Consider the following 72,089-nt stretch of genomic DNA (forward strand, 5'->3'; position numbering starts at 1 on the left):
ACCCAATTACTGCCAGCTCATTGCCCCCATGCCCCAAGAGGTGTGTGCTGCAAATGGACAAGTACACAATCCCTCAGTGTTACTGTACTGAGGGGAGGAATCCTATGATAGTTAATGTTTTGGACATGTTAATGTACTGTACAAATATTGCTAGATGTGAAGGTAAACTTCTTTGCAGCAATGTTGAGCGCATCATCAAATGAGGGAAACTGGATTCGCCTGTCAATACACTGATATTTATTGAGAGCCTGAACGGCCGGAGAGATCACAGCATATCACAGTTCTCATGTAAGATCCCAGCAAACTCTGAAGCCTAAAAGCGCCAAGAACACATCTATACATGAAGAAGAGGAGGGCCCTAAAACACGCGGGTTTTCCTTTAATGCATGCCAGATGTCGAGACAAAGACTCGTTGCATTGTAAACCCACATGAGCCAAGCTTCTCCCCCACAAGACATCAGATGACCTCTTGACCTGTGTCTTCCTGAGAAGCTATGGATCACATTACAGGCAGGAATACACTTCAACCCTATTAAACAGATTCCCGAGGACAAGTCACTAAACTCTATATACTTTAACAAGACCAAAATATTCCTTTACACTAGACAGATGCTGATATCTAAATGCCACATCTTGAATAGGATCCTGGAAAAATAAACATCAATTCAGTCGTCTTCAACCAGTACTGTAACGGCTCCTTCGTTACTGTTTCTCAGTGCTATTTCCATTGTTGACTTTGCTGTGGTGTGCTAAGGAATTGCTCCAGTGTGGCCCAGAGTGCTGATGTTGCTTTTATGTGCTGCTGCTGCTGCCATCGTGCTTTCTGCCACTTTAGGGGGTCAAGCAACACACTCCGATATCCGCTCCAGCACTTAGATTGCGCTGATGGAGGAGGCTTTTTGGGACAGCACTGCTGGGATTTGGTTTGAGTGGTAACCTCTGAAATGGAACGATGCATTTCTGTGTTTAAAAAATGAAAGTGGGGCTGCAATGAATGACAGGTGAACGGAAGAGAAAAGGACACAAAGGGAATAGGCAATATTGAAAGACTCAAAACTAAAAGAGGGAATGAAAAGAGGCTGCTACAGGCCATCAGACAGACAAATGACTGTTCCACACACGCTTCAGCTCAGCAGTGCCACCAGTTGTCTCCACTGAGACACACTTGAGGTGTCTGTCAGGTCAATTAGTAGTACTGTGCTTACATTTTCCACCTGGCTTCTTTCATTAGTGTTTTTGTGTGCAGCTTTTAGCCTACTCAATGTGTCAGTCATACTTCAAGCCTTGTACACACACTCTTGGTGTGAACCATGGCTTACGAAAGTTCTGTAGGTTTGCCAAGCACCCGACCTAGAGGAGGTCACAGCTTTAATATGGGCTTTAAGCCATGCTCTGCTTATAGAGATGGCAATGTCGGCCTGTTTCCCACTTACACATACTGGAAAACCATATCATCGATTTAATATACACTTTTGGTACAGACGTTCATGTTCCTAATATATGTTTATGCTCTGACTTGAACTACCTGAAGGTTAACGTTTGACTTACTTAATCAGCCTTATTTGTGCTTTTCGTTCTAATAAGCCAGCAAGCTAACAAACTAAACTGCAAGGTTGAACGTTACCTCAGCATGATAACATTGTCATTGTGAGTTATTTAGCAAGCTGATGTTAGCTTTTAGTTTAAAGCACTCAAGTAGGACAGCGTTACATGGTGGCATGCTGCACACGCCAGAATGAGTAGTTACTACCTTTGTAGCGTCTAATAGGGATCCACACAAATAAATACATGGCGTAAATGGTAATATTATTTGACCCCTAAATAAACCTTGGAGAAGAGTGGAGGAGGGTTTGCAGTAACAAATATACAGCGCTGGGTGTAAATGAAAGATACTTTAAGTGATGATACTTTAAGTGATGATACTTTAAGTGATGATGTAGTGATTACCAAGGGCCCACATGTGGTCATTTACTGTTTGCAAATGGCTGCTTTTTAATGTATACCAGCTATATTTAATGTTTAAATATAGCTGGTATAAAAGCGTCATAATGTGATATGTGGCCGCAGCAAGGGTGTAAATAAGCAACAGAGAGAGTGACAGGATCAGTGCGTTCTGAGCAGATCAGCTGTTCAGAGACGATTAGCAGTTGTCTTGTGTTGATAAATGTGTCACACACACACACACACACACACACACACACACACACTTCTGCAATGATTCCTGCATGTCTTATCAGATCAGATGTGCCCTATGATGCGTTCAATGCACACATTAATGGTGAGTTTTCATACCTATCAATACCACCGTTTTCTTTTCTTTAAATGCACATACTGTAGCCTGTGTTGGTGCACTCATACAAAAGGCCACTAGGATTGGAATTACTTGTTTTGTGTGGAAGGATTATAATTTTGTAATCAATTCTACCTCTTTGTTTGGGCCTTGTATGGACTACTTAGCTTTTTAGTCAATTCCTTCTCTTTGTTCTAATCTTTTTTAGGCCACTGTGTGCATTATTGTGGCCACTCTGAATCTGGACAGCTCATTATACATTCTGGCATAACACAACACTGGGAAAATAAGAACATGAGGACTAAAGTGGCATATTTAGAAACCTAAAGGGCACCCTATGAGGTAATGGCTATATTACATGATGTATCACAGAATAAAGTCAATCTACATCTATCTTAAACATCATGACTTGGGGCTGTTTTTCTGCAAAGGGACCAGGACGACTGATCCGTGTAAAGGAAAGAAAGAATGGGGCCATGTATCGTGAGATTTTGAGTGACAACCTCCTTCCATCAGCAAGGGCATTGAAGATGAAACGTGGCTGGGTCTTTCAGCATGACAATGATCCCAAACACACCGCCCGGGCAACGAAGGAGTGGCTTCGTAAGAAGCATTTCAAGGTCCTGGAGTGGCCTAGCCAGTCTCCAGATCTCAACCCCATAGAAAATCTTTGGAGGGAGTTGAAAGTCCGTGTTGCCCAGCGACAGCCCCAACACATCACTGCTCTAGAGGAGATCTGCATGGAGGAATGGGCCAAAATACCAGCAACAGTGTGTGAAAACCTTGTGAAGACTTACAGAAAACGTTTGACCTCTGTCATTGCCAACAAAGGGTATATAACAAAGTATTGAGATTAACTTTTGTTATTGACCAAATACTTATTTTCCACCATAATTTGCAAATAAATTCTTTAAAAATCAGACAATGTGATTTTCTGGATTTTTTTCTTCTCATTCTGTCTCTCATAGTTGAGGTATACCTAGGATGAAAATTACAGGCCTCTCTGATCATTTTAAGTGGGAGAACTTGCACAATTAGTGGCTGACTAAATACTTTTTTGCCCCACTGTATGCATGATTCAAATTCAACCATTGTCTATCAAAGAGATGTCCTGTCATGTGAGAGGGGGAAGGACCTGAACATTGAGATGTGTGGAATAAAAACACTTTCCAGTCAGCCTCTGAATAAGCCATTCCACCACAAGAAAACTTTTTATATATCACCAAACAGATGAATAAATCTGTCGTCGTGCCTCAACAACGGATGTGTTGACATGTAACAACTCTTCTTCTCTCCAACTGGCAGCCTCTAACAGTTTGTACTTACAAAAATACGTAAAAAGCACAATCGCAGCGTGAGACTCTTAGTCATTTCAGTTCTTTAGAGATTCCTGCAAACGGCCCTATCGAGGTCCGCTTTTAAACACGTCGTTTTGATGTGTCGTCTTTTGAGCGCACACAGAGCAGCTGCTTTTTGGGGCCCGAGAGATAAGAGACAGAGGTTTGTTTGTGTGATAGCGAGGAAGGGCAACGATTCTCTTTCAGGTTTTTTTTTCGGGCCACCTGCTGGGTTCTCCTCACAAAGCAGATCAAAGTTACGCTTTGTTTCTCTGAGGTTTCTTATAATTAGCAGTTTGCGCAGGGAACGTATATCCCGGTATTAGCCGGTAATTGGCCTTAGCCAGTGACAGGAGTCGTATAGAAAAAGACAGCTTCGTATATATTCAGCACCAACTGTCAAACAAGGCTCACCCTTTTCTCTGGCACAGTCTTGGTCACACATTGCACTCACTTGTGTGTGTGAGTTGAAACAGTCCAGGGACGATTGTGGAACTGATGTAACATTTAGCCCCAACACAATGGTTTACCAAGAGCTGTGCTGATGTGTCCTCTGGTTCCAGTGGACTGCTTTAAGGCCTTACCAGCCTTAACTGAGCAGATAAATCGCTGTCACAGTCCTCAAATGGTGTGATCGCCTGTCACAGCCCCTTCACATCAGTTTGCATTATTGGATGTGGCTCACGCCTCCAGATATTTATATATTTTTACTCCACGTACTGCAGTGGCTAACAAAACAAGGACACGAATCAGTGAGGCAGGAAAGCTAGGCAGGCGGCTAGACAAGTAATGGTGTGGAATACAGAGGAGGGATGTGTGGAGCTTTGGCTGGGGGCTGCCTCTAGATCCATCTTCGCCTGCTTAAAGCCCCGGTGCCTGGGTAATGGTCGCACGGCGGGTGCTTTCAGAGGTTACGACGCAGGAGATGAGGGATCTAGGAGTAGAGAGGCCAAACTGAGAGGTGATTTCCCCAGCAGAGGCCTCTTCATTTCGGGACGAGAGGAGGTGTCGGCTTTGCCACCGCTGCTGGAGCCTGGAGGGAAAGAAGCAAATTGCTCCCCGCAGGAGCAAGGCCCTGGCAACAAACTGGATCCGACATGACACACAGTGTTATCTGCTCCACTGCCTTGCACTGCTTTGTATTTATCTCTGCACACATGGAACGTTTTGTCTGTTGAGCCATTTACATATATCAAATATTTCTCACGTGACCATTCATACATGTAAACGTCTCTATATAGTGGAGCGAAAGATTTCCGACTAGAATACACCACAAAAAGATTAATATTCTACAACAAAATCTCCACCTATTCTATTGAGGTCACCAAACTAACCTAGATGTATGGATTCCCAGGCACATGCTAAATTGTGTGTGTGTGTGTGTGTGTGTGTGTGTGTGTGTGTGTGTGTGTGTGTGTGTGTGTGTGTGTGTGTGTGTGTGTGTGTGTGTGTGTGTGTGTGTGTGTGTGTGTGGTGTGTGTGTGTGTGTGTGTGTGTGTGTGTGTGTGTGTGTGTGTGTGTGTGTGTGTGTGTGTGTGTGTGTGTGTGTGTGTGTGTGTGTGTTGTGTGTGTGTGTGTGTGTGTGTGTGTGTGTGTGTGTGTGTGTGTGTGTGTGTGGTGTGTGTGTGTGTGTTGTGTGTGTGTGTGTGTGTGTGTGTGTCCACATTAAAGCCAGAGATATTAAACTGGAAGAAGACGAGGCTCTACATCAAAGCTGTCATGTTGCATTGGAACAAAGGCTGTAAAGTGCGGTCGGTCAGTGGAACAAATGCAAAGCTCCTGCCTCCTCGATAGCAGGAAGGTTGTTGCTGCACACAGTTTGAGCCTCGCAAGCTTCATCCTATTCATTGAGATATGATATATTCAGCTTTTCAGGAGGAAGATACTGTCCTTCTCCTTCCAACCATCCCTTCTAAACACTTCCATCAGTCCATTTACCTGAATCAAACTCAGCCATCTTCAATTTGTTAAAGTCTCCTTGGTACCTCCGAGTTCAGAGGAAGATAATTGAATCGGCCTCATTCTTCTTGCTGATTTCTCATAGTACCTAAAGGGACTTGGGGAGGAAATGCATCTTCCCAAAAAAGGATTTCTCAATTTATCGCAAAGGCTTTTCATGACATTGAAAGTGATATGCACGGCTGAGAGGGAAGAGGGAGAAAAAGAGAGTGGCACTCTAAGCTTTGATATTTCTGAGAGATCTGTAGTGTTGATGAATGTCACGCTGCTTCTCTGAAGAAGTGTGTCTCCTCACAATACAAGCATCTAGGCATATTGCATTATTCCATGAGAAAAATGTTACCTTGAGAGATTGTGATATATAAAAAGTAATGTTTATGCATACGTCCACATAGGTCAGGGGTGGCCAACCCGCGGCTCTTCAGTTCATATCGAATTGTATATGTGTGAGTTTGGGGGAGAGACACTGACTCCTACTCCTGACAGTTAAACCTGATATTTAGTAGGTCTGTTAAGTATTGAATGCTGATAATTCTGACGTAATTTGGCCGATCAAAGTTGTTTGGGCTCGGATAAAATCGCTCCGTTACTTTCGTCCCGTGTTACTTTCGTCCCGTGTTACTTTCGTCCCGCCGTGTTACGGAGCCCCGCCAACGAAGCCCCGCGCCTCCCCTGATATTCAAGGTGTTTAAAAAATATATATAATTTTTTGTTTTAAATAGATATATATATATATACTTTTCACATTGAACATGTGCTCTTTTATTAAATAAACTAAACGCTTTCATTTTAAGTTGTGAGTTTAGTGTTTTTGACCCTAAGAAACTGATGCATTAATCAATAACAATAATCCACAGCTCCTCTCTCTGTATATATATATCCCAATGCCACAAAAATGCATCAGTGACGTGGTTGAAATCTTGTCTCCAGAAAACAAAAACTGAAACAAGCGGTATCAGTGACTGTGTGTTTGACGTGGCTCTTTGCAGTAACATAGACAAAATGTGGCTCTTAACCTCTGACTGGTTGGCCACCCCTGACATAGGTAGTTAAAGATGTCAGTTATGCTGCTGGGTGCAGGGTTTAAACAACTGACAATAAATCCTTAATGATGAAAATAAAATGTCCTGCCAATAAAACCTTTTTTCGCTGAATTGTCCCTCATAAAATCAAGCAGAAATCAAAGCTGTTGGCAGGCTTCTTTTATCAAAGAGGCAAAGGTTTTGTTTCCCTCATGTAATGTGTAGATGTGTGTGCATGTAAACGGTCTGCAAAGGCTAAAATCCCAAATGTTCTCTTATCATTGGATAGAGCTTTGACCCCCCCCCCCCACCTCCCTCCCCAGACAATCCTAGCTCTTACACTGTTGCTCTCAGTTTCACAGTGAGATCTGTACAGCTCACACTTAACCCAACAGAGCGCTGAACTTTCAGACGTATTTAATTGATGTCAATAAACCAGAGGGGCATTTTAGGATTAAATTAGTCCACTGAAAACTAGAATTAGAAGTCTAAACTCACTATAAGAATCAGCGAACCAGTCCCTAGGCCCCCCTTTAATGTGTGAAATTGATATTATATAAAGCTGTCCTTATTAGAGCAATGCGACATTGAATTACTAATAGAAACAGTAATAGATTTAAAAGAAACCATAATCAAAGAGAGATCCATGTTTTCTGTGACATGTGTGAAATGCAATAGAAATCTTTCATATTAAAGTGACGGCTTCTTCTATAGCAGGAAATAAACTCCCAATAAGAAACGCGCTCGCTGTTCATTTCTAAACCGTCTTTTGACATGCTTCTTAAAAACTGTTGACACATTCTAAATTCAAATCATCTTTCTCTTTTCTTTTCTTGCGCAGTAATACTTCATTAGTTCTGATTGTTCGTCCACGCCGGGAAGACAAAGCATTATTTTCTTAGAAATAACAAAGGGCCTGCTTTGCCTCCGAAACCACGGAAGATAAAAGAGCAAAGCCTTTGATGAGTTAATGAATAAGTGTGGATAACATCAACAGCGGGTGTGTACTCGCACAGCTAGAAAAAATTCAATTATTGAAAAATAAAAGACAATATGCAATCATGAGGGACAAAAATCAAATGCAAAGTAGGGGTAAAGGGACTTTTTAAAGGCAAGATCGCATCAATTTAGGTTTCAGGTTGTGAGTTCCTTGACATTTTAATTTACGAAGGGAAGAAACCACTTTTTTATCAATTTAAATGATAATATATTCTTGTTGTTTGGATATTTTTAGCCATGCTAACATCGCGGCTCCGGGGACGACGTGTCTGTCTGCCGCCACTTCTGTCATAACAATCTACATTTATGCAGTATGTACATATGCACATATGTCTCGGGTATGCATGCATAATGAGTCTGTGTTTTAATATCTGTGTTTGTACATGATACTATTTCCAAGATGTATTCCTTGCTCAACATTTCCCAGGCATGTTTTGACTGGAGGAGGGGAAGATGTTCCCTGTTGAGCGGGATGTATATATATCTCCCAGATTGCCATGCTGCTGGGCTGTCAATCAACTACTGTCTTGGACGGCTTCCACACACCCAATCACAGCAGCCGCTATATCCTATTAAGATAGTGGAAGGCTTGATCTATGTCTTTGATAGGAAAGGCCAACGCTGGTGTGAGCCATGTTGACACGGATCTGAAAGGGTCAGGGCGATGTTGTTGTATGTCTTCTGCCAGGAGACTTTTAAGGCTTATATTGAAACAGTAAAAAGGACATATTGACTGCCAGCCGTGACACTATGCACACAGCGATTGCCTATATTTCACCCGACTGAGACATTATAGTCGCTCTGCGGTGGAGCTGGTCGCCACAGCCTTGCTTTGACAGTCTTGAGTGACATTGGCAATGTGTGCTTACACACAGGCCCCGGGCAAATGGACACAGGCAGAGAGACAGAGGGTAGGGAAAAAGAGAGGGAGAGAAAGCAGCCATGGGTATATTCAGCACCATGGACAGCTACCACCAGACATCTCTCCAGGCAACGTTTGTTTGCTGTTATCTCCAGGAGATGAATCACTTGTAGCCAGTGCTGGATAAGCTGGTTTTGAAATGCCACTGTAATGGGATTGCTTCTTGGTTCCTTACTTTCCTTTGTGTTACTCAGTCACCCTCGCAATATGTCCTTTTTGGGCAACATTTGTATTGATTCAAATGTTGCCTTACCAACATTCAGCTGTAGTGCTTTTATTAAATAAACTTCTCACTCCGTGTCCCACAACAACTCACCTCCTTCTGCCTGCTTACAGCTTTTAGGCTAACGACACACCCTGTAATTGCTCTGGCAGCCTTAAAATCTTGTTACGAACTCGCCCTATAATGTGACAAAATGTACCCTTTAACAGCTTGGGTGGTGATGCCCCTCCAGGCTTACCAATGCTCTTCAAAAATGAGCTGTTTCATTACTACTGGCAAATCCCTACAGTGGATTGAGCACACATAAAGTTGATATGGGACACTCCAGATATTGCTCATTTTGCTGTGCTCTTCTATTAAGTTAAATTCCCTTACATAAACTCAATACAGTAAGTGTATTTTATTATCAGTAAACTAATGCTTTTCACCCTTGCATGTCATTTGTGTTGACATAATTTACCCTTAACTGACAATACAAATGTTGACTATGTAATGCTGTTAAACCTTTACAAAAATATACTTTAAAAAAGGTCAAATGCAAGCTAAACTCAAAGGAACACCTTGTTGTTAATAGAAGAACGGCTGGTCTACCTTAAGAAAGCTTGAGCTGGAGTTGTTGCTAGCTTTAGCGCTAACCCACTTCACTTTACTTAGCAGGTGGCAGTAAACACACAGGAACATTTATTAGCCGACAAATCACTGTAAACATACTGCACTGCTACGTTTACAGCTAGAACCATACTACTTACTTCATACTCGTTGTCAGACAGACTTTCTTTACTTTCTTTTTTTCAATATTCTAAAATAACTGATGCTATTGAAGCATTCACCTATTTAGGAGCCGCCATTTTGATGTGAACAAACTTCAACCCTCATCACAACATCGCCCTTTCTAAATCTTCTTATACATACTTGTTAGTTTCAAGGACTTTGAACTGGGTCGGTGCAACATATGTGGGGGGGGGGGGGCTCAAGTGGAACCCACGGCTCAAAGGGATCCTCTTGAGGATTAATCCAGCCCTGGATGAGGGGGATGAGGGTGAGTCATAGGTAGTGAAATGCCTGCAGTGTTACAGAGTGTTACTTTTGACGTGTGAGGCTGGTTCTCAAATGTTAGGATCTTTCCAGTATCGAAAACGTCCGTTGAGCAGCTGCCACTAATATCTGTTCCTGTCGTCCACCCACTGGCCATTCTTTACTGCTGACCAAAAGCTATTCTACAGGTCTGTTAGTATGTTGCAGTCCTTGAGAAAGAGTGCTACGCTCTCCTCTGCTGCACTCTTTTTCCTGTGTTGCTTTCCCCCCCCAACATTTGATCCATACGAGCACTCACTTTTTAATCAGAGCTTTCAAATTTGACCTTGACTTAAATCCATCAAGCTGACATTTCTGGTGAAAGCGGGGGCAGATTCGAAAAATCCAATGATCTGCTCTTTGAATGTGCTCACAGAGGGCACCGGCATTACAATTACAAGCTAGTTCCATTTGCACACTCCCAGGCATGGAGCCGCTGAAAGCTAGCAAGAGGTAATTATCATAAGAGCGAGTGGAACAGAGCTTCATGCTGAGGAGATTATAGTCTCCTCCATCCTCTCCGGTTTCTCTCCCCCTGTTTGTGCGTCACTTTTAACCCACAACCCAAACAGCTTTAACAGGGTTTATGAAGTTTAGATGAGACACAGAGGATGGGGGGGGAAAGTGAGTTTGGAGTAATGAAGCAGCAATGTCAAAGGAATGATTTATGAACGGCTCTTTCCTTCACTTACGGCGATGCAGTCAGCTCAAATATCACATTTCACAAACGTTCAATTCTGACCACGCACATCAGTGTATCATTCCGAGAAATTGGATAGCATTGTTTGTTTAATAAAGCCTCCCAATGGTACGTCAGCAGTATTTCTACATGACAGCAGAACAATGCACATTCAGGACTATACTGGAGGAGGATTGTAACGCTTGGCAAAGACGCGTTTAGTAGGATTCACTCGTTTTCTCTTTTTAAATATCAAGCAGGGGAATAGGGCCGTGGACAGGTTGTGATTCCTGACTCGCATGCCCAGGGTTACAACATCATACACTCAAAAATACCAAAACAAGGCATACTAGAGACAAGCTAAAATTGCATCTCATAAATATATTTTTTTTGCATCAACGTTAAGTGTAGGTTGTTGTGAGAACCATTGCTACTGCGTTTTATTGGATTATGGGCCCTCTTTTCCTCCCACTGCGTATTTAAACGTTAGGCAGTAATCTGACATTCCTATCCAGTGCTTCTATGAGTAATCAGGTTCAATGTCTTGCTCCGGGACAACAACAAAGACAGAATACATGATTGCTTTTGGACACACGGTTGTGTAACGTCCCAGTTAGCGGACAGAATTTCAGCAACATTGTATTTCATTGTAAAAGATTCCCAGCTATTCTTTCTAAATTGTTAAGTTGTAGGATTTTGGCAACAACCGATCAATGCTCTAAGGATATGTAACCTGAGTTTCAGCCATAAATCGCTTATTTCCTCAAATTTGACTCCGCAGTAATCTCGTCGACTTAATACAGGATACGATGGTTGGCTAATTCAATTTCCTTTTTCCTGAAAACAACAAAAAACAAACCTTTCAGAAAAATCTGGCAGGAAGGATTGGTGCGAGTAAATATTTAATTTAACAGCAAAAATCTGGAGACTTTTGTAAATAAATGGTGGTATGAAAAACCATGCGGGCTAATGACTGATCCGAGCGAGTTTGTGTACAAGGAGAAGAGGAGGGGACCAAGAACAGAGCCCTGAGGGACCCCTGTAGTTAATTGACAAGGGTCGGACTCGGACCCTCTCCAAGTTACCCTGTAGGTACGGTCTTTGAGGACACACACACACACACACACACACACACACACACACACACACACACACACACACACACACACACACACACACACACACACACCATGGCCATAGGGAAATAATAATCATAATCTATGATGTTTTTTATAGAGCTTTTCCTGGTGCTCAAAGACACTTTACAGGCAAATAAAGGAAATAATGACATAATAAAATGTACAAAAAGGCCATAACAAAGCGAAAGAGGGAGGGGAAGGAGCAGAGGGGATAAAATGTCTCCTTTGCCATTTATACCGACTTTGCCCTTATACGGTCATCGTGCTGCTCCGTGCTAACCGTAACATGTTGGTTTCTCATTAGTCTTCATCGCTAACTCCTTCCAAGGAAATCACAATGCGCCACTTTGCCCAGAACCATGAGAGACGACTGGGGCTGTTGGAGGCCTCGTGTTTGTCTCAGATGATGCGCTTCATCCCTGACAGGCCCTTGATGTTCCTTATGTCTACCAATCTAAATGTATTACCTCATTCGACTGAATATTGTTATGACGGAGCAACAGAGAACTACAAACACACGGCTCTGTAAGTCCCTGACTGACTGGACTATTACCATCTGTCTTTGTGAAGTGACTGGCCCTTGCTCATAGAGGCCTTGCTTGGACGAGAGTGCTGTGGGAAGGACAGAGGCAGCTTCTGAATGAAGCCTTGATCATCACGAATGCATATCAACAGACATGTGTTGTGGAGGCGCTGCTTTGTATGCAGGAGGTAACTTCTCTGGTAATCAGGAAGAACAAACGTAACCAAGCTTTTAATTATTGTTTGTGTAGCTGTCTGATCCCATTCAAATCACTCTGCGGGATCTGCACAACACAAAGGCATATAAGTGGCATATTAAAGGGGATTTTCACTATATCCTCTCAAAATAGAACTGGAGGACTCTGGAAGAATATAGTTAACAAAGCAATTAAGACCTTATCATCATAAACTCTGTAAATGTTTGCCGTTGAGGCAGGAAGAAAGTTTTTCCGAGCACAACCAAGGCCAGAATTTGTTCTTCCTTCCCTCAAAAACCACCGCTGAGGAGCCCTTTACAAGTCACTTAACATCTTCGAGTATCCCTGAGTGCATTTTTTTTTGGACAACGTAATAGGGGTAATTATGGCAATCATTAGATCTTAACAAGTGCAATTCTATTTTCAAGATATGTCAGTTCCACTGTGTCACATCCTGTGCCCCATTATCCTCTTGTTAACAGCAGAAAATACACACATAGGCCTGAAATGTGAATTTAAAGCATCTCTGCCAATTACCACAACCACTGGCCTTTACGTCGAATGGCAGCCCTCTGTGTAATAGCTGACTTTTACTGGATGATGTGGCCTCAACCTAATATGATATGATGGCAGAAAGAAGTTGCTAATTGAAAACATCCAGCAGACACACATCATTCATTTGGAGTAGGGCTGTGCGATTATGGCACAAATCATAATCACGATTATTTGGGTCAATAATTGATATCACGATTATTAAATACGATTATTCATTGACTTTGAAAACGTCAATTTATTGAACTTTAAAACAAATACAAATAATCATTTGAACAGTATCTTTTTAACTGTTGATTACCCTGAACGTATAATTCAACTGAAAAACCAATACAAAATAAATTAAATAAATGATACATTTATATTTAAATAAATAATATCAAAAATAATTAATGCCAATAAACAAGATTAACAAATATTTTGGAGCGTACTTCAACAAGCTACTAAACATATATAAATATGATAAATACTAATCAATTAGACCAAAAATTAATTGGATCAAATATGTCACAACCTAGCAAAGCTAAATAATAGTTTTTTTCGATGTTGTTTTCGTAATTGTGGCAGGCCAAAATCGTAATTGCGATTAAAATACGATTAATTGCACAGCCCTAATTTGGAGTCATTTGGCCACCTGGTGAATGTCAGTCAACATACACTTTACTTTTTGCTTGGTTTTGTTCTCCACCAACTCCTGACGGAAATATCCTGCGTTGTACATCAGTTAGTCGCTTATTTAGATGCTCGGTGCTCAGTATGTACTTAGTAGTGACCCGAAACCATAACGCTTGACACTTAAACCACTGTAAATCACAGGTGTGTTAAAGCTCTGTACGCTCAACAGGTGCTGCAGATTCATGTGATCCTTTTTTCTACCAGCATCTATTGTTTACACTTCCATTTGGCCCAGTATTATTTATCCTCCTTTTAAATAAAAAACATATTAAACACTGTTTTAGTTGCATCCAATATCTGTATTGCAAACCCCTGCTTTTGCACTGCTCTGTCACACGTGAAAAATACATTTGACCACTGTTTCATTTCTGAATTCTGTCTGTGGCTGTGGGGCCTTGGGGAGAAACCTGATGTAAGCAGTGTGAAATACAGCTGAAGTCGAACAATTATGGGCCAGAAGTCCTTCCAGGCATGAGTGGCAGATCAACGACTCATTTTATCCCTGTTAAAGGAGACATCACCCATTAAGTGAACAAGATATTCTGTGCTATTCCCCTCAAGTGGTGCTGTTGAATCCCTTTTCGCTGACTAAGAGGAAATATAATCTGGCATAATTCAAGTCGATGGACACTTTTGTCTCACTTGGTATCATTGTCATTTCATATTAGATAATTTTTTTGGAAGTGCAGATCTTCTGCCATTTGAAAGTAAAATGTTTGGATGGAAAGGGAAATCTGGGTTTGGCAGTGGGCTCACGTGCATTCCCCTGAGGCTGTGGATTAATCCAGTATTCTACTTTATGTGCATCTTTTTTGGCTTCAGCTGTTCCTTTTTGAGGATGACATTTACAAGGAGAATTGATTAACAGACGAGTGTGTGATTTAAATTCTTTAGCAGTTCCAGTGTGTCAGAAAAAGCCCTGGTCAAACTGGACTATGGGGACGTTTTAGACACGAATGAGAATACATACACACACATATTGAAATGCACACACACATTCCTACAGACCAAGTCCTGCTGAGAGACCTGCACCACACTGAGCCAAAAGGCTGGCCAACTTTTTTCAGAAAGACCCCCCCAGCAGACCCACTCTCCTGCCTGCTCGAGTACATGAACATTTGAAAAGATGAATTATACACACCTGCTCATTTGACATGCCAAATATACACGCCTTATGCGGCGGTACAAGAGCTTTCTTGGCGGTACACCTGTTCCCCAATGTGACGAGGCATTTGTGAATCATTCCGCCTGAATGTATTATTGATGCATTTCATCTTTCATGTCGCTCAATGTTTGACCTCTCACGGCAGGCTTTGCAGGCGGAGTGTATCATAGAATGTACTCTTTGATTAGTCAGTGTTTTAATGGTGTTGGTAGTGATTCAAGAGGGGAAGGGTATTGATTCAAGGTTGAGCGAGCAGTAATGTTGTGCTATTATTGCACTTACAAGACTGTCAGTCACATGAACTCGCAGGTGCTCTCCAATGATCTAAGAGCAACGAATGGATTCGAGACAAGGCAAGAGAGAATCGCATAGGATACATGGAACGGCATAATGGAAGTGTTCCCATCCTTTTAAAGCACTTATTATATTTTAAAAGCACAGACAGTCCATTAAACATTGGATATTGGGCAAAACCTCGCCTGTCACACGCTGTTAGCCATTGTATGAAGAACTGTCTGTCGATAACTTGTAAAGCGGGTAGGAGGCCTTTTAAAATATCACTCGCTGACAGATATATTTAACAAACACATCTTCTGTGTGTACTGTAACTTAATTCCTGCCGCTCCTCTCCCGTCCCTACCCTTTTTCTCATAACTCTGTAATATATTCCCACCGTCTGCCTCTGCCTCTTCACATTCATTTTAAAGTCATTATCACCCTCACAAGGAGGCATGGCACCCACCAAGATGGAGACCGCCAAGGCACACAATTGAAAGGTCACACAGCAGGGGAGATGGAGGGGGGGATGGAGGGGGGTAGACAGGACGAGGATGTGCAATATTGCATCACGGAGCTGGCATCCAAAAAGCAGAATCGGAAGGGGAAAATAGTCTTTATAGGTCAAAAGGCATGATTGAAGTTGATAATGAGAAAGTAGCCGGATGGGGAAATGGATCCAGAGGGATGAAGGTGGCAGATGGTCATTAAAACATCTGCCCTGCATATATACTCAGGGATTGAAGATGAGGAGCAGCTGATGAGGTGAGGCGGGATACTCAACAGTGATGGCTTGTGGACAGGTGAGGAACTGCAGGGGAGGATAATGTAAAAAACAATTGTTGTCTATGATAAGAGCACATTTCAGTTTTTGTACCATAAATGTAACAAATGGGCTGAAAAGCAAGTCGAGGTGATTTTGTTTAGTTGCATTGTTTTCAGATATTTATTAAAGCTTTATGATTTTATAGACGCTTCAGATCAGTCGCCTTTTTTAAACGTACAATTTATTTTCACCACTCTTTTAATGATATCATGTATTGTGTCTTGTGGCCTGCTTCATCCTTGAAAATGACTAAAACTAAACAAAATAAGTTGTATATGTATATGTCACATCCACATTATTTTGTTATGATAGACACCTTGGCATTTATGCGTGCCTTGTCTTATTATACGCACAACCTCAAGTCTATGTTTTTGTTTACAAAAATAAAATAGGATCATGCCATGTGTCTTAATGCAAGGGCATGTTATTTTGTTGTAAACTTAAAGGGCCCATGTCATGGTCATTTCTACTAATCATAATTCCATTGTTGAGGTCTACTAAAATAGATTTATACTGTGCAATTTTCCAAACTCACATTGGTTTCTCAGACAGCATCTCTGTATAGTATGTGTATTCACTCTCTGTCCTAAACGGCTTGTTGGAGCTCCTGCCCCCCCCCCGTCCCCCCCCTCCCGTCCCTGTGAGCCCAGTGTGCTCTGATTGGTCGGGACGTTGAGAGGCTCGTTGCTGCGATCTGCTGCGAGGAGCAGACAGGTTTCCGTGTCGGCGATACAGCGAGAACAAGCGAAACTCATCCTGAGCACAAACAAACACTCACAGCCGAAGTAAAAACAATAAGTGTGGCTTGATATTGAGTAAGAAAAAGGTTTATAACGCTGTGGGCATGGGTCTGCGGAGAGCATTTCTCCGTGATCCCAACGTAGTAGCCCGAAAAACGTTTACCCATTTAAACAGTCGTGGTAGATACCTTGTTTGTTTTAAACATCATAAATACACAAACAACAATGAATACTTACAGGTTGTGTACCCGAATCTCCCGCTGGTCCAAACAAAGTTCTTCAGTGCCCTACGCTGTACATATCCAGCATGAATCGCTGAAAGGTTTGGGAAGCTTTGTTTCGTGAAAGGCTGGCAGAGGGTGTGGGCTCTGGGTATCCCCACGTCAGAGTACCCAGGAAGTAAACAATGGAAAATGAGAAATCTCCAACGAGGCGTTTTGGGGCAGCATAGACTGTGTTAGAGGTTTTTTTACTCGCTACTGTGTACTTTGAGGGTTTTTTACTCTGCAGACCGTTTACATGCATAAAAACCTTCATAACACACAAGGGGACGGGTAATAACCGGAAAAGCATGACATGGGACCTTTAAACATATGCAGACTGTAAAAGGAGGGAAAGGGTTCTCTCTATTGGCCCTACAGTATGCATATCAGATTATGGATACTAGTACGGATTGTTGCTTTAAGTCACAACCCTTACACCATGAGTTCATTTAGATTTGCCCTCACGTGTAGTAAGGCAATATAAAGATTACATTTAACACGAAACCTCTGTGTAGTGTAAATAGCTGAGAGAACCAGGGGAACTGCCACAAGCCATGCATCTGATATTGAACCATTAGAACAAAGGGCCATCGTTCGAGGGTTGATTAGATTTGAGATTCTATACAGATGAAATTATAGATCATCAAATACAGTTTATGAACATCAAGCACATCGATTTCCGTTATGGAAAGCACTAATCTAGACTCGTGTGAGTGGGCGTCTGTTGCTCTGCATACTATGCCACTCTTCGTTGGACATTAGGGAATCATAAGGATTTACCTCTCGCTGCTAAATGAATGAAAGTCATGCAGCTAAATAGAAAGTGTCAAAAATGTTGTTGCTAGCTGCTAAATGGCCAGCTCCAGAACGTTTACAGCGCTCCCTCCACACTGGTAGTTTATTACAAGGATACGGCCGGAGAATTCATATCAAAACGTGGATTGCGGGCGTTTGCTAGTCAATATGATACATGTTAAACTAGCTTAAAGAAAGGAAAATGTTGAAAGCACACAAAGAGACAGTCTTACAAAGTGACAGACGTGCATTACCGGCACGATTGAATAAAGCGAGAGAGAAAAAATAAGGTTCAATCCATTTACGCTTGTACAGATCTGCTTCCACTTTGCTAAATGCAATTAGACCCATCCACTCTGTCCAAGTGACACCCCCGAGGCCTTTTAAGAAGTCAGCACAAATAGATCTCTGCACTAAAAGACAAGGGAGGGAGGAGGAGGGGGTTAAGGTATAGATGGAGGAGGGCTGAACACTTTTCCTCAGAGGAATCTGCAATGTTTACCCCCACAACGGGAACCAGGGAGAGTGGAAACCGGAGCGAGAGAAGAGGTTATAAATCATACTTTACCATTAGATCGCCCTCGCTGCATCTTCGCCCCCTCTCCATTGTTTGAATCAGCCCTTGCATGGTGGTGGGTTTAGGGAAGGGTCCTATTGAGAAGTGTTGTGATGCTATCTCCTCAATGTCCTCGTGAGATCAAACGCAAAGCCTTGGAGTGGCGAGCAAACATTTCTTAGTTTTTATACCTTTCTTTCTGGATGCTACATCACCCCCCCCCCCTCCCCCCCACCCCCAATACACTGTGATCTCACTTTGTCACAGACGCTTTTGCTGTCGCCAAGCGCTTCGGTTTGGCTGACCCAACTGAGACTGTAGCAAACTCTCTGTTTCAATGCTTTTTGATGCTTCAAGGCACTGATGTTTACTCACTCCAACACTACCTCCAGCACTGCATCATGCACATCAAACGTGTGTGTGTGTGTGTGTGTGTGTGTGTGTGTGTGTGTGTGTGTGTGTGTGTGTGTGTGTGGTGTGTGTGTGTGTGTGTGTGTGTGTGTGTGTGTGTGTGTGTGTGTGTGTGTGTGTGTGTGTGTGTGTGTGTGTGTGTGTGTGTGTGTGTGTGTGTGTGTGTGTGTGTGTGTGTGTGTGTGTGTGTGTGTGTGTGTGTGTGTGTGTGTGTGTGTGTGTGTGTGTGTGTCCTCAAAGACCGTACCTACAGGGTAACTTGGAGAGGGTCCGAGTCCGACCCTTGTCAATTAACTACAGGGGTCCCTCAGGGCTCTGTTCTTGGTCCCCTCCTCTTCTCCCTGTACACAAACTTGCTCGGATCTGTCATTAGCCCGCATGGTTTTTCATACCACTGCTACGCTGACGACACCCAATTAATTCTGTCCTTTCCCCGCTCAGAGACCCAGGTCGTTGCACGCATCTCTGCTTGTCTAGCTGACATCTCTCAGTGGATGTCTGCTCATCACCTCAAGCTCAACCTTGACAAGACTGAGCTGCTTTTCCTTCCGGGAAAAGATTGTCCCACTCTTGACCTAACAATCAACATCGGCGTGTGTGTGTGTGGCCTAGCATTACTATACTTGTGGGGACCTAAATCTGTTTACACAGTCACGTGTGGGGACTCGCCGCCCTTATGGGGACAAATTGGAGGTCCCCATAAGGGGAATCATTAATTTTAGGATGAAGACTTGGTTAGGTTTAGGGTTAGGGTAAGAGTAAGGTTAAGGGTAAGGGTTAGGCATGTGTTGGTTATGGTTAAGGTTAGGATAAGTCTCCAGGAAATGCATGTAAGTCAATGTAATGTCCCCTGAAGTGATGTATACATGGGGTGTGTGTGTGTGTGTGTGTGTGTGTGTGTGTGTGTGTGTGTGTGTGTGTGTGTGTGTGTGTGTGGTGTGTGTGTGTGTGTGTGTGTGTGTGTGTGTGTGTGTGTGTGTGTGTGTGTGTGTGTGTGTGTGTGTGTGTGTGTGTGTGTGTGTGTGTGTGTGTGTGTGTCGTGTGAAACCGTAGAACAACTTTAAGAAAATGTTTTCCTCTCTCTTGAGTGACTGCTACACTTCATCCGTATCAACAACGCACTTCCGATTTGATTCCGTCTGTAGCACAGCTGTCTGTCATAGTAGTGAGCGCATGACGGTGAGAGAAAGGTGGACTCTAGAGAAGAAGTTGCACGACATCAGTAACACCAATGCTGTGATCCAGATCACAAGGTGGACCCGCCTCCAGCTGGAGTCACTGCAAATGTTGTTGGACTGGTATGAAATCACAAAGAAATGGTGGTTTGAAGGTGTCTTGCTTCTGTAATTGGACATTTTTGCAGATAAAACAGGATGTTTTGGCAGAGCACGGTCTCCACGCTGTGCCAGCACAGCAGGAACGTCTAGCTGGAGCCCCATTTTATTATAAAGCAATTATGTCAAGTGTGTATGTACTCCTTAATCCAATCACAATTATGAAGGTTGGGGGAGAACTCTGCTAAGCTTACCCGTGCCCTTGCAAAAATACCGCCTGGGGAAAGATACTTTACTGGTTTAAGTTGGAGTTTTACTTTTTTTTTTTGCAGTAAGATATTTTTGTATGCAAATTAGGATGATTATACTACGGTGGCCGGCAGGTGCAAACGCGGAACAACGGCCCAAAACAGCTGCAAATCCTGAAATGAAAAACAAACAAATCCTGAAAACAAATACAACAGAAAAACGCTGCATATACAGAAATGATGCAAACTAAATACAACACACAAACCCCGAAAACAAACGCAAAAAAAAACGCTGCACGATATGCAAAGTCCAAAGCACGTACAAATCCCAAAACACATACAAAAAAAAACATTCCGGAAGTGCTCCAGGTCTCTAGGGGGCGCGCTACGTGGAACAGATTGATGTCTGATCAGACAGAGAGAACGAACAAGAGTGATGGAAATTGAAGCCGGAGGAAACAAAGTTGATCGAAGTGGTCGATATATAAGAAGGTAAGTTTTGTTTTGATACAAAGAGCGTCATATTTACCCAGCTAGCGTTAGCTTGTTTGGTAAAAGAGTTTGCAAGTCAAGAGACAGCACTGTGCACATAAATGTAACTCTTGACATCATATAGATATATTATAGGTGCAGAGAGGAGTTGGTTGCCCCAATGTAAATCCTAATGTGAGAGTTAAAGGACGGTCAACAATATAATGTACCTTGGTCAGTTTGGATTTATCGTGGCATTTATTCTTAATTAAAGTGCATTTATTTAATTTCAGTCAGTTTGCCAGGGTAAAATAAAACATTGTCAACATATTATTTTGTGCCACAAGAAGCAGAATGTTTTAACAGTACAGTAGTTTGAATATATTTGTTGTTTACCTTTATCAGACCTCTCAGGCACCCACAACCAGCGTCTGATCGGGTAAGACTAATTAAAAATGTAATTATACCATATAGGTTTGAATTTGTGAACATGAAATCAATAAATACCTTTTGTGTGCACTTATTTCCTGGGTAAAAATAAGATGCAGCACCAACCCCATTCCAGGAAGAGGTCCAGTCTGCCCCGGGTCAGAACCACTTCTATAGGTAAACAATGTTGACAGTTGCATCGTGACACAGTTGTTTGGTGTGTATCTTTATTTTTACATTTGTTTGTTTGTATAGCCTCCAATCACAGTGGGTAACATTGCCAGGAAGCAGAACAATTATACTTTCATACATTTCCAAATGACACCCACAACATCTTAGTGAAGACAATACAAAAAACACCCACAAATATTTTTTAAAGATCAGATATTGTTTCTTGCATCCATTTCAAATGTTAAAAGGATTGTGCAGGAGTATGACAAAAGTACTGTTGTCAGTTTAGAACCCAATGTATTAAAAAAACAGGAAGAGGATCGATATCCTTTTGTAAATATGACTGTCATGCATATATTAGGTATTTGAAAATAATTATTCAACTGTCTTCTCACTGCAGCAACTACACAACTGTGTATGCACTTATCATTATTGATAGCCAGTCTGAGCCAGAAGACACAATGGAGCAAAGGTATTAATTGTTACTATTACCACTTAATTTGTCTATGCTATACTGTAAATCTTATTACTAGCTTCATCATTTAATATTACAATACATCACTTTGTCTTTCCCAGCACAGAATACCTGACTGCGGCACACTTTGTTGCAGAACTCTCTGCAACAATAACAAATACATCTTGCAGCAGGTTCAATATTAACAGAGCCAGTGTGTGGGATGGAGCAATCCGTGGCTTCAAAGGTGCCTCATTCGACCCCTCTCATGAGATGTCAGTTAAGTTCACTGATGAGGGACACACTGAGGATGGAGTGGACACTGGTGGTCCCAAGCGTGAGTTCCTGACCCTACTTATGGAATGCCTGAGAATGCGAAGAAAACATCACGTCAGCAACTGTTTGTGCCCCATGGCGGTGTGACTTTCCCAGCCGCTCACTGTCTCAAAATCTGATTCTAAATGTATAATGTTCTCTATAAAGATAGAACTAATACACAATTATGAATGTATAATATAATACACATGTTTTGTGTATTTAATCATGCATTGGTCTACAATTTAATGATGGCTTCTACATATTTCACATAAACAGACAATGAAAAAATGTGTCCTTCATGCTGATAACTAGTGCATCTGCCAATTAGTATTCTAAACAGAGTAGTGTGTTGAATCCTTATTTCTTGCATTTGAAACAGATACAATAAAAAAAAGTGAACTTACTGTTGTGTTCAACTTCTGCCAACAACTGTACATGTTTGCCACAGGAGCCACAGAACACGAACTGTCCCCAGATGATGACCACAGAAAGGACACAACATGGCGGCCTGAAAAGACATACATTGATGTAGTAAATCCATTTAATCAAGTCAATCAAAAACACAGTCTAAATAGTGGTTAGCTAAATAAATAGAAAGATACATCATGTTTACCGTTGAATCTGTGTTCTCTCTCTCCTTGAATGTCTTCTCTATATTTGTTCTTGAGCATGTCTAATGCACACTACTCTCCTGTCATTACTCTGTCCCTCTTCACATGTTGTCACATCTCTCTCAATTCAATAGCTTTATTAGCATGACCATAGTTACAGGTAATTGCTAAAGCTCTGTATAGTTGCAACATCTATACAAAAATACATACATATAAACAAACTGCTAAGAATTCAAATGTCCTTTTTCCGCGGCACTCACTATGGCCCGTGTTATTTGCCTGCACTTGATTTGTCATCTCTTTTAACAATGTTCTTCCCTCACTTTATCTTCTCTTCACGTGAAGCTCTGCTCAGCTGGTGTAGTAGTTAGGCACGCTAACGCTAGCTATATAAATATGACGCTCTATGTATAAAAACAAAACAAAACTTACCTTCTCCACTTAAATGAACTTTATTTCCTCCCGATTTCCATCACTCTTGTTTGTTCTCTCTGTCTGGTCATACATCAATCTGTTCCACGTAGCGCGCCCCCTAGAACAGGGGTTCCCAATCCCAACCTTTTTTCCCAAGAGCCCCCCAAAATGACTCCTGTTGGAAGTTGCCCCCCCCCCACACACACACACACACACACAACAGCGGTAATTCAAGTTTTAAAAGTCTCAAAAATGCTACAACTACTGTCACAAACTGGATGAATGTGAAGTGTTTTGTTAAAGGAGGATGAAAGCGTAATTAAGGAGCACTATTGGAGTGACTTTGATGGTTATTGGACTCAGGATTAATTCATTTGGATTCCCACTGAATGAAGAAATTAAATGACGGCGCAAGTGGAAACAATTCACAAAGGGATTAAACTGTTAAAACATGCTCAAAGTCAATTGGATTTTGCTGATGTGTTTATGTGGATTCAAAAGTCGTAAATAATCTAGAAAATGGAGGAGACCGATCTGATCGGAGCAACTGTGACAAATAATCCAACTGAAACCAGCATGGACAATGACTATGTTTTAAAAATGCGCTTATCCAGACAAGCCCGGTTTGGACACTTTACGAGCAGAAGAAACATTTCTATTAAAGAAAGAATTATACATTTCTGTCTTTTTATGCCTGACCTGACTTCAGCCATAACTTGAATTTGTATTCTAATTAATCAATTATTTTTTATATTTTATTGTAATGTAGAGACAAGGCTTTTAGTGACAATCATGTATTGCGTTACAATTATAAGTAAAAAAAAATAATGAAAAAAGTATATGAGATTTGGCCTCAAATCATCTGAGGCCTGGCGCCCCCCGCCCCCCCCCCAGGTTGGGAACCACTGCCCTAGAGACCTGGAGCACTTCCGGAATGTTTTTTTTAAATGTGTTTTGGGATTTGTACGTGCTTTGGACTTTGCATATCGTGCAGCGTTTTTTTGTTGCATTTGTTTTTCGGGGTTTGTGTGTTGTATTTAGTTTGCATCATTTCTGTAAATGCAGCGTTTTTCTGTTGTATTTGTTTTCAGGGTTTGTTTGTTTTTTATTTCATTATTTGCAGGTGTTTCCTGCTAATGTATGCGTTTTGGGCCGTTGTTCCGCGTTTGCACCTGCCGGCCACCGTACTATACCTATCTACATGATGAAGAATCCAGCATCTGCAATATCTTTCAAGTTCAGTACATTAGAAAGAGACACTTTCTTAATAAGTCGCAATCCTTCTTCCTTTAATACTGTCAAACTGAAAGTGCTTGAAGTCTATAATCATCATGTCTTTAGGACGTTTTTTTCAGAATTTAGATTCTAGGTCTATAATTTGGTATTTCTTCATCCCTACTTTTCGAATAAAAACAACATCTCTCAAAAAACGTTTAAATTATCAATAAGACTTCTACATTTGTTTTAAACGTTACCAGCTAGTCATCAGCATGTTATCACTGTCATTGTTAGCATGTTATCATGGCTGTAGACTCTTTTAAAATGTACATGTGTATATATCATTTTCAAAAACGTTTTCTCAGAAAAAACACGTGCACAATTTCGCCACATGATCCATGAGCCACTTTGCTGCTTAAATTTATCTTTTAATAAAAATGTGTTAGGAATAAGGAAGTAATATTCTCTCTAAGTGTCAAAGAATAATTCTTCCTTACCCCTAAGATATTTAACATTTTCTGTGTGTTGACATTTACGATCAGCCCTGCTTCTAATCTCCCGTAAGGAATGTGTTAATGTAGTCGTATTTTGATACTAGGTTTTATGGCCTGACCTGGTGGGCACACGGGGATGTGAGAGACATCTCCTGTGTCTGCAGATGTTTACGCCCATCCCCAATATGTGGATTTGACTCTCTGTAAACTAGTTAAAAGGTCTACCAAGATGCGAGGCTGATCAGAATTGTCATGACAACCCACCCGTGCAGTCAGAACCTTTTGCTGCTGTGACTTGTGATATGAATTCTCCGGCCGTATCCTTGTAATAAACTACCAGTGTTTGACATCAAAGCTCCAACTCTCCTTGTGTCTCTCTGAGTCCTGACTCTCCATTGCTGCAGAAGTTTCCCTTACAGTCAGTACCTTTTTTGTTATAAAAAAACGACATTGCAAATCTTTAATAACATCTGTGTTAGCTGTCCTGTCAGATTTCAACAGTGACAAAGCCCAACCAACGTCCGATATGCTACCCTGTGAATAAGCACTGCCCTGAGACGCTAAAATCCTTTAACTTTAGCTCCATTTCTGCTCAAATGTTGCTGCCATGACTGCCTTAAGGGTGGGTCGTGACCCATAATCCCTCTGTTCGGGGAGACAATAGAGACAGGCACTTAAAAATGGAAGCAACAAGAGTGGAAAAGGACAGCTTATTCCTGCAATGCTTTGAATGTGATTTTGACAGAAATCATCACATGTGGCTTTTAAACTGACAGAATTGTTTAATAATCAATTTAGTTATCAGTCAAATGAGAATTTGCAAGGTTGATGCATCAAATTGACCATTTATTGTCTTGTGCCATGTTTTTCCTAAAAAGGAAACATTTTTTTTAGCAGTGATAATCCATGAATTTACATTTAAACCGTTGAGACACCCACTTCAATTTAATAATATGATAAATCCATTAGTGTATTTATGCAATATTTGTGTCTGCAAACAAGCTGATGGATCCAAATGTCTGTGTACATGCTACACATGCAAATGGACATATCTGTGTGAATCACGTGGGTTCCTCTATAGAACAGATGCATGCAGACGTGTCTCACATGCCAAACCTGGAGTTGTGAAACGCACTCGCTGCCAGCATAATAAATGTAATGGACTCTTGACTAACCTGGGATGAGTTCATCAGGTGGCCTCATTTCCCACTGGCATTTTAAAGTCCTCATAATTATGCTAATTCACACAGCAAGGCCAAGAAACACTCGTAAGAAAGCATAAATAATTAGTTACTTATGCATTTTTGATAAGATGTGTATTATGAACAAACCAGTTATTGTCAGCGTTATGTTTGAGGTTTAGTTTTTAGTAAAGGTGAACAAGCATCTGTGACCCACTGTCAAGAGCCGCATCTATAATATGACAGAAACGTGATATGTATCAGTCTGGCAGCATGCTTTTTACTATCAATATTTAACATTAAGGAACCAAAAAGGTGCAAATGTCAAAGTTTGACACCAAAGGCCACTTTTTCAAAATGTAGCATACTCAACTTTCCTCCTTATCTTTTCCTCTCTGAAAGTAGTTTTCTCCTTCACACTGATTTCCTCTTTGTGTTCTGCTCTGTGGGCAGAGGGCCATATTTTTCTCTTGTTCAGAAAATCACAGCTTAACAATAACATCACGTCACTGCCTGCCATTCCCATGGTTCTCCCTTCTATTGCTTTTCTTTATACTCTTTTCCCTTCAAATAAAGAGCTTTTTGAACATTAAAGCAAGTATATATGTTACAGTAGAGGCATAAAATACTAATATCACACCTGGAAATGTGCATAATATGTCCTCTTTAAAGGTCACCTATTATTCAACATCCACTTTTCCACGTCTTGTGTACATCAACATGTGTCCCCTCTGTGGAAAGAGATTCTGAAAGTTTCAGGAACAAAGATTCTCTCTCTTTTTGTCCTGATCCATTTATATAAAAACCTGTCTGAAAATGAGCTGATCAGATTGTGGACACTTTGTGATGTCATAACGATTTTTTGTCTTGTGTAACCATTAGCCAATCACCAACCAATCACCCCCCCACCTTATCACCTGAATCTCCTCCTAGAGCACCATTGTGTTATTTTTAACCAAATATCTCTCAGAGGGGAGTGGCTCCTTATTTTCATCTAAAGATCGCTACACACCAACCTGAGACCAAAGAACGCGTACCGAAGGCGTCCCGACTTTTACGTCCGCTACGTGGGCTACGCCGCCCGCCAAAGAACACACCGCAAAGACTTCAGTCGACGAGTGGCAATAACTGTCCTTACCAGCAGGCAGCGGTAGTGTGTATTCGTCATTCAAAAGAGGCAACAGCCAATCAGAGTGATTTCTTTGGCCGACTTTCTTTGAATCGGCCGCGGGAGGTGTGAAAATGTGCCGTAAAGCAACGACGGTGCGGGACACACCAACCTGAGTAGGGCGCCGCGAATGCCCTACTGCCTCTGACGGCCTCTGACTCCCAAAATCGGGTAGGTGTGTCAGGGCCTTAAAGTAACAGACAGAGAATCAGCACTTTTGAAACAGGGCTGAAACAGAGGGGATTATGGGATGCTGCAATGATCTGTTTGGTATTGCAAGCCAAACACTTCAGAGACATGTTTTGTATATATCTGAGACCTATAATATATTGATGAAAAACAGTAAAATAGGGGACCTTTAATATCCATTTAGTATCTTAATCCACCAACAGTCCAATTACCTTTTCCCTCATTTACAAATTCATTCACAGAGGAAAAACAATAAATCAGAACTAATGTAAAGGATATTGTGTGATATAAACACTGCTGCACCATCAGCTCATTACAGTACACTTCTCCAGTGTAAGGCACAGTGTGTGCTTTAGAATACAGATTTGAGCCCCATCACAGGGACACTCGTGATGGAGGGGGAAGCAAGCGTGCAGCTGACTAAAGGGCACAGACGCAGAGACAGATGTTGCTGCTGCTGCTGCTCACAGACTGTACAGCTGCTGAGACTGCTCTGCCAGGATGATCATACCCCCCCCCCACACACGCACACACACACACACACACACTCTCATCTTGGCTGTGATGCTGGTTTCTTACCCTGCATTACAATTGCATTTTCATTTTTTTAAAATACATGTTTAGGAGACATATGCTTTGATGCTATAAGCTACTCAACATACATTACATTACATTGCTTTTAGCTGACGCTTTTATCCAAAGTGACTTACAATAAGTACATTCGACCAGGAAGATACAAACTTGAAGAAAACAGAATCATATAAGTACATCAGGTTTCATAGAGCCAACATTTCAAGTGCTACTCAACTGGCTTTAGATCAGTGGTTCTCAACTGGTGGGTTGCGACCCAAAAGTGGGTCGCGGACCCGTTTGGAGTGGGTCGTGGATGTGTGAGTGAAAAAAAAATTACGTTTTTTTTTTTTGGGGGAAAAAGTCAAACTTTTATTTTGAAGGCCCGATTTTCTAACGCTGTGCATGCAGTCGGCGTTGGACTGGAAGTACCGGAGACCATAAACGGTTTTGAAAACTTCTTATCTTCTCAATAAAATATCTTTGCTGATGTTTTTTCGAGTCTTCTGGCCTTTGATCAGAATCAAGATTGTTGCCGGAAGTCCCTACGGAGAATAACTTTGTGGTAGAACTCTTCTTTATACATCTATGGGTACAACTTCAGATACAAATTAAACACATAATGAAATATGACCCCCGGTTTGATGATTGACAGGTCACAGAACAATGTGAGTTATCTACCCTTACCCACAATTTAAAGTAAGTCACACAGACTATCTCCTCTTTGCTCTTCTCTCTGTGAGGAGCAGCAAGTTCAACTGTCAGAACAAAGTGAAAAACAAACAATGAATGGCATAAAATATTATTAACATGTCAGGTAGTAATAGATTTATTTATTTTCTTCTCAGAGTGTACCAGAATGCATAGTTTGTTAGTATTTCTAAAAATCTCCTGGGGGAGACCCCCTGGGGTTGGGTTTTCAGCATGTGTGCCTTTTTATAGTTCAGCTTTGATTCCATCATCTCATTAAACCTTTTTTAAAAGCATACTTTAGTTCTGTGAAGGGATATAAGGGATATATGCACTGTACTTCACTTTTATTAATATTGTATGCTGAAAAGTGTATATATTACAGCACTTTTTTTTGGGGTAGATAGATTTGAGTGCTTCAAAATGTTGGGTCGCGATGTATTGACCAAGTAAAAAGTGGGTCCCGAGGCCTGACCAGTTGAGAACCACTGCTTTAGGTAAGCCAGTCCTTTGTTAGTATATAAGTGCTTTGTTAGTAATTCTATCGCTCAAAGTGGAGTCGAAAGAGATGAGTTTTCAGTCTGCGCCGGAAGGTGTGTAAGCTTTCGGCTGTCCTGATTTCAATGGGGAGCTCATTCCACCATTTTGGAGCCAGGATAGCAAACCCACATGTTTTTGCTGATGGGAACTTGGGTCCCCCTCGGAGCGAGGGTGCAGCAAGATGTTTGGCCAATGCGGACGGAATGCACGTGCTGGGGTGTACAGTTTAACCATGTCTTGGATGTAGGAAGGGCCAGATCCATTCGCAGCATGGTACGCAAGTACCAGTGTCTTGAAGTGGATTCTAGCAGTTACCGGAAGCCGTGGGAAAATGTGGGAACATTTCAGACGAGCAGCTGCATTCTGGATGAGCTGCAGAGGTCGGATGGCACATGCAGGTAGACCAGCCAGGAGGGAGTTGCAGTAGTCTAGGCGTGAGATGACGAGAGCCTGGACCAGAAGTTGCGTCGCTTTCTGGGTCAGGACGTATCCTCCTGATGTTGTAAAGAGTGTATCTGCAGCATACATTAAGCTATAGCCAAAAAGACACCTCAGGCACATATTTGCATCAAAATAATTATATAAAAAACATAATAATAGTACAAAAAAGTAGAAAAATAACCAGCTTGCCACAGAAATATTAGGTATAAATATGACCATTGTTTGAGTCCAAGCTGTTTTCTTGATTCTCCTTCCTGTCAATTAAAGTAAAAATCCCCCTCGCTACTTGCGTAAAGTTTAGAGCAAGTAAGTAAAAAACATATCTATATCTGTGTTCCATCTCTCTTCTCCCCTACCTCACAGTCTTATCTGGAGTTTCTTCCGCCAACAGCTTCATTTCTCTGCAGGATGGATCCTCTCTGCCTGCTGCTGGTTGCAAAATAAATTACTCCACAAAAGCCCAAGCAGCCCATGAAAAACCCACCTCTGCCCGGCTTAATCAATAGCAAAGCCTCCAATTAAACGCTCCTTCAGTTTCATATGCTCATACACTTCAACCTGTAATATTCTGTTCATTTCATGCGCTCTGACTAATCCTCGCCTTTCTTCATCGGGTCAAAATATGATTTTTTTCCTTTATCCATACCATACCACGGGAGGTGACCCTCCATAAATGTCAGACGCCAGTGTGAGTTTTGCGTTCGCGCGAGCCGATCATAGATTTAGAGCTCGCAATTATGTGAAAGTGCCTGCGAAAAAAAAAAAATTGATGAAATGCCACGTCTCAAGGGACCCTTACCTTCACCCATCATTTACATGAGTTAATTTCACTCAGTTTATTTTTTATGGACAGGCCCATATTGGCGCGGTCACATTTCATAGATCTTTCACACAAGACTGAACCCCTTGTAAAGCCATCATCACCGCGCGGAGGATGTTTATTCCCATATGTCACAGTTTCTCATGCCTTTTACAGTGACATCCCTACAAACCACATCGTTCAATCTGTGTTTTCAGCTCAAACGGCCTCGTTGCCATAAATCTGTTCTTTTTTTATGTCTCTGTGCACCACAGAAGTAATTGGCAGTTCTTTGTGTACACTTGGTGGGGAAATAAATGGGATGAATATAACAAAGGTGACAACAAGAGGATGTTTTTAAACGTACAGCTTGCAGGGAGAGAGGAGGGACAGTCTCACGGATACGACGTTGTGATTAATAGCGTTACTGAACAGTTTGACATTCATGTGGTAGGACAGCACAGGGGGGATGGAGGAGTAGATGACAGCAGATGACATTAGCTCAAAAAATCTCCACCACAAACTGCTTGTATTCATGTAGTAGAAACATTCATGCTTTGTAATGAAAAGACCCCTTCATGAACTTCGGCATGCGTGTTAGAAATAATCTCTTAACACGAGACTGATTGGTCCACCTTTTCTAATCCGGATGTGTTAGTGCTTTCGTATCTCTGGCCTTTGCAGAGCAGGTAAAACCTGATGAATGTTGGAGTGACTCGTCCAGCCTCAGCTGATTAATAAAGGTTTAATCAGGGTTTAGTCTGCAACAGCTGTGGACATCCTGCTCCTCATTTATTCAGCACGGACACGTCAGTCACTTCCTGCTTGCTTTTCACCCTCGTTTTACAGCCCCATCCCTTTAACTCACAAAATCATAGCCATCTCTTATCCTTTATATTATACTATTAGCTCAATGTGCATACCTTTTTCCAATATGTTACTTATTATTTATCCTTACTTACTATTTAACCTTCTATATAACTAATCTTTCCTGTAATGTATTAAAGTAAAAGTACTTATCCAATATTGCCCATTTGAGACACTACATTTAATTATTTTATTACAATTATTGATGCACTTCATTGTTATTGTTGCACTTAATTGTTGAATTATGTTTTATCATTTATTAGTTGATGTATATGTTGTATTTGTATGCTGTATTTATAATTTAAATCTGTAAAGTAGATAGTAACTGAAGCTTTAAAATAAATGTATTGGGGTACAAAGTACAATATTCGCTTACAAATTGTAGTTGAGTAGAAGTAACATATTTTAGAATACTCAAGTTAAGTACAAGTAACTACAAATTTGACTAAAGTACAGTCCTTGAGTTAATGTATTTGGTCACTTTCAACCACTGGAATGTTCTATTAACAATACCCTTAATATAGGAGAACATGGGAATAGATAGTTATGCAAAATACTCCTCTGTGACAGATAGGAGTAGAACTATTTGTTTAACACAACAAATGAGCAACATAAACAGACACGTGCTGTGCTACTTAAGTCGGTTTCACCTGTGATATAGCTTCTACTCATGACTCTAGTGGGATCCATGCTCCCCAGACAGGCGTGACAAGTCAGCCAGACAAAGCACCTCCATGCCAGTGGTCCAGAATGAGACAGTGGTGCGGAGGTGTCGTGATGGATGGAACTGGCGCTGCTGCGGCGTGCTCTCTGTTTCAGTCGGTTTCAGCTGGACACCTCGCAGCAGCCCTCGCAGAGCTCTGAGCCTCGGAGGCACGGAGAGATGGCTGGAGGTGTGAAACTAGAGCCATAGCCGAGCCGTGTGGGCTTTTGCTTCATGGCTAATTACCGCTGACTCTTGGCTCTCATCCCCCATCTTGCTTTCTCTCCCCTCCATCACCCCTCCACCAGCGGAAAAGGTATTACTAATGACAGAAGAAGGTTACCCAATTTATCTTCGGGCAAAACCTCTCCGAGCTAGCTCTCCTCGCGTCCCTGCAGAGCGCAGATTGCCACGGGAAGAAAAAAAACAATAACAGCTGCAACCAGGGATTTAGCTGATCCCAATCTCAATCTGGTATTCAATGACTCAAATCATATTCTCTTTCTGCAAACAGCTGCAAACTTAAGACCATCTGATTTTTATATTCTTTGTCGGGATGTTAAGACGCTCTGGGCAAATAAACTTAAAGGGATCTTCTTCAAGGTGGCTTCAAATTCCAGGTGGTGTGCTTGCGATGCAGATGGTGTGATTTATAGCAGAGGATGAGAAGAAAGACTGGGGGGGGAAACGGCAGCTTGAAGAGAGCTTTGGTGGTTTTGACCCTTTGATGCAGTTTGATTTGAGAAAGGCCTTTTGGCATTGGGAGAAATCAGCAGTTGGATATAAAAAATCTTGCTGCATGCAGCTTTAGACGACGCTTGGAGTCCCAGCCCATCATGGCAGTGGCTAAAGTGAAAAGTAGCTCTATTCTCAGGTGGTGCTATCCAGGTAGCCTTGAGTGTGTAGCTTGACCCCACCTGTTTAACGGCCCTTTAACTGGCTGTAAAGGCACAGATGGGACTCCAATGAGCCAATGCTTTGGAGATTAGGGACAAGTCCTGTTTTTACACAGTTGATACGGTGAATCAAGGTTAAAGCAATCACTCCTAAATGTTACTTTTGTGTCACTTGCTGTTCCTTGTTTGCTATTCATAGAGTTCTGCAGTGATGACTATGTTTTAGGTTAACCCAGAAGTAAGCATCGCAAGGGTTCCCTTCTTGATTTCGTGGTTTTAGGACTCATTCCTGCACCACTCTTGTGACTGGCCCTCTGAAAGCATCATGCATACAAAGATTCAAACTATTATTTCTTTATCTTTTTTTCCATTTGTATTTCTACATTTAACACTTGTAAAAACAAACAGTCAAGTTATTAAAAAAGGGATTTGTTTTTGGGAGGCGATGCTATTTCATATATAATTTGTTTAACGTTTATGTATATACAAAAGCGATGTTAATAGGAAATGAAATGCGCTGCCCAATTCTGCAGTAAAATATTCATGAAGTTATATAATATTTGGGAGTATAGCATTTCAAAGCAATAATTGTGACTAAGTCTATTTGCACTTTTGGGATTGCTGTGCTTTGCCTGTAGACAGCCGACAGAAGTAACAACATACTATGAGGGGTAATATATGAAAGAAGAACTGTCTAGTCTTGTGCTGGATTCTGCAGTTGAGTATGTAAGTGTATAAAGCTGGAGCTGCTCACTGTTTCATTAACTTTTGAGGTAATAGAATTCGCACCATCTGAACAACCAGCAGCAGTTAAATCAGTATTGAACTGCCTCTCTGTGTTATGTCACAGCCGGGGAGAATAATGATATTTCCTTGTGTAACTATTACAATTTTGAGTCTGAGAGCGGTTTGAAATCTGCTACATACAAAGCCGAACAAATACAACATTTTAGCTTGCTGCCTTCATAGCTTCAAACCATAAAAGATTGCAATAAATGTAGATGAGTTCACTTTTATCTGCTCCTAGCAACTACTACTGCAGCCTTTGTGTCAAAATAGTTTAGTAACAAACATTTATGATAAGAAAATAGCCATACATTATGACAAATGTGTTACATTCCAAGGAAAATCGCCTCTCCTCTCTGCAATAACCATGAATCATGTCTGGTAGTAAGTTAGCTATACCCCCACTGATCCATGATTCAAGGCTGTTATTGTCATTTGTGAATAGCTGCAGTGTAGATATGACAATCTTAGGTCACAGGCTGAGTCTTATTAGAATATGCATTTCCAGGTGTGCACTGAGAATATGTCAAATCACAGGTGCTAAAAAATGCAGTTGCACTGTGTCTGCTTTCCTCTTGGAGATCAGATCAGAGTGGGGGGCTCAGCAGAGGCAGTCTCCCCCCGCCTCACCTCCGTGACTGCACTGTTTTCGGGAAAGGCCTGGTGTTGACAGGCCCTTCATTAGAGTCTTTGTCCTGGAAGAGCCTAGTACATAATTAATGTCTCCGTGATGGATTACATGGGCGGATTGCAAACAGCGAAGAGGTCTGCAGAAAAAGGGAGAATTGATGCAGGGCTATTTCCCCCATCCAACACGCCCACTGTGTGCCCCTTCTGCACTGTCACCGAAATTGCTGATTAGAAAGTCACAATATTTACGACAGTGGTGGCTTTAGTACAGGTGCGAGGGAAAATTAACCCCCTGTGCATTTCTTTTTCCGCTAATGCGCAGGAATGAAAGTTGGCTGCGGCCCGACAAATGATCATATTTATTGCCATTCTCACAGGTGGGGCTTTGGGTGGATGTAAAGCATTAATCAAAGCCATCGTTAATGATGCAGAAAGCACTGTGGAAATGAAACACCTTCTGTTCCCCTCTCCATAATGTCGTGGTGCTCAAGCTGGTGTGATGAAGAGTAAGATGTCTTTTTCTTCATTCTTCAGCAGGGAAAGTGCACGTACTAATGTCAGTTGTGTACCAGCACAGTATTGATTGGTAACGATCTGGAGACGTAGCGTCCTCTTATGTCAGATCGCAGCTCAGGGGTTCAGTTTAAGGATTTTAACATTTGACTTCCAGAAGTCAGCGTGAATACCAATGCTCTGACTCTCCACACAACCTCCAGGCTATGTTTTAATAAAACACACTAAATCCAAACTAATTGCAACACATGGCATTCTACATCAGAGATCAAGTGGGCTCAAGTGGAATGCCATCTAATTGAAAGAGTAGGGAATGTTTGATCTCAGTGTTTTTATTTAATTCCCTCCTCAGGGAAGTAAAGTTTTCAGGATTTTTGGAAATATAATTTAAATTAGACAAGAACTGCTTATTCCCTTTAAGTTTAAGAAAAAATAAACTTCTGCATGCCTTAAGGTTAGAAGCATCCCAGAATCCGCGGCAGTCCTGTCACTCATCGCACTTTGACGAGATTTCAGTTCAATACATTTGTCTGTCTTCTCGGCACAGTCTAGTGCACCAGGGGAGGAAGTGACTCGCTCAATTATACATTTACTTAGACAAGTAATAACGTGCTGCCAAAGCTGGGGCTCATTATAGCAGCTGTACAAGCTGTTTTCCCAGCCTCCTGGTCCTCCCCCTTTTTCTGATCAAGACAGTCACCCCGAACACTTATGGAAGCGACTCTCAGCACCGCACTCATGCACTTCAAACCCCCATGGTAAATGCATGTTCCTCTTCTCACATGGGGTTTTAATCTTCAGATAATGTTAGCGTGCTTTTCCAGCATCTTCATACGATGACAGTATCAGTCCAAGCTGTGAGCGTGCCTCATGTTTACAGATAAGCTTTATCAGGACTGTATGCTTTGCTTTGTATGCTCGCCACTACCAAGGTTATAAAAAATAAATCTGGCCATAATTATTCCAGAGAGCACGCTGGAATTTTTATTTTATTTTATTTTACCATGATCCTCATCAAAATAAGTTCAAGAGAAATGGCGCAATCTCGTTTTCAGGGAGGACAAACAACCCCTTTGCTCATTGTTTATGTCTGCTCTTTGATGAAAGCCTGTTGAAGCTGACATGCTGTTAAAAACTGCTGCATAGAAATCGAAGGTCTCATTTGTTTTCGTAGGCTAGCCGCATAAAAGAGCATTTATTATGAGGTTCAACCCCGAATGCGTGATGCTAAAGCTGCTTTTACACCAGATATCCAAAGCTTGAATAACATGACTGTTTGATATATTTGTTGTTTTATCCTCCGGGAAGAAGCTGTTCATACTAACTGGATCTGAACCTGCACATACGTCCATCATATATTTACTAAGCCTACTTTCTTTCCAAGCACTGTAAAACTACTTAGCACCGTAGTGTAAAAGTCCCCCGGGGCCTGCTGTTTCTCTTTCCTTACAGCTAGCGTGTGACGCTCTGACTGATTGAGTTGACAGCTCACGACTTGTGCTCGGTTTCAGGATGAGATTCTATCCCCAAGTTAACGCTCCACTAATTCAACCTGTGTGCATATGAGAGACGGCTTCATTTAAAACCAATTAGCAAACTTGATAGTCTTAAATTAACCAGAGTTAGACTCAAGCTATGCTAACGTTCATTTCCTGTAACCTCAATTTCTCTCACTGTGACACATGCTCTGCCTCGTAGCTAACAATTAAGCACATGATGGTGTACACTATAGTCTGTGAAAGGTAACGGTATCGACACGTTTGTGTTCTTGCGGCAGAGTTATGACTCGAGGATAGCAACAGCTCTTCCAATTAACACTGCAGCGCCTTTGGGTGCAAATGATTGTTCATCACTCCAACATAATGTGTCTTTATGGAAATGGTTACCTGGAAAGAGCGCACATGCTGTGACAGTCATCTGCATAGCCGTGCCAAGAGAAGATAACATCTGTGGAAGCACTCTTATCATAAATTCAATAATCATAAAATAAAGCACTCAAGCTGTTTGGAAGGAACTATTTATTTTTAAGTCATACAAGAGTTTATTCTTTATAATACTTTCACAAATATCTAATTTGCTTTCTGAGTTAATCTCTTAAACCCTAGCCCTAGGAGGAAAAACCAACTCTATAATAATATACCAAATATGAATCAGGGATAGATCTTTAATCATATGGCTCATAAGCATATCTTCAATATTCATGGTAAGTAAAGCTAATGCTATTACCATTACAGAGTTAATGGAGAGAAGATATGCAACACTATAAGAGCCCTTTTTATAATGATGCAACTAAATATGTTCCTACTCTTGACTACAACTAGAGTTTTACTTCAAACACTTATTTTTTCGTGTAACCATGTAACAAATACATAAATGACCCAAGAACATTGCACAAATAATAAATGCAATGGATGTATTGATTAACTGTATACATGACTGAAGTGCCCCATGCTATACAGGGAGATCAATTCAGAAAGCAACGCCCAACATTGTTTTACGAGGTGATGTGAAAAATGTTCAAACTTAAAGAGATGACTGCTAGCTTATCCCTAAGGCTAAGTCTGACTTGCGCTGTGTACTTCAAGTTGAGGTGGATTTAGATGCTTTACAAAGCTCTATCCCCCCTTTCATCACTGTCACTCTGTGTTGGCGCAAAGATCTTTGAAAATAACACTTCGTAATAAGACATTATTTTGTCAACATGTTTTTTTTTGTACATATTGAAAGCTGAACACCCACTGTTTTCCACTGAGTAGACTATAACATACATATCTTCTTAAATTGGCCATTTAAATGCAGATTTCTTTAACTCCCCCTCAGGCTGTGACCCGGTATCAGGTCCGTCGTTGTTTTGGATAAAAGGATCAATTCCTGAAGCAGGGAGATTCAATTTGTGGTCAAATAGTCATACACACAAAAACACTGTCGCTCAATACAAGTCCTTTCCTGGCCTCTGGTTACCAGGGAAACCTCTCAGCCGTGTGTGTGTTTCTCTGAGTGTGTTTGTCTGTTTAAAAGGCAGCTGCAGCTGGCAGCATCTGTGTGATGTTATTATGTAACCCCCGATATATGGCTGCATTCATACACCTGCTACCCAATTTTATGAGTAGTTCTAGGCAGGGCTGATTGGAATGTGCCTCTCGTGAAGCAGAATATAAAGCAGACCTACAGTAATATGACCACTAACTGCACTGTTTCTGTGTTGAAGCAAATAGAAAAATGCTTAATATACATATAACTAAATAAGACCAAACGTATATGAAGACACATTTCTATTTTTATTCAATAGTGTCACAGAAGCAAAAGTGTAAATTAGAAAATAAATGTAGGCTAAATGTCATTTCACTGCTTGGGTTTCAGGGGGCAAAGTCAAAATGTCTGCTGTGAAAACTGCGTATCAGGTGTAGTGGTCTCATTTGTTTAAAATTAGCTAAACATAATTCTGTTTTCTCTTTTCGTTAGGGACTGAAAATAAAAAGGAGAAATGCTTCCTGTTTTTCGTCTGGAACGAGGTTGACTCATCCATGGTTAGTTCAACAGAACATATCAATTCATTTTTTGCACTTTATTTGTACTAATCCGTCTTGTTTCCTTTCTACAAAAGGCTCTCTTTCAACATAAAACATGTTCTTCCTGTCGTAGTCCATAATGTCTTAAGCCTCCTCATTATGAGCAAGGAGCTTTGGTGTGTTTAGTTTCTCCAGAATAAAAGCTTTGCTAAGAACTTAATGAATTCCTTCTGTTGAATGTTTTACAATTGAGGGTGAAAAATAAGGGTTTAAGTGCCAGGATACATTTGATAACCCATTTAGCAAGGCTTATGTCCTCTTTCTGTGTATGCTATATGAATATTAGTCTGACCTAAATCTCATAGTTTGAGGTTTTATCTGTATTTGATTAAGAAATATTAAAGGGGCCCTATTATGCTTTTTCGACTGTTCCCTTTACTTTAGTGTGATATATGTTTTTGTGCATGTAATGGTCTGCAAAGGCTAACATCATTACCATTAAAGCATGTACATTTGAACAGTAGAAGCACAAAATACAAATATGATCCTGAAAATGGGAACAATTTTGCATCTTAAAGGAAAGTTTTTATTTAAACATGGTTCCCTTTTTAAAAAAAATACTTTTGACCAGTATTTCTGTCATAACAATGTGTCCACAAAGCACAATAAAGTACTACAATGTTGGAACTTATGGACATTGAAAAGTCTAATGTTGCAAGAAAGGAGAGCATAACAGGAGGACAATTATAACAACACTGTAATATTTCTCTGTAAGGTCTTGCAAAGTCTGTACATACAAAACCTCACCGGAAGATATTATGCAGGTTTTTATATTTCCATGCTATGAACGGGATAATCTTATCCCTCAGGCAGTTACAGTTATATTCATATTGCAAATTTGGAGGAACAACAAGGACAAGACAAAGGTCGACAGCATATAAAGATTCGGAGCGGAAACCAACAGTTGTCCCCCAGAGGAAAATCACTTAATGATCATTTTTGTTTTTCCGAAAAACAACACTTGGCCAGACTTCAGACTGCTTTATCTCCTGTGTTCACACTAGGTGATGCTGACGTGCGTGGCCAATCGGATTAAGCGGATGCACTGATTTTGTCTTGAGGGAAGAGCTACAGTTACTCATGCGGACGTGTTGATGCCACACTGAGAGAGGCGACTGGTAGGTAGGATACTCTGTCAGCGGCACAGGAGGGGGGGGGGCGGTGTAATGAGGAGAGATGTTTCTGATTGACCCTCTCCTTCCTTTAGAGTCATATCAAAGGATAGAGAGCCCTGATGAATCCTCATGTTACATACAGTACAGGCTTGAGCAGTTAGAAGGGATGATTGCACATTTTTTTTATGCCAATATTAAGATGATTCTACTCAGAACAAAAAATCTCTCAAATCTGCGGACTACTGTGCATTTAGAGGCACATCTGGTGGAGTGGCATGTCTTCTCCCTGGGCCCGGTTAATCAGCACGAGCACATTTTCAATATTTAATCAGAAAATAGTTTCCTGTCTCTCTTTTTCTACGGATCTGACATCGTACATCATTATGGATATAGAAAGGAAGCCATTGCTACATTGCCCCTATGCTATCTGGTATCATGATATCCCTTAATTCAAGATGTACATGTTACTTTATGTTCAAATTAGTTATTATTTAAACCAAAATGAAGTCTGTATTCTTTTCCCAGCAACTCAAAATCTAAAATAAATTGTAATCTCCAATGTCAATTATGTGGGATATCTTTGGGGACACATGAATGTGTTTTGCACTTCCTGTGAATACTATTCTCTGGGTGTTTCTCAATCGCGAGTACGCTTGCTTGGTAGCACATGTCTTCCGAGCGTCTTGCTTCATAAGCGAGGCAAGAATACTTCCTGGCCGTTTAAATGTAAGTAGCCTATGTAGTGGCTAGAACATGTAAATATGTTACTTTGTTACATTTGTTTGTTATCATCAAAAATGTGTTCCGTGAAAGTAAAGCAAGTTCATAATTAGATAGACATCGTGAGGTATTTATTTTCGGTACAGTTTATGTTGAAACTGTTAGAGAGAGTGGCACACTTGTTAGCCTGTTCCATTCTTCTTCGTTTTCCGAAGCCGTGGCTTGGAAGTATACTTGCTTTGTTTCTGAAGGAAGTGACTTGGACGTACGTGACTACCAAGCCAGCATCCTCGCGATTGAGAAACACCCCCTGGCATTCGGAAAACAAAGAGTGGAACAGGCTAGCAAGTGTGCAGGTGTGCATCACATGAGAAGCCCCACCTTACGGCCCGTCTACACTACAGGCATCGAAAAATGCTTTCAACGCTTCGCCCATTCATTTGAATGGGGTGACGTAGAAGATATTTAAACTTCGCCGAACTGCATTGTGGGGAGCATGGCATGGCTTTGCAAGCATCACGAGCATCTATCGGCATCAAAAGTTGAACATTGTTCAACTTTTGAACATTGTTCAACTTTTGAGGCTCGATGCTTGGCATCAGCCAATCAAATCCCGCGTATGCAAATCTGCCAGTACAAGCGCTAGCCAATCAAACCGCGTGTATGCTGGGAGAGACTACGCAGGTCATTTCCTCATATTCAAAAAAATGGAGGGAAAATTAATTATAGCGGTAGTGAATCACCCGGTGCTGTATGATCAGTCTCTGTTCATCTACCGGGATACAAACCGGAGGAGCGAGGCATGGAGGGAGGTGGCAGAGACAGTGGATGAAACTGGTAGGTTTTCGCCTGTTTGGGGATTTTATATCCAGTTTACTTCGTTTTAACATTGCTATTGCTTTGTATGCCGGGGGCGGGCGGGAGATTCCTGATTGGTTGTTGGTCGCCTTGGGCGCGAGAAATCGCCAAGCCTCAGACACGCCCAGCTTCAAGATTTTTTGAGACCTGTAGTGTAGACGGGCCGTTACATTTTCCGCCACAGATTTGGGGAAATTGGTCCGTGCGCAAAGCATTTTGGGGATTTTAAGACCGTGGAGTCTACACATGTGCAGCCTCGAAATTTCTCCTAACGAAGTACGCCGGGCTCGGTAGATTTCCAAGTATGCTGGACATTGGAACAGTACTTCGGCGGCACTCGATGACGTAGTATGCTTGAAATAGTGGCTCTGGAGCAGCTTTACTCGCGATTGAGAAACACCCACTGTATCCTACGTCCAGTAACATATTTGTTCCATACATCGGCTTATAAGGAAAAGTGGATGTAGTCATTTGTATACTCTGGGCATAAAAGGCATTTACTGTAAAGCTCAGAATACTGGTGCACTATGACTTTAGTGACAGCTAGTTTGAGCACAGAGATTTTGGTAACACTTTACGGTAAGGGTACATGAATCATCATGAATTCATGCATGACTTAATGTATGAAAAAGCATGAATTAATTCATGTACTCATATAGTACTTCATGAACTATCAGTAATGTACAGGTATTAATGGTATCTCATGCATGACTTAATGCAGGAACAATACCTTAATTAATGCATCAACTAAGGTATCTTAATCATCATGACTTCTGATTTATTAATGATGTTCATGTCTTCTTCATATAGATCTGCAGTTAAAGTGTCAGGCCAAAAAACGGACCAGTCACAGCAATTCCAAGTGTTGTAATCATGAGTAACTAAGCATGACTTTGTCATTACTTCATCATGTTTGTGCCCCTTCAAATAAAGTGGTGACCCGGTCGGTCGGTCATAGCAGTGCATGTATTCTGTTGAATTCAAAGTGTTGTAATCATGATTAACTAAGCATGACTTTGTCATTACTTCATCATGTTTGTGCCCCTTCAAATAAAGTGGTGACCTGTTCCATCGTTTACACTGATAACTAACATATGATTAATGGTGGTATGAAATAGAATGTATTAAGCAATTCATGGGGTGGGTTGGAGAAATGGTAGTAAGGTCACTGAATTTACACAAAATGTACTGCGGATTTTACGATTTTGTTTATTCACCAAAAAATACTTTTATTTTGTAAAACAGAATATTAATTCAGTGCCACAGGGAGAGATGGGTGACACCAGAATCACTGGAGTGGGCTGTTATGCAACGGCAGGCCTGCCAAGCACAATTAGCACCATGTGACACAGAACAACAACAGTTTTAACCCATCTAGGAAAATGGATTTTCATAACACAGAGCTCCGGTTCAAACAAGGAGTTGGTTACTTAAGCATGAATTCTGTGAATGTCAAGTAAGGATCCATTGTCCTTATGTTGGAGGATTTCTGAAGCTGTAGGCTCCTGCTCGCAAAACATCCATCTTCTTCATATTTGAAGTCAGTGAGCTCTTGGTGGTTCAATCAGGGAAACATGACCCGAATGTCCTTCAGTAAACGGCCGAGAGGTCCTTCCTTATGCCTGTTTCCAAGCCAGTAAGTCCACTCTATAACGGCAAGATGTTCTTTCAAAAGTTTCTCAGTTCGGTTTCCCCTAAGCGGCCAAATTATTGATTTGTATGTTAACCACACTATTGGGAGTGTTACTGTAACGCCGTTATTTTTGGTAGTAACTACTCTAACGCATTACTTTTTAAATTCAGTAACTCAGTTACCGTTACTACATGGTGCATTACTCCGTTAGTTTTTTTATATAGTCAACAGCCAGGCGAACAGAGATGAGAACTGTACTAAGGTACAGTACTTGAGTAAATGTACTTAAATACTTCCTGTGTCACATGCGGAGACGCGCTGTGGCCGTGTTTGTGTTGTTTACTAACAAGACTATCATGGCGGCGGCGGAGATCAAGTCTAGTTTCTCCACCTGGAGATATTCTCACTATTTCACTTTTGTCGAGCACAAAGAAAAGAAAGTTTCTGTTAAATGTAAGTTGTTTCCTGGCGGGTCAAAGAGCCTATCTACTGCCCAAAACAGCAATTCAAATCTCTTAAAACATCTGCAAAAACAACATGCTGGGACGAAGCTACAATAGTAACTAAGACCGGCACAGACCCAGACTCAGCCATAGACTGTGTATATATAAATGGACGTAGGGTCCATGACGTCACCCATAGGATTCTGCAGAGTTGCCGAGAAGCCCTTAGTAGGCGGAGTAGGCCACTAACGGCTCGACAGTCACGTCAGAGTTTAACTCCCGCCTACTCCAAATAAGGGCAAAGAGGCGGAGCCGAAGCGGGACCTCCTGCCACCGAGCTGGAAGTTCCAGAGCGAGCTGAAGCTACCTAGCTAAGCTAACATGCTCCCCATCTGCACACTGCCGTGGCATTTTACGTTTCTAAGGTAAACGGACATGAAACTATTCAGCAAAACTATAAATAATAATCTAAGTTATTGAGTTTTTAGCATAATACTTAAAATCCCTTAACGTTTGTATGCAATTGTGCTAAATTCAACACTGGAATCAAGCAAATATTAATATGTTTGCATGACATTAGTTATTTATATTTTGATATCACTTAATTATACGTTTAATACATTTAAGTCAAGCTAAGGTACATGTGATGGTAGCTAGTTAGTACTCTTACCTGTGATGCCTCCTCCAAACAGCATAATAACCAGACTGTATCATTAAAACTAAGTACCAGTTCTAGATCCTTGACTTTAGACAAACAATTCAAAAGACAAAATGTATTTAAAGACCAATCTTTATTTGAACCTGAGATATTAGTTATACAGTAATAGTATTGACAATCTAAAAAAACTGAGCAACTCAACAGTCAACTTTATATTTCTTATTGTCCAAAGCATTTATTATTTTCATTTTCCCCCTCTCATATTCAGTGTGGACGGATTGAGACAGCATGGTGTCCAGAGAGCTGCAGAGACTTCAGGGAGAAACCTCCGTGTGATGGACGTCCTGTCTGTTGGTTTGGAGAGGACTGAGGGTCTTTCCTCTGCGAGGAGGACCAGGCCTGATGGAGGAGCCCATGCTGGGCATAGCTGATACCAACTGCACAGGCCTAGTCTGTCACTTTACTTGACTAAATGTTTACTTATACATTTAATAGGTTTACACCTTCTGTCCATATGTGCTTTTTATTTAAAACATTTGATTAACTCGCGTTTGACGCGGCTCCCTTCAATCGCGTGATTCGCGCTGCGTCCACCGCTTCATGCGCGCCGTCGCAGCGAATTCGCGTCTGATCGTGTCTCTGCATTGACTTTACATGTAATCGCGCCGCCCCCAAACGTCGCATCGCGTCCGGTGTGAACGTAGCATTAGACTAGAGTGATGCGATAGGAGCGTTTAGAGCGAAGCGAATATTCGCATCGCGTCCGGTGTGAACGTAGCATAAGAGTAGTAGTCATATTTCGTGAACCCTTTGAAGAGTACTGTCACCAGTGTGATCATTCTATAATACACAATTTAAAACATAGTGCAAGGTGGTTGCTATGCAACAACAATAACAGCTAGTGAACATATTAGACAGACAGCATTCTCGTCGTTTAGGTGGGGGTTTTTTTCTGGAGATAGGCACTTCTCAATCCACTCCTCCATAGTTAGGCCATCCCGGAGGTCGAAGTTAACCTTAAATGTTTCCATCTTAGGCTTTGTTAGTTAGTTATTTTCGTAACGGACGTAACTGTTGTAGCTTTTCTCAGACGCGGAGGGATACTGACTTGTGAAAAGTAACTACAATTATACCCGGGATATATGCTCATTATCACGGCTAAGAAACATCAGATTGCTTGATATAACTTCTCTCTTTTATAAATATATAGATAGTTTAATATTTTGATAAATGCCCGCTTTGTTTATCTTCATCATTTCTGCTAGTAATCTTAGTATGGTCTTATTCCCAACCCTGGCTGCAACTAATGATTAGTGTATTGTTGATCCATGTGTAGTTTTTTGACTAATCAGGTATTTGTTTGTTATATGAAATATCTTTTTTTAAGAAAATCATTGCATTTGAGAATCTGTTTCTGTGTAATCAACGAGTAAAATGAGCACATTATTTGGCAACTCATCATAGCAAATCATCTCACTATACAGAACCTTCCTTTCTTTATGCTTACCAACACCACCAAAGGGTAGACGGTTTGTTTGTTTATGTGACTGATGGATGGAGAAAGGGAATATGCACATGTCTGTGTGAGAGAAAGAGAGATCTGTAGCATTTTAAGGTTGTTGTTTTTGTCACATCCTCTCCCCTCTCCCTGTGTGGCGTTCTGTCAGCCAGCCCTGTGACATTTTCAGGCAGCTGAACTCCAGGACCTTTCAGTGTCACCCTCTGTTGTCATTTCTGACTGCTACAGCCCAGACAATGATGCACTCGCACTGTGAGGGGAGGGAGAACGATATACAGCCAACCTCAAGGTCTGCCTGCCTCAAAGATGTTTTTCATCAAACCAACTTTCGCTGGGCCGTATGCCACTCACTGCAGTGTTCAAAATAAAAAGGCGATGTAATATGTACTCAAGAATTGAGAAGACAAAACTTTTATATTTTCTGAAGCTGATGCAAATATGTGGAATAAGTGCAATACTTACATTCAACATAAATCCCAGTTACAGCTTATTTTTTGCGAGAAGCCTTCGTAGTTCATCATATCACAGTTTGAAAGACCCATCGTGGGCTGTTTAATTGCCCCTGACAAAATCAAATAGGCTTGCTCCCTGAGGGAGTGTAAACCCGCACGCATCTTATCCATAAATCAGGTACATAGCGCCTCTGCAAGGTGCCCGTGGCAGTTATATAGTAGCATCGGCTGAACCACGTGCCGGCTGAAAGGAAATGGGCCTCTCTGGGGGGGGTGTCACTCCCAGCTCCACTTCTTTATGTCATCATCACAGGTGCAGCTGAAGCAATCTCCAATTTGTGTGTTTTCAACATAAACGCATGTTCGAGCAGTCACACGCACCTGCTTCCTTCTTCACTGAGAATTATCTAATTGCCTTTGAGGGTTCAGACATTTTTCCTCTGAAGACAACCTGGGGACTGACTAAAATACACATCTGCTACCAACAGAAGTAGCATTACGCCTCACGTTATCTGCATTCGCCCCAAATTGTCGAGCCGCTCCGTACAACAGCCTTTAACCGTGTTCTCTGTATTGATTTGGGTCCAGCTGTAACCTCATATCAGAGCTTTGCAAAGATCTCTGCCGCATTAAGTCCTGGTCCTAATTGAAGCCTCCCGGGGGCGAACTGGCTCGATTGCGCCGACATGTCAAAAAGCATCAGTCAGTTAAATGGGCCTGAGAGATGGAGAGCCGTTATTGCTGCTGCTGCCTGCAGACTGTGACCTTGTGCTGAGACGAGCTTGAAATTCCTCCTCTAAACTCGCTCCTTCTCTGGAAGTTATATTCTTGACTAAACATCCACTCATAAATAACTGTGTGTGTGAGTGCATGTGTGTTTTCTATGTTAAACCGCATGCTGTGTGTGAGCATATACACAGTGATTCGAGGCCTAAAGCCACAGGGTGAAAAGAACGACTGGCTGATTATCCTGCAGTAAATCCTCCCATGATCTATCCTGCACTGCTAAGGAGGGGGAGGGGGAGGTGGGGGGGCAATTGCAGGGCTGGATTTGCCTGGAGATAGGGCCATATAGCACTGTAGGTAAAGCCATGACTACAGAATGTTGCCATAGTAACACAGAGGTGAAGACAAGGTGTGAAAAGCAACATACACTCTTAGTTCCCCGTAGATATCAAGTTACTTCACAGCTAATGTAGTGTGAGCCATGCATCTCACACGTTGTAAATCATATTTACGCAATGTAATTGTGATAATGACGCTGTAAAGAAGTACAGATAGGAAGGTTATTCGCTGGGTTGCAAAGATATGATATTCACTTGTGTATTTAAGGCTGGTGTGAAACTTTGTTCAGCTTTCACATAGAACTCGATGCTCTTGTCTTGTGATGACACTGTCTGCAGTTCAGTGTCAGCAAGATGAAAAAACTCCACTTTGAGGTGAAGATTTAGACATTTTGGAGTCCCACAAGTACCCATGTATACATCCCAGCAACTATCCAGGTCATAAAAAACAAATAGAACTGGAAATGCAGGGGTGGCCAGTGTGCTGTTGTTTGCTTGGATGTGCATACTAGGCAGCACAGAGATGGAGGAGACGAGCGGAATAAACAAAACAAAAAAAGGCTTGCTGCTACAGCCTGGAGGCAGTAGCAGGGCAGAGGGTGCGGACTAAACTGAAATCTGTCCTACACAAAACCATCCCACCCGTGTTCTGTGAGCTGTCACCAACAGTGCACCCACTGCCTCTGGCTTTCACCCCCAAGGTGCAACACGGATAGCTTTAGGCACACTGTTGTGCCAACGTCCGTCAGACTGTACAATACCTGTTCTGTGAAAAGTCCAACTCAAAGCCACCAAGCAAGGTACCTCTTCTTTCTGAAGAACATGTGTTGTCTGAAATAGTTAATCTTGCAATAATCGGAGAGATCATATATATTTGTTAATAATTATATTTAATTAACAGATTCCTTGCATTAATACTTGTTCCTGTAGATTTGACATGTTATAGTGCTTTAGAAAGTACTGCTGCAAATAAAAAATTATGTTTATTTCTTAATTTATTTTAATACGACTTTAAGAATTCATTGAATGAACACACTGGGAGTGATAATATTCAGAGGCTGTACAACTTAAGCCATGCAAGAAAAATAAGTATAAATAAATTAAGAAGAATAAAAGCAAAATATACATTTTGACAACAACACTGCACTACTCTATTCTCGTGGGTGTCTCCATGTCTTATCTAATCCCATTTGTTTGAGCTTTTTTGCGATTTAAGATAAGGGTTTGAATAGAAGGAGGTTTGGGATGGATGTTCAGCAGTTTGTCCGTGAGTGGCAGTATCTCACAGGTAGACTTTCCCTCTGATTGATGCTGAAAGATAACGCCTTCACAGTATCTACCTGTCACTTATTGTAGCCCAATGGTTGATAGAGATGCCGGAGGGCCCTTTGCTTACACAGCGCTGTTTGCCTGGAACCGGCTATCGACATAGGCCATAAATCACTCTCTAATATTTGTATGCATCCAGTCCATCCGACTGCTGCTAATGTTTCCTCTCCCTGCTTCCTTTGTAACTCATATAGGCTGAGCGGCGACGCATGACAATGTGTGCATAATGGGGATTGCTAGAATCAGCTTGGCAGAGACACGGCCTCTGTGCGGATTGGCTTAAAAGTGCAACTCCCGTGACCTTGCAGCAATGCGTGACATCAAGATTACGTTCGAAGGGGAATTGAAGACCAATCAACTGCAGCCTTGGATTGTAAGGATTTGCCCCGAAATGTCATTGTAGAAGCCCTAACCCTACATAAATCCTGTGTCGGTATTTAAACGGCTTCCGTATTTTAAAAAAAAAGGTCAAGTTGCGTTAAGAAACCTGCCGCTCAAATGCACTTTCCGTCCTTTTCACATTTGTACTATTAAATCAAATGCAAGGATTCCTTAGCAATTTCCCCCAGATTTGGTCAATCTGCTTATGCTTTGGTGGTCCACTTCTTCTTTGACCCCACCCTCAACTATCTCCCTCCCCAGCAGTCACTGGTGTTGCCCTCCCTGCCATCACGTCCTGACCTTCGCTGCCTTAGCCTGTCTCATTCTTATCAATTGCTATCTGATGGCACCTCAGGGCCCGAAGCAAGCAAGCAAACACTCTGATACGATCTGTTTGGCTGGTTGAAGGTCCCCACCCCCCACCCTCATTGCTTTCTCTGCTCTTCATCCACATCTGTTTTGACTTTAGGGGAAGTTTACGCTCCGTCTTTGGAGACCTCATTTTGAATATATGTTCTGATAAGCAAATGGGACAGATGATTGTGTTTCTTGCCAAAACGTTCGATGAGAAGATTGATGCTACTCTAATGTCTGTCTCAGATGTGTTTAGCAGAAAGCCCTGAAGCAGCTAATAGTATACTGTAATCCTAATGACTCTGATTAGCCGTAGCAGGTTGTGGCATTTAATAAAACATATAAGAGCATAAGCACACTCAGAAAACATATGAACATAATTGCAGCACATATTAAAGTACATATGCTCCTTATATAGTAACCCATTAACATTCAACAGACACAAAGGCACAAACATAAGCACATATATAAACCAATAGGCACAGATAATATGAAAAACAATTATTTGACCCTTAGTCCAGTTTATGACCTTATGTTTGATTGTCCTTTAACCACTGTTTTATAGATTTGGAAAAATAGTTGAGTGATTTTATATGCAGAGAAATTACATTGGTACTACATAGTATCACTTTCTGAAGAGTAGGTTTATGGCAATATGAATGCATATATTTAATTTTAGACTAATGCTATTTAGATTCAGTTGTTATTATCCACTCTACAACTTCAACATATATTTCCATGTGTTGTTTGTGTGTGCAGGAACTCTGACTAATGGCACACTATGTACACTTTGTATTTCAATTTACACCGATGTTTGTAGAGGAATATAGAGCAAAATGAGTATGCTTCAAATACATCATGCTCCGAACAACCTTCAATCCCTCTGCTGTACACAAAAACACACACTTATAATGATAAACGCGTAGACTCAAAGCAAATGACTATGTATTCACATCTCCCTCGCCCCAGGTGCGCTATAATGAGCCTGCTTTATTTTGCTGCTTTGCTTTGAATATGAGTACATTCAGCACACTTTCACAGTTTTCTCGTGTAAGTGTTTCTGAATAGGCTGCTCACTTTCCACGATATGAAGTGACAATAAGCAAGATGAGGTGCGGTGATTTGATCTTACTACCCATAAAGGTTTAAAAAGTGTACCAATTTAGCCTCTTATAAAGAAGACACAGCATCAGTAAGGGCTTAACAATGCTCTCTGGGGCCTCATTTATAACGCCGTGCGTAGGATTTACTTAGTAGAAATAAAAAAAATAGGTACAGAAATGTTCCGACATTTTCCGATTCACCAAACATTGCGTACCGGCGAGGAAAGTGCGTACGGCACTTCCTACGCCGGTTTCCCTTTATAAATCACAATCGACTCGAAATGCGGTGCAGCTTTTGCGGGCTTCACGTAACGCCCATATTTGCCTATAAATAGTCAAAGAAACGCCCATTCATTCATTCATTTTGACTGACTGCATGAAGAAGATAGCAGGAAATGACGACAGAACAGCTAAAAAAGACATCTCACACCACGTCAGATTTTGGTTATTTTGGGGAGGTCGAGATAAATCATATTGTTTGGTGGTGGATGCAGTTTGAACCAGAGTAGAAGCATGGAGGTCGGGTCGTCACCAAAATAAATAAATAAGTGGTCCGAAAAAGGTTAATGACAAAAATAATACACACAGGCATTAGGCTTGTTTGAGACAAGCGAGACCTGCGCAGTTGCGATCAACGTCTTGCTAGTGCGTTGCATGATGGTTAGTCATTTTGTCCGACTTGCTCTGGAGGCTCGCCTACATGAGACGTTGAAATCTCGCGGGACAAAGACGCCCGCAGCCTTGAGAGCGAGGCGCGGCGAGGCAGCGCAGTTCCTCTCCACGGGCTGCGGAAGCGAAATGCTTGATGGGAAACGACTCGCTGGTATCTCGAGCTGAGCGCTCATTGGTGATTTTTACCACGTGCTGCTGATGAAACTCTCCAATTGGCTCGGCAAAAGTTTGTTGTTGTTTTGTGTCAGTTTTACGTCGCCACATCCATTCCCATTTTTCATCATTGTTCCACAATATTTATCATCATGGAATTAATATCTATATATTTTATACTATACTTGCAATGCTTACCGTTTTCATACTTTATATATCTTAGCATATTCATACACACTGTTCATACTGCTCTCAGGCTGCTGTGTATATCTAGTGTATTCATACCCCTCACTGTTTATTCATCATTCAATTCATTCTATATTTTATTCTGTCTATTGTGTACATTACTTTTCACTTTACTGCTTTTTACACTACTGGTTAGAAGCTAAACTGCATTTTGTTGTCTCAGTACCTGTAATATGTGCAATAACAATAAAGTTGAATCTAATCTTGAGCAGGAACAAATGTATTTAATTAGTACATATCTGACATTAACGATTAAACACATGTGTGCATTCTTTATAAATGCAAACCGAGTCAAGCCGACTCCGGAGGTGGCGGTATGCACCTTAAAGTTGTTTGCAATCCGCCAAAAAACCGAAAGAAGAAGAGGACGAAGCCGACTCCGAGCTGTCCGACTTCAGGCGAGCTTTTTGAGACCTCCCCCGGCTGCGATCGGCTATTCTCGTCTACTTTCGAGGCGAGCCGCAACGCGTCTCAAACAAGCCTACTGTGTTTGTACCGGGGAAGGAGACACCCCCTTGATGAGAAACTCTAATAAATGATTGGGGAATCCCTCCGGAGTGGAGTCATGACGACTGGATCTGAATTATTTGTTTGTATTTGGTGGTTTGTGTTCCAGCTTTCGTTCAGCAACTATAGGCTATCCATAATCCACCAGTTAAAGGAAATACAACTAATGTGTTGTGTTATATTAGCTGTACAATTGACCACATATAGTGTTCTTAGTTTCCATACCTCCTGTGTTTTACGAGCGACTTATCAAGTCTTGGCAAACGGCATAAAACACGATTAAACGTGATAGTATATGAAACCATGCTCGTATCTACAACCTATAGAAATGCAAAACGGTGTCAGTTTAGACGTAATTCTGTCCTCCTGCTTACCGCGTCATTTATGAGAAAACATTTCATAACATATTCGAGGTGGTTTTCAATAACATCCGTATTTATTTATTTCTCCAAGTTATGTTTTTGTGTGCACTGAGGTGTCGCATACAGGCGTTTGTTTAATCATTTTAAGATTGGCTTTAATCAATGTTTGAAAATGAATTATTCATGATAAATGAGAGGTAACATTTTATTTATGGTATTATTTCCACATATTTCTCTCCATTCTTCCTTCTGCCAACGGTGTCGCAGTTTCTCGTCCCTCCCGTGTTTGTGCTTAGTGCGTACGCATGGGTTAGAGTTTGCGTGGAGGACCGCACATTTTCCCGTCAAGTTAGTATTTTATAAATCGCAAACATTGCGTAGAATCTGGCGTACGCCATTTTTTGAGCGTATATCCCTTTATAAATGAGGCCCCTGAACTGAATGCGTCATTAAAAAAACAATCCCTTTCAAAGCCCACAAACTATGGAACGAAAACAGAGAATGATGTATTCAAAATGAAATCACAATAATGGGATTTTATTCTGTAGCTTAGTTAAAAGTAAAAGAACTCGTCCCTCTATTTACTGTACTTCAGTGAAGTGGCAATCCAGTCTGCAGTGGTCATGGACAGGGGATGGCCTTACAAGCTCTCATTATAACAGCCCACCATGAGAGGGGTATGGAGTGGCCGACTGAAGATATTTGTTTTTTGCAGGCTTGTGAAGTTCACCATGTCGAGCCTCTCGTTTCTAGGAAGCGATCTGAAAAACTCTCTCCATGTCTTTGGCACATATCATCTTTTTTCCTGTCATTTTTGTCATTGTATTTTCATTTTTCTTCAACAAAATAGCAGCTTTGTAATCCATGTAGTGCAAAATACAGAATATAGATAGATGATAGATAGAAAGGTACTTTATTGATCCCAATTTGGGAAATGTTTATAGTACAAATATAAATGTTATAGTGCAAATATCACCTCACAGATAAATCAATCAATACATAAGCAGCACATTTAACTATTAACAAACTGTATAAACATATTACATTTGAACAGACATCAGCTAATTACCTCTTATTTAAACTCATTGCACACACAGTCACCTAAAAAGGATGAGGTTTCATGTCGGTCACGGTTGTGTATGGAACATCGACATCCTAAGTTGTTTGAAATAAGAATCAGTTATGGAAAAGTACACAGTTTTTGTATTATTATATGCCTGAATGAGTTGCCATATAAAGTTAAAGTTAAAGCCTTTTATTGTCATTATACACAGAGTATAACGAGATTCAGAGTGCAACTCTGTCCCGGTGTGCAACAAATACATTTCAAACCGGAGAGACGTGATGTAAGAATTACATATTTATTGTTTACACGTCATATGAATGAAATGATTGCCATGATAATACAACAGGAGAATGTAATGGTGTTTGGCGATTAGGCCCCGGTTTGCAGGATAATCATTCAGGAGGGAAAGCACCGCTCCGATGAAATCCCCAAAACCAGTGAAGTATGAATACTGAGATGAACTGAGTTGCTTACCTTGTGGGGTGACTGGTGATCTGGGAAGGAGAGATAATAGATTAACACGTATATGAGCGACACTGTGCCGGAATCACTGCCGGAGCTTACTGGTCATGCTGAGACTCTGACTGCCGAAATCAGTGCCGGTCTTACCTGAAAACGACCTGCGGGTCGCATGCCTGGCCAGCAGGGCTTGACTACGCCGAGGAGCGAGCGGTTTCGTTTTGTAACGGTGGCCCAACGTCCACGACACCGAAGTGTACGGTAGCCTTCCGCTACGACACCGAAGTGTACGGTGGCCTTCCGCCACGCCTGACTTCGCAGGCTATATATATATATATATATATATATATATCTTTACTCTTCATTTCTTTTTCCTTTGTTTTGTAACTGGCACCGAAGTGTACGGTGGCCTTCTGCCACGCCTGACTTCGCAGGCTATATATATATATATATATATCTTTTTCTTTCTCTTTCCTTTGTTTTGTAACTGACACCGAAGTGTACGGTGGCCTTCCGCCACGCCTGACTTCGCAGGCTATATATATATATATATATTTTTCTTTACTCTTTCTTTATTTCCTTTGTAACTGACACCGGAGTGTACGGTAGCCCGAGTCCATGCGGACTGCAGGAAATACATTTTACACTGATACGTTTGAGCAAGGCCTGGGAATGAAATACCTGTGTGCCGGAGATGAAGCCCGTTACATGTGGTTGCAGCGTGAGACGAGACATTATTCCCTGTGGGCGGGGCCCGCGGAATTAGGACAGGAATGCAGTTTTGAATATCGGGAACCTTAGAGAGACATGTATACTTGTGAATGTGTTTGAGCCACCACCAGTTATATGTATAACTACCATAGTTAGAAACCCGTACGGCGCTGATGTACGGACGAATGAAGGTTGTGAAGGCGGAGGAGGACCACCGTCCTAGTTGTTGTAGGGATGAGGTAGAGAGACCTTGATTAGCAGCAGAGGTGGCTGCACCTATCCTGAAGGAATGCCCCGGGTATGATATGGGTGATAAGCAAGTTCTCACTAAATCCAGCCTGCAGGTAGAAATTGACGGGGCCATGACCCTGCAAACCACTCTCCCTGGAAGAAACCCCCCAAAACCCATGGATGGGCGGCATCCGTGGAGACCTCATTGAGTCAGAGGAACGCACGAGGCCATCGTAAAATAAAGTAATTCCGTTCCAGTGGGCGAGCAGGAGGGACCAGAACCGAAGGTCTGAGCGGCAGCCTTCGTCTAAGAAAACGCAGTCATGGAGGTTGTCGACCGCTGATGCTGCGTCCAGGAGGCGGGAGATGAACGAGCGCCCCTGGGGGATGACGTGCATGGCGAAGTTGAGGTGTAGGAGAAGGGAGAGCGACTGTTGTTTTGTGATAACTTGTTGCTCGCAGTATGACTTGGTGATGTCCTGGATGCGCTGCGATTTGTCGGAGGGGAGAGACGCCTTCATGTCTATGGAGTCGAGGATGATGCCTAAGAACTCTAAGCGTGTGTCGGGACCTAACGTTTTCTCTTTGGAGAGAGGGACACCTCACTCCTGAAGCAGTGTTTAAGCTTGGCCAGTGAGATCCCTGAGCTGTCCTGTGGCGGGTTTATGGGGAGGAAGTCGTCCGGTAGGTGAAGGACGGAGGGGATTCTGACGATGTTCAGCAGGATCCAATAGAGCGCTTCCGAGAAGGAATTGAAGATGCAGGGGCTGCTTCTGCACCCGAAGGTCAGGCGAACGCGAAGATAGAGTTTGGACTCCCACTTAATACCGAACAAGTTCCACTGAGACGGATGAATGGGGATGATTTGAAGGCATCGGTAATGTCCACTTTGGAGAGCCGAGCTCCGTGCCCTGTGAACTTGATCATCTTTATTGCATTATCCACTGAGGCATGGTGAAGGGAGAACTGATCTGGAGGGATGATGCTATTGACGCTGCAGAATGGGCCGGAGCAGGGAGCGGACAGATCGAAAATCAGCCTTTTATTTACGTGTGGCTATTCCGATGGGATTTGAACGGAACACTGAGAAGGGGGAGGAGCTAAAAGGACCGATTATATATCCTTTGAGAAGTTCTTTGTCGATGAGCTGGGAAACTATGTTGGGTTCTTTAGCGGCTGACTGTAAGTTTCTTGCTACGAAAGTCACTGTGGGAGATGGGAGGACCCCTACCCTGAAGCCTTGGGAGAGCCCTGACGGGAGATAGTCAACAAACACGGAATCTGTAGATAGCGCAGCTGCTAGCTGAGGGATGTTAATGGGAGTGGAGGGGTGATATTCCAGAATGTTTTTTGTTTTTTTTAGTTATTTATTTATTTGTTGATGTTTCTGGCGCAGAGCCACTGTGACGGCCCGGCAACACAGTGGCGTGCGTTACAGCTTCCAAACGCTTCTGCCCATTCACTTTGAATGGGGTGACGTCACTTTTAGTAGAACTGTATTTTGGGAAGCGACGTGGAGCGTTTGCTGGCGTTGCTCGCTTCAAAAAGTTGAGCAACGTTCAACTTTTGGCGCCTCGGCAGAAGCGTCAGCCAATGAAATCCCGTTTATGCAAATCTGCCGGTACAAGCGCTAGCCAATCAGACCGCGTGTATGTTGGGAGAGACTACGCAGGTAATTCCTCATATTCCAAAAATGTGAGGGAAAATTCATTATGGCGGTAGTGAATCACCCGGTGCTGTATGATCAGTCTCTGTTCTTCTACCGGGATACAAACCAGAGGAGCGAGGCATGGAGGGAGGAGGCAGAGACAGTGGGTGAAACTGGTAGGTTTTCGCCTGTTGGGGATTTTTTTATTTTTTCCAGTTTACTTAGTTTTAACATTGCTATTGCTTTGTGTGTCGGGGGCAAGAGATTCATGTGATTGGTTGTTGCTGCTGTGCGGACCAGTAGCGTAGGCAGAAATGTACTTTAGGGTGGGCCTGTAAAAATATAGGGTGGGCCAGATTTTTCTTCTGCGCATCGGAAACTAACCACGATCCCGCCGGTACCGGTGGCAGATTACTTTTAGAATACTTCCTTTCCTCTTCTTTTTCTTCCTCCCTCCTCTTCTTTTTATCTTTTCCTCTTCTTTTCTCTTTCTCTTTAGAATACTTTCTTTTCCATAACAGATGGGTATGTTTTGGTGAACGGGAGACACGTATTTTACCGTTTTAATGGCTTATGAAGAGCACGAACACAACATTTTAGTGTCATTCTTGACAGCTCTCTCATCTGCACCGCACATAAAAAGAAAAACTCACCCAGACTGCATTCTTTGTACCGTCTTAAAACCTTTCCTTGGAAAAGTTTATGCATTGTAAGGTGTCCTTGGGTGCTTTGAAAGGCGCCCCTAAATAGAATACATTATCATTATTATTTATTATCTGAAACGATGTAATCACTTTTAAAACTTTTCCCAGTTACTTGCCCCATGCATTCGGCAGCAGCAGGCCATTCAGTTAGATGTGATCCCGTTATGAATGTCATCATTTCGACAATAAATAAATGCTACATAAACGTTATCTTCCACGTTTTATCTAAACATCTCCGTTTCTACCTTCCAATATGTTTTGAAAGAGAACTCTCTCTCTCATCTGCGTGCGGGGCGGGGCCTCACGGACACGCTGCATCTCTCGCTCGCAGATACGCTGCAGCGCTGTGCACACGGTTCTGCCGGTAATGAATATTACATTGTGAGGAAACTTTCCACCAATAATTCCAATAAGTATTCACTTCAGGTTTACGAAAGTAACTGCACTCAGTTTACTCGTTTTTCAAATGTAACGCCAGCTGAATATACTGATTTTTTTTTCTTTCGATTACGTAACACCGTTACATGTATTCCGTTACAACCCAACCCTGTGTAAGGGTCGAGTGCAAACGTTTTCGTTAAAACTAGTACCTGAGTGCAACGGAAGTTGAAGCTCCTGTGGCGGAGTCTTCCAGAGCCTGGAGGCGAGCATCGATAGCTATCATGGAGCTAGCCAGGGATTGCAGGGAGCCGGCCGCGCTACTCTCCATAGGGGTGTGTGACGCTCCCGGACTGGCGAGCCTGAGAAGGGGTGGATTTTTTGGAGGGGGACGGGATCCTGGAGGGCTCGACTTCCTGCCCTTTTTTACCTCAGCGGCTGCGGCCTCGTCCTGCTCTCTGGGAAGCTGGCTGGAGCTGCTGCCCCGGACTGGGGAGCTACGCTGGAGACCTGGTCCGAGAGCTATTGCCGCTGAGAGAGAGTGAGGCCTGGGGCTGTGGGAAAGCCCTGCTGCAGGAGCCGGGCGATGAGGAAGTCTTCCTCTGTTGATAAGCCGCTGTGGGGAGCCGAACCGGGATCGGAGACTTCCAGAGAAGGTTCGTGTTCCGAATTGTCCGAGTTGGACATCTTGAGCTAGTTGTTTCTTACGGTTTTCCTCACGAGAAGCAGTATTGTATTGCAACTACCATTGCGTGTGATCATCTGCAATGACAACTGACAGGGAGGAAGAGCAGGCATTTAAGGCATTTAGCATGTGCAGCGATTGGCTGCTGAGGGGTGACGCCCTCGTATTTAATGAGGGGGGAAGGGAGCCATAGAGTGACGTGTGAGTGACTCGAGTTAGGTCTTCCTTATTGAACTTGCGCTAAAGCTTTCATAACACTAAAAAACACGGCAATAGGACAGACAACATAAACAATCATACAGGGAATACATAGTTGCAAATATTGATATAAAAATAGTATATAAAGTGCATTAAAAGTGTGTGTATGTGTGAGAATGGTTACAGTTATTGCATTATGGTGGTTGAGCAGCCTGATGGCCCAGGGGTAGAAACTGTTTTGAGTGACTTGAAGCTCCTGTATCTCCTCCCAGAAGGCAGGAGAGAGAACAGTCTGTGACCTGGGTGAGAGCTGTCCTTTATTATTTTGTTAGCTCTGTTGCGGGAGGTGGAGATGTGTTCCAGAGAGGGCAGGGGGCAGCTGATGGTTTTCTCTGCCATCCTGATCACTCTCTGCAGGGCTTTCTTGTCCGCAGCTGAGCATCCTGCATACCACCCCGAGATGGAGTATGACAGCACGCTCTCGATGGTCGCCCGGTAGAAGGACACCAGCAGCTTCTTGTTCAGTCGGTTTCTCCGAAGCACCCTCAGGAAGTGTAGTCGCTGCTGGGCCTTCTTAACTGCTGCAGTGGTGTGTGTGCTGTCCAGCTGAGGCTCTCCGAGATGTGAACCCCAAGGAACTTAAAGGTGGAGACCCTCTCCACTCTCTCTCCATTGAGGTGAAGGGGGGCGGGTTCTGGACGGTGCTTTCTGAAGTCTATGATGATTTTCAGCTTCAGGATCTCGTCTCTGTATGCCGACTCGTCGTCTCCCTTATATATTTGGCCGACCACAGTGGTGTCATCTGCAAATGTGATAATACTCCAGGATTCACAGACTTCAGCGTCTGCTTCACCTGATGTTCTTTGAGAGTGGGAGGTGGTATGGAGCTGGTAGTTTGCAGGGACAGAGGCAGAATAGAAAAGTGGGGGGTCTGCTAGCCTCAAAGCGGGCAAAGAAGTGGTTTAGTTCCTCTGCAAGGTGGGCGTCAGCTCTAGTAGTGCCAGATGTTTTGCCCTTATAGTTGGTTAGCTGTTGAAGGCCCTGCCAAACGCACCGTGTGTTAATATCTTATTAAATGTAGGCTACCTGTAGAACCGCCCAAAGTACACATTTATTTTGTGCTGTTACCCACCTGACTTGTGTGGCGCAGGCTTCCTGCTTCCACTTCCTGTCATTTGAACCACCGAGATTGTGGACATTTTGCTCAGCGAACAAGCCAACCAGCCCAAAAGCACTTAATTGATAGTGATGGCCCATTTGGCCTCGTTTGAGTCACTTTTAAAAAACACTAGGCTGGGGCGACATGACAAGACAATTCAATCAGACTCTGCTTTGTTTTAAATTGCCTGAAGCCCCTTCAATGCCGTGACCCGCAGATTGCCCTTCTTTTTTTTCTTCTACAGTGAACTCATTTGACAGCAGCAAACAAATAACACACTGTGAAAGTCCACAACATGCACACACATTGTCTTTTTGGTTTACCTTTACACACACACACACACACACACACACACACACACACACACACACACACACACACACACACACACACACACACCACACACACACACACACACGCTGTATTTATTTAACTTTTCTCTCTCTTCCGCCACAATTTGGCAGGTGGTACAATGCTGGGTTCCATAAGAGAAAAAGAAAGCAGAGAGGGGTAGAGGAAGAAGAAAATCTATAAAGGCAAATACACAAAAGTGGGAGCCGCGGTCAGCATGCTCGCATTCACCACCGAATAATAGAAATGGAAGTACGATAAGGTTCTTGAATAACCTCACATGTAGAGGTGTAGCTCAGTTCATTTTCAGCCAGTTAAAGCTACAGGATTTGGTGTAAATAAATCATATGGATCAATAAACACAGTACACAGAGAAAGTGACCTTCCATACAGAAAAACAATTGCATACGTGGTTCACACAGTTTGAAAAAGAAGCAGGTGCAGTAAGTATCAGCCTGATTTGATCATTGAAGAAGTGCTTGTTGTCATGAGGTAATTACTCTTTCCAAATAACAGACTCTGTTATGCATGAGTCAAACTAAGCTACACTCATCATCAATTAAACATCAGTAACATGCAGAGACAGGTGCGTGTAATTGGGGATCAATTAACAGGGTCACGTTGTTTTTGTGCTCTGGGGAACGGGATGTAACCATGCCGATCTGGGGTCGATTGGTCGTCCTTATCCTTGGGACTGCAGTGTTTCCCACAGATATGAAATATACTTGGGCGGGTGGTGGCAAGGGGGGGGGGGGTACGCGAAAAAAAAAAAAGTTTTAACAACATTATTTATTGACTTTTCATTCCGGTATAATCATTTTGCGCAAAGATGGCACTGTTTGTCAGAGCACTTCATCCTTCTGGGATTTCATGAAGAACAGCTCCAATGCCTGTGTGTATGGGAATGCCTCTGGTGCTGGTCCATTAAGTGCCAGTGTTTCCCACAGATCTTAAATATACTTTGGGGGGGGGTTGAGGTGACGTGCAACAACATTAACCTTTCTGTTGGTCGCTTGTTAGCAGACCCTTCACGCGATGGCAGAGCGAACAGGTACAGGCAGGGCCCATAATGATAGCCCTATAGTTTAAATCTACTACCCACACATGAACATATGGAAATGGGTTACTATTTAAAAAAATAAATGTATTTATTAATGTATTTAGGAACCTATCCATGTGATTTTTAGTGGGGGTCGACCTCAAATCCTCTAGGGGGGTCCAGGGGCATGCCCCCCCGGTAAGATTTTATTTTTTATTTTGGAGTTAAATGCATCAATCTGGTGCATTTTGAGGGGAAAATAAAGAGACTAGATCTATGGAAACACCTATATTAAACAGAACTGTATACATTTCAATAATCATAAAATCAAGGCCATAACCAATAACATACCATTTCCAATATGAAAAAAACACTGAAACTTGTTTATTAATTTAGTTTTGGTTCATTTATAGTTGTGAGTGTGTCTGTGCTCCTGAACCAGCCTCTCCTGTCTCCCTCCTCTCCCCCCTCTCCATCCTCTCCCCCTGCTCCTCTTTGAGGCAGCAGCAAAGACTAGTTTTCTCTCAACAAGTTTTAAAAGTGTATCTTACCTTTTTTCACCTAGTTAACTTTTTATTTATTTATTCATGCATATTTTACTAATCACATTACATTTCATTTAGCTGACGCTTTTATCCAAAGCGACTTATAATGACCGATTACAGGGACATTCTCCCTGGAGTAACTAAGGGCTAAGTGCCTTACTCAAGGGCACACTAGTGGTGGTGTTCCTGGTGGGATTTGAACTCACAGCCTTCCGATCTTCAGCCCACCTCACTATCCATTAGACCAATCACTACCCTCTCAAATGGAAATATGTGTTTACATAAATGGTGACCACACCGTTTGAGACCCACTGAGAACTTAGACTAAGTTAACTATCTAAACACTCAGAGAGTCCTTTACCTCACCTGAGCTGAGGTTATCCCGAGCTTGAATGACACACAGAGACCAATCAAGGGCTTTGATTTATGATCTGTATGACAGTGGCCATGTCGGCAGGCCACATCATGTGGACAGCCAGTCACCCTGTGTGAGGCAGGCCACTTAACAGGCCAGAAGGAGGCGAGATCAGAGCAAGGGAGCGAGGGATCATTGTCTACAAGTTAATCGATCGCAGATGGCGTCGTGGTCACGGACGAATAAAAAAAATATATATAAAAAAAAAAATGTATAAAAAAAAACAAAAAAAACTAAATGGGTCGCGAAATATACTTGGGCGGCCGTTAATATACCTGGGCGGCCCGCACAAGTATAGTCTATGTGTGGGAAACCCTGGACTGCTATTGGGCGGAGAGAAGGAGCCTCTTCAGGGCTTGTTTCACCTGAACAATTACAGACCCTCTCTTGCCCCACTGCGAGCAAAGAACTGACAATAGAATAATAAATACAAATACATGGGCAGTGTATTCAGCAGATAAATAACAAACTTTAATTATCATGAACTTTATTTATAAAGAACCTTTCATGCAAGATGCAGCCCAACGTGGTTTACAGATACAAAAATAAAGATGGAGGAACATAAATAAAAACAAGTTATGACCAAAAAAAGTTATATCACAGAATCATAAAACATGAACACTGATGCTACAAAGTTACCCCAAATCAAAAGCCAAATCAAAAGGTCTTCAATTTACTTTTAAAAACCACACTGGAGTTTTCTCAAAATGTAGTTGCTATTTCCCCTGCTGACGTGTATAAGAGTTTTTGAGGAGCAGTTCCTTACTTTCTTTTTGTAATGATAAACACTGAAGCTAGGATTGTTCGCAAGGTGCAAAATTGGTGATTAATACTCAAAGGTTGCTAATTTTCTTTATGAATATCGGATGCCAATAGGAATAGCACTTGCATAACTAGGACAGCGTTAGCTAAGGTCGATTGTTTTAACCCTGGTATGGAGCTAGGCAAGCTGTTTCCCTCTGTTTCCAGTCTTTATGCTAAGCTATGCTAATCTCTTTCTTGTAGCTTTATATTTAAGGCATAGATAATGGAGGCATATTGATCTTCTCATCTCACATCTCACATTTTGAGAGAAGCAGCGCACTACCCAAAATGTCAAATTATTAATTTAATAATGTGAAGTGCAACCACAAACAATATGTACAGAAGATCTCCGACAACTTTTGGAAACTGAAAAAAACCTTCAAGTTCACAAACACAGGCACAACACCGATGTTTGGCAGCTCTCATTAGTGAGTATGTTCAGTATTGCAAGAGTGCGGCCTCTCAGGGTCTCGGTATGAAGCACAGACTTTAATAATACAAATTCAAAGACGTGATGTGATAGACAACATTAGCCTCCTGGCGTCTGGAGCTCTCTCCAGCTCTGCAGGGTGATGCATGGCCCTCTCTGAGCGCTGCTGAAAAGGCCTTTTTAGGGAAAAAGAACAGCCCTTAGGTAATAAAGCATCTTTATGGACGGTAGGCACAAAAGCATCCCCTTTGTGTTCTCGAGATATTCTATTTAGCCTAATTAGGCCAACTGGGGTCTGTAAATGTTTGAGTCATTGTGGGATCACAGAAGCCCCGCAGGTGAAGACGCAGATGAAAGGCTTCAGATGAAGAAAAGACGGAATCTGGAGTGGTTCATGCATTGTACATCACATGGTTAATGTATCAACAGAGGACGGCATGGCGGAGGAAGTTTGGTGAAACGGAAAGAAGGGCAAACTAAGTAAGAAGAGAGGATTGGAAAAGGCATTGAGGGAAACATGGACCAGGCTTTTGAGGTTTCTCGAGAGCGAAAAGACGAAGTAAAAAAGATGAAGAGACACGGAAAGAGACTTCCTTTCACCCTTAGCTCATTTAGCCCGAGGATGCAGAACCTCCGGATAGAGATGCTCTAATGAGCGAGAAGACCACTTCCTTATCATCTTGTGCGTGTGTGAATATATCTCATACCGCGAGCAGTAGGGGTTGTAAGCTCCTCCATTAATCTCACATGGGCCACATGTACTGTACACTTTTCAGTGGGAACATACTTGAATTGCACTGTTCTTCACCATTTGCGCTGATCTACTACCATTGAAGCTTGCTGTGCCTACAAGTATAGTCATGTTATATTCTATTTAAAAATGAAAACAGGCCAGATTTACAAAAGCTGAAGGAAACACGAGTTGGAACAATGAAATAAATGAATTCTTAGCACCTGAAATTGAGCTCAAAAGGAGGCTTACAGCCGCGATCCTTGAATGTCCTTGTGTTTTTTGTTTTCCTCCGTATAACTCTGAGCAAAATTCTGCATAGAGAGGAAGTTGCATATAAATCCCTCATTATTCCTGTTCTATGAGGTGTGTGTGTGTGTGTGTGTGTGTGTGTGTGTGTGTGTGTGTGTGTGTGTGTGTGTGGTGTGTGTGTGTGTGTGTGAGTGCGTGCGTGCGTGCGTGCGTGCGTGCGTGCGTGCGTGCGTGCGTGCGTGCGTGCGTGCGTGCGTGCGTGCGTGCGTGCGTGCGTGCGTGCGAGCGAACTGGTGACGATGCCCTTGTAGATATCATGGGGAGTGCAATCTGTGTTTAGCACAATCACCCTTAGAGGGAGGATTATGGGATAAACATAGTGGCGGGCTCCTGTCACCATGCAAACACACACACACCAACACACGCACACATAGGTATTCCTGCAGGGTCCTTTAGGACAGATACAAGTTGGCGATCAGCTGAGAGTGAGTGGTGGAAGTTGCACACACACACACTGATGCTCATTTATCTGCATTTGCACATGTGCTGAGTGATTATTAGTTAGTTGCTTACAGTAAACACTTTGTTGTTGTGAAGTGTGTGTGTGTCTGTCTGAGAGAGCAAGCTCAGGGAAGCATTATATTATTTGCAGTTGTATTCACCATTAAACTTTCTTTTTTTTCTCTACAAACACTTATCGTTTAATTCAAATCCGCTGCTTACAGTGAGTGTTTTCATTCCCAGGGTTAATTGGATGTGTGAGGTTGAGCCGTAGAAGAAAAATATTCAATCATTTTTATTATAATCTTTTTCTCACATGTTTTCAGACTACATGTTTAACCTTGATTCAATAAATGACTGAGATATTTGAAGACGGCGTTGAAAACTGGGTCACTCGTTGGGACCTGATGGTTTTGTTCAATGATGCATTCGTAGAAAACCAAAGTGTCACCTATTTAGCGTCATCTCTGTCTTTGGCCTGTTCATCGTCCTTGGCCTCTCATTTCCACCAGGCACACGTTGACTTGTGTGTGCACACATGAGCTCACACACAGTCTGTTCTGAACACACACAGAGGCACACTGGCTTCCACCGTGATCTCCAGGACACTCAGTCAACATTTACTGGAGCTTGGATGGCTTTATCGCCTGTGTTATTACTTCCTCACTTCCTCCTCCTCTTCCTCCTCCTCCTCTTCCTCATGTCATCAGCAGGTCTTTTGTATCACGTTGTAATTAAACACGCAACAGGGAGTAGCTCAGCATCCAACTTTCAGCTCTGATGTAAAAACCATCTGCTCCGTCTTTATTTATTTTTTATATTTTGGACAAACTACAAGTCATTTGAAACCTAATGTTTAACCTCACTGTGTTTTTAAAAGCTCCAGATGCTCTTCAGTTTGTACAGACACATTGTAACCATGGTAACAATGAATGCACATTGCAATTTTCGGCTTGTTTTGTGTGATTGATTTGATCATGGCAAAAAATAGAACTGTTATACTGGTAAATATGGTACTCTTGCTGTAAAAGCAGCTTTTTGGCCATATTGGTGCCAGGGCTATGTAGATGGTCTGTCTATTTTTCATTAGAAGACTGAAATATCTCAACAACACAAGGTGGAATTGCTGTTTAATAACATTAATTAATTGATCCAATAACCTGAAAAACTAATGGCATTCCTATCAGCCTAAGCTGTGCTTTGTGTTAATTAGCAAATCTAAGCATGCTAACACTTTAAGATGGTGAACATTAGTCCCGCTAAACATCAACATGTTACCATTATTGCCATGCTAGCATTAGCATTTAGCTGAAAGAACTGATCAGATTCAGAATTCCTTTATTTGTCCCACAGATGTAATATTACATTGTAACATCAAAGAGACAGTACAGATAAAGACAACAACAGTATTCAATAAAGAGGTAAGCACACATTAAAGAGGACATATTATGACCTGCCTGATGTCTCCATGCTTTATTGTGCAAAAAGCTCTTTATGTTTCTCATACTGCCTGTGCTGCAGCACCTCTTTTCACCCTCTGTCTGAAACCAGAGCCCAGTCTGCTCTGATTGGTCAGCTGGCCGGCTCTGTTGTGATTAGCCATCTGAAATGTGTTATTTTACAGTATTAAGTATAGTACAAAAAAAAAGGAGCAGCCAGCATTGAATTGATCTGCATAAGTACAGCCTCACTAACATGGCTGTAGTCGTTACTGTTCGATACACTCAACAATCCAACCATGTATTTGCCGACATGGTCATGTTATTCACATTGAATCAGCCAAGCTATATTCATCTCCTTTTCATCTTGTTTTTCCTCTGGTTGTTTTTATGGTATTTTAGCAAAGAAGTTAAAAGTGGGAAAAAACGATTGCATTTCCTCCTTTTGATTTTTGGCGTTCTTCAATCTTATCTTTGATCTTCCTAATGCACATGGACAGGAGAGGATGCTTTCATGTGGAAATAAAGGGGAGGAACATCCTTTAAAACTCGTGGTTTTTTGATACTATTTAGTTGAATACATTGTCTTTAATTCTCAAATGTATAGCAGTTTACTCAAGGCAACTGACTGCTTAGATACATCTCTGACAGCTGCTAAACTGAGAAGTGTGATCAAAGCACCATACTGTAGTTTGTTTGGTGAAGTTTTGCCCCATGGCAACAATCCAGAAGGCAAACTCACACACATCTGATCACCGGTCTCTGCAACACATTGTGAGCCCTCTTGTTACTCATGGCAAATTCGGTGAGGAAAGAGTGCGTATTTTCATTTAATCCCTTCATGAATGCTCTTCTTCTCTCTTGGGGCGATATTGAAAAGATGCTCCAGGCTTTCCCCCAGCAAATCGCCAAGCATAGAGGCCCCTGGGAAATATTTTATTCAGACATCGCCAACATTTGTACTCTGCTCACACACAGACACGCATACAAACTGCAGTTTTTATGAAAGAAGAGCCTCTGTCCTATATTTCAGTCTTGTTTCATATTCAGCAGGATGGTATTATTCTAAAGGACTGCAACTTTGAAAATGAAAGCTGAAGGTTAGTTTAACCACTTGAGCCCTAATGCTTCTTAAATTTCCCCTTAAGTAGCTTTGAAGTTAGATAAAAGGCTCGACAAAGCCAGACTTATCGTCCCTATCTTCCCGTTCCCACAATACACCACACTGTGTTGAGAGAAATATCGATGAGGAATAGTGTTTTACTGTAAAATATAACCTCACACACACACGGCGGCGTTCCCTCCATCAGTCTCTCCTGTCTTTGTCTTTACCCAGGGACCCTTGATTATGGCACACACACACACACACACACACACACACACACACACACACACACACACACACACGCGCACACACACACACACACTTCACACTTTGTCTATCCTGCCGCCTCGCCTCATTAGGCTCATCCACGACGTGTTCACACTCCTCCCTCCTACATCCCGCCCAAACAGAGGCCCTTACTAAAGTTAATGAAGTGGAAGTCCCCCAGCAATGCGTGGCCCTTGAATATCTTTTTTTCTCTTTGTATGTACGTTGAGTTCTGTTTGTTCAAGTGTCTGATATCGTTAGCTGCGCTCCTAGTGATTACCAGACGTGTGAATGGGATATTTCACATCATAATGGTCTTCCTTCGACGGGCTCCTGGGACAATATTCATCCACTTAATGGCAACGCAATTTAAAAACAACACTTCTTTATGTAAAAAAGGGAAATGGGCCAACAGCAGCTAATTTATAGGTAATCAGGGAAGAAATGTATCTTCCAAATGACTTGAGATACTGCTGAGGGCGATACAGCTGCAGTCCCCATGTGCTGCTTTCATCAGCTGTTTTCTTTATTTCCTTCCTTTATATTCATGCGTGTCTTATTGGCAATGATTTTAAAGGAAATTGAGTTTCCTTGAGTTCTCTACAGTAGCAATCATTGCTGTTAGTGTATTTTATACCAAGCAAAAACATAGGTACGTTTTGGGGCAACCCCCCCCCCCCTGCCTGAAAACGCCTCCTTTGGACTCCTTTGTTGACATCATTATGTAACACATACGCTTCTATTGGCTATTGCTCCAACATATTGTACGTGATAGGCTAAGGGCCGGGACATCTTTTTGAACATTTAAGCATGGAGACATTTCACAGTAAAGGCACCTAATAATACTGTATGTCGTCTTTAAAATAATGACAGTACTTTTTGTATCCAGAGCTGCAGGTCCAGTGCGAGGAAAAAGACTGGGTGAGTGTGAAATGGAAGCGTTTCTTTACTCAATCATATGAGTGGCTAGTTCAAAATAGAAATGGGCTTCCCAAATCCCATAGTTTTCTTTTCAGTGACATGAAGCAATTTGACCTAGGGAAAGCTGAAACAAACGATTTCCTGGAAGGGTGACCTGTCCTATCTCCTAATAATTGTGAAATTACAGAGCAGTCAGCGTTCAGGGGTGACCGTCACCAAAACAAGTGGCCTTTCCATCGAAAAAACTAATCTCTCCTGGTGCCAGCCATCGGGGACAGAAGAAAAATAGACAGAAAGACAGCGTGCGGTTCGACTGGAAAGCTGTTTTTCTTTCTGTCCAGACATTTTTACTCCAAAGCATCCCTCAGGTGCAGTACTTATTATGGAGCACAAAATTGCCTAATGTGCTTATTTCTCCTGCTAATGCAGCAGGCAAGCAGGAAGACAGGGCATTGCTCTCCAAGGGAAAGTGTACTGTACAATAAGGCCTGTAAGCACAATTTAAGTAATTAGATGGTGAGGCTGGAATTAAGGCCCCACATGTGCACACGGAAGTACACTCACACACACTTACACCCCACACATGAGGTGCAAATATACTCTGCATCCGGACAGTCATTTGGCGTACGCACAATTACTGTTAATTTCTCCTAAATTATTCTGACTATGATGAAAATCTGCAGTAAAAAAGCTCATAGTTGTTTGTCCTTGCCCCCCTATTTGTCTCTTTCCACTTGTGACCCCTTTAACTCAAAATCTCATTAACAGTGAATAATAATTTGAGTTTAATTTTAACACCCATGCTGTACCCGGCAGGCGGTTACTCACCCTCTCGCAGTTTGATACAAAGGACGGTGTGATGTACATTTGGAAGAGGAAGCGGGAGATCGAGAACAAGGGTGAGGGAGACAAAGGTGGGAGGATGAGAGGCAACAGTGGAAACTCAGAAAATTTGAGACATGTTAAGAAGAAGTAAGACAGAATGAGCAATAGTGAAGGAGTTGTGGCAAGAAGATGAAAACAAGAAGAATAGCAAAACCAGAAGAGCAAAGAAAAAGGAGGGGGGGGGGGGGGGCAGTGAGAGAAAATGGAAAGGGGAATGGAGAAAAAAGGATAAAGAAGGGGGAGTTAGGATAGAAAATAGTGTGGGTGTGATTTATTCCTGGGGAGCTTTGTGTCCCCTGGTGAGGCGGCCTACGGATTCCCTTACCTGAAACGCAGAGGGGTTGGGGGGGGGGGGGGGGCGCGCCAAAGGATTATCATCATCCTGTGCTGTAGATGTGGGGTTTAGAGACTGGAAAGTAACTGTCTACATAAAGCAAGGTAAAACGAGTGAAATAGTCACGTTTACAGAGCAATTCCACATTACAAGACATTGTCCTCGTTCTTTCAAAAATAAAAAAATGAACCATCAATCTGAAATCCTTTTGACACGTGTTGCAGTGTTGCCTTATTCTTCGTTTGGCCAGATCAGACATGCATGAGGTTGAACTTGCTGCTCTGTTTCTGTACATTTTTATGAAATTTGAGTGTCGGGTAGCATTACAGTCTCTTCTTAATTCCCTTGTATTTGTCCCTGTAAAGTTAGCTTTATCGACCCATTTTTGCCTCACAGTGGTTTAATGTTGTAGCCCAAAGACAAATAACTACTATTGGATTTTATATTAAATATTGCAAGTTGGCTTGAAAGACATTTTTTTTGTGAAAAGTTGAAAACCACATATGAATAGGGTAAATATGAAGCTATAGCTAGCAGCCTGTTATCTACATTAGCATAAATACCACAACGACTAGCCTGCGACAACTCTCAGTCCAAAATGTGCCTTACGACACCTCTTAATCCAACCAATAAACACATTATAACGACTTTGTTTAACAGGAATATATCCGAGTTATAAGGAATTACATGCTTAATACATTTGAGTGGGAACGCCAGGCTAGCCGTTTCTGCCTGCTTTATACGGTATGCTAAGCTAAACTAATACCCTCTTTTTTAAAGCTAAATGATTCTGCCTGCTAACTTTCCTATGGCTAAAGACTAACACATTAATAGATATACACTAATTATCTCATATTTTCAAAAAACATTACATCCACACAGAGCAAGGCTAGCTGCTTAGCTACGCCCACCAGCTGCTAGCTCGTGCTTCATGTTAAGTGAGATTTAAAACACGAAAGGCTCAGTTGAATGCATAGGTTGAATGGTATGCTGCCCTGCACCACATGTACCTTTTATTAATTTACATTAGCGTGCAACCATGTTTTTGTTGTTGTAGTATCTTCTCATGGATGGATCGGTCTGTTGGCTTGTTAAAATGAAAAATACCCCAGTGATCCATTATCAGCAATGAAAAAAAGGACATCCATTGTCCTTCCATAGCGGTTTTTCTCATACACATTTGCCGTTGCATAATTGCTTTACATCAAGCTGGCTAAATGGCTTTTGCTTAGCTGGATAGAAATCCAAACACATGGTCACACTGAGATGGCACTGGTACTCCATGCAGAGGGGCGTCACACATTCATGAGATAGCACATACGGTGTGTACACACAGGGGTAAACACACATGCCGTGCAGTATCTGATTTTCATTCCATTCGGATTAACACAACCTAAAGGTCTCACAGTTATCACTGCTGATGGGATGGTGCTATAGAGAACATGCTTGACTAGCAGAGTGTGTTTACAGAGGGGGCCACAATGAGCTGTAATACACACCTCCATTACCCGCTGAGTGTTTACATTCGAGTGAATATCCGTCTGTGTATTAACAGTGTGTGTGTGCTTGCTTTTGTGCTTGCACGTCAATACAATATATGCACATCTGTATTTATCAAGGTGCTATAAGTCAGTGTCCTCTTGTTGTTTATGCTCCTGTGCTCCTTTGTCATCCTACATTACCCATGATTACACACAAGAAGGAGACGGCACATATCCCCTGGGACGGATGCTCTCACACATACACAAACTAAATAAAGATGAGGGTAAGAACATGCAGGCAGTGTTTCCTCCTCTACCTCGTCAGATGCATCGCATGTACTGTAGGAAGACACACATTGATCAAGCTGGCGGCCGTCCCACTGCAGGCATTACCTCGTGGTTTACTGGTTGGTATCTCTGTTTCTTCATCAGAGATATGATATACGATGTGGCACGCTGGAGTTTCAGCATGCTAGCTTGCTCCACAGTAATTTTCAATCACGATTTGCATTCCTTTGAGTTCAAACCAATGTCTAGGCTGTTTCACCGTAACATATGCAAGTGGTATGTTAAGGCTGGTTGGCTTTAAAACATACAATAGTTTTCTGCTACAGGACGTTTGTGTGCTCATATTGGCAGGATCATTATAAATAGAGTTACATTAAAAGTGCAATAATTGGCATTTAATAATTTAATGCAGAATATCCCCAATGGACCCTTCCGCACATGCCAATTCTATTTGTGGCTTCAATACAAATAAAAAGTAGCTTCACTACCTACTACCTGGTGCATTTCTCCCTTTGCTTTAATTGCAATATTGGCAACAAACAAACAATTTATTTCTTATATTGTTTTTTACTTTATTATTTGTTATGTGTTTATTTATTTAACTTTTTATCTCCCATAAAATTATTGTTTAAAATGATTTATACAATGCAGCTTGTACTGTTCACCAAATCACAAAACCAATTTAACAATGATTAAAATAGTGAAAAAAAGCAGAGAATATTATTTGAATATATTATTAATTGCAGAATTGCGGGCAGTTTAGCTAAGTCGGTTGTTTTATTACATACACTACTGTTACCGTACATGTCCAAATCGAGCTATACTGTCCTGATTTCTTGCCGGGTAAAAACATGCTACAAGATGCAATATTTTTCATCGTGATTTGATCTTAATTCTTATCCTTCAGTGTGCTGGAGCAAATGATTGCTTAGCCGCAGCTTGAGAGCGTCTCTGCCCTGCTCTGTAAATATTTGCAATAGATTACTGTGCAACTGACAATGCCAGAAAGACGTATCTCTGGCACCTGTTTATTTACCCTGCAGTGTTTAGGCACACATTTTCATAATGGGATCCAGAAAGGATTTCATCCTATGTGTGTTTGGTACTTTAAAACTATTAAACTTAAGATCCAGCCGTTCTTGCAGCAGCTGATAAGTGGGACGGCTTATATCATGCAAATGTGCTGTGGAGTTTGTGCCAGTCGAGAAAACTTTCTACTTTCAATCAA

At 41.9% G+C, this 72,089-nt stretch overlaps 1 long non-coding RNA gene across 2 annotated transcripts; it reads left to right on the plus strand.

Annotated features, from left to right (window-relative positions):
* Positions 1 to 20,603: 20,603 nt before the first annotated feature.
* Positions 20,604 to 21,889, plus strand: LOC117558220. 2 transcript variants are annotated; one of them, XR_004570811.1, is made up of 5 exons: positions 20,604 to 20,636; positions 21,021 to 21,054; positions 21,164 to 21,221; positions 21,616 to 21,687; positions 21,792 to 21,889. It is a non-coding gene; the product is annotated as an uncharacterized LOC117558220 (long non-coding RNA). The 2 variants fall into 2 exon arrangements; XR_004570810.1 differs by having other exon boundaries at positions 20,621 to 20,636; positions 21,158 to 21,221; positions 21,792 to 21,877.
* The last annotated feature ends 50,200 nt before the right edge of the window (positions 21,890 to 72,089 follow it).

This window comes from Gymnodraco acuticeps, unplaced genomic scaffold, assembly GCF_902827175.1.
Source record: "Gymnodraco acuticeps unplaced genomic scaffold, fGymAcu1.1, whole genome shotgun sequence".
NCBI lineage: Eukaryota > Metazoa > Chordata > Actinopteri > Perciformes > Bathydraconidae > Gymnodraco > Gymnodraco acuticeps.